This window comes from Fukomys damarensis, unplaced genomic scaffold, assembly GCF_012274545.1.
Source record: "Fukomys damarensis isolate Sample0158 unplaced genomic scaffold, DMR_v1.0_HiC HiC_scaffold_23, whole genome shotgun sequence".
Lineage (NCBI taxonomy): Eukaryota > Metazoa > Chordata > Mammalia > Rodentia > Bathyergidae > Fukomys > Fukomys damarensis.
In genome coordinates, this window is record NW_022900935.1 from 58561069 (window position 1) to 58632709 (window position 71641).

Below are 71641 nucleotides of genomic sequence, written 5' to 3' on the forward strand. Positions count from 1 at the left end.
GCACCTGCATCAACTTATTTGTAAAAGGCAGATAATCCTGGTCCCAGGTGGGGTGCAGCCCAGTGGTCTCCAGTAGGATAAGGGAATCCCATGTAATTTTAAATTTTCTAGCGGCCACAGTACAACAGCTAAGTTAAGAAGGTGTGTTAGGTGGCCCATTCGCTGCTATGACAAAAACAGCTGAGACTAGCAATTTACAGAAGGAAAGATATATTTTGGTTCACAGTTTCAGAGCTTTCAGTCCATGGCTGTTTCCATCGCCACAGGCCCCGACGTGAGGCAGAATTTCATGGCGGAAGGACATGGAAAGTACAGAAGCAGGGAAACACCCAGAGAGGAAGGACCAAGGACCAGATATAGTCCCCAAGGTCATGACCATGTGCTATGTGCTTCTTTGGATCCAGGAGGGTGAAGACAATCACGAGGCAGAGAACTGAAGGGGATCTTGCATCAACAAATATCCAGGATACCCTCAACGGCAAAGCAAAACGACAAAAAGCCAAAATGAGTAGTTAACAGTGAAACCAGGAAGGAAGCAGTGTCCTTAGGGGGAGGCCAGCATTTGGCGGTGACGCACACAGCCCGGGGAACAGGGTGCTCAGACCACTCAAAGTGAGGAGCTGTATCTCAGACACCACTCACAACCAAAATACTTACAGGGTCGCCTCCTGGTAAAATGGGGGACCCCAAATTGCCACCCACAAGCAATGGGAAATGGTTAGAATACAGTCACTGGAAAACTAGACACCCATATACAAAAGAATGATGTTAGACTCTTATCTGATACCATATACAAAAATGAACTCAAAAGGATCAAAGACCTTACCAGTAAGACCTAAAACTAGAAAACGTCTAGAGAAAGCATAAGGCAAAAATCTTCACACTTTTGTATTTGGCAATGATTTCTTGGACATGACAGCAAAATCAAAGGCAACAAAAGAAAAATAGACACGAGGCCGGGGATTTAGCTCAGTGGTGGCATCGCCTGCCTCATAAGGGCAAGGTCCGGAGTTCAATCCCCACTACCAAAACAAAGAAAGAAAAATAGACACATGGAACTATGAGGAAAAAAAAAAAACCTTTAAATTTGTGCATTAAAAGGCAACCCAGAGAATGGAGAAGATATTTGTAAATCATATATCTGATAAAGGGTCACACCTAGAATATACAAAGAACTCCTAAATCACAACAAGAAATAAAGCAAACAACCCATTTAAAACACAGGCAGAAGTGGGCCAGGGATGTAGCTCAGTGGTTCTGCCCCCTGCCTCACAAGGTCCTGAGTTCCATCCCCAGTACCAAAAAACAAAACAAAGCAAACAAACAACAACAACAACAAAAAACCACAGGCAGAGAACTTGAAGAGGCATCTCTCCAAAGATGAAACAAGGCGCTCAACATCTCCAAATTTCAGGGAAATAAAAATTAAAACCGTGAGATACCACTTCACACCTGGTAGAATAGCTGTCATAGAAACGAACAAAATTAGGAATTGCTGGGGAGGATGTGGAGAAATTGGAATCTTGGGCATTGTTGGTGGGAATGTAAGATGGTGGCACCATTGTGGAAAATGGCGTGAAGATTATGCAACAGAAGTAAAAAAATATAGCTGCCATGTAACTCAGAAACCTCACTTCTGGATGTATATTCTAAAGAATCGAAAGCAGGATCTCGAAACACTTCTGTGTTTCTTGCAACATTATCCACGATAACAAGAGGTAGAGAGACAGGCTGAGCGTCCGTCGGTGGAGAAAGGCATAAAGGTACCACGGGAAGGAATACTGTCATATATACAGGGTGGGCGAGCCCTGAGGACAGACACTATCTAGGTAAAAGGGACCAGGCACAGGACAAACGCCACATGATTCCATTTAGGTGTCATAGCCAAAGTAATCCAGCTCATAGTGTTACAGAAGGAGTCAGTAAGTGACACACAGAGAGGCAGCAGATCAGAAGTAAAATAACAAATCTACTCATCAATAAGGGTGGATCGCACATATGCTGTGCCTGGATCGACAATGCACTGGGTTATAACTCCTCCTTTTATAAGGTTTTACAGCCTTGACTTCATTTGGGTGGTTACATTCCATTCTCACAGTTCAAATCACGGTCACAGAATAGTTAATCTTTTCAACCCAGACGTAACAGTTCTTTTCAGTTGGGGAGTTTACCTTTAAGATTCGCCTAGGTATCTATTGTAGTCCACAGGAAGGGGGATATTCAGGGTCAGGGGAGCAAATGCTAGAAATGGGTTCTTTCATCCAGACACTCACACGATCACGTGGCTCCAGTCTCCTTGGAGCTCAGGGCCTTGCTGTGCCCTGTTATCTCAGGGTCAGACCGAATGCCTCATTCAGCAATTAGTGCCTTTGGTGCCTTTTAGTTCTGAGTGAAACGAACTGCTGTTAGAGACAGCAGAAGCCATTTTACATGGTAACACGTTATGGGTTTTTGCTATTTATAAAAGTTTTCCCTATCGGTAGAAGCAACGAGTGACGTGGTGGAGGCTGGGGGCTGTCAAGGGGCAGGAGGCTCTGTGTTCCCTGGGCCTCCCGTGTGGCACAAAATCGCCCTCACGCTGAGCTTGAATTTGTGCTCCTCCCGCCTTAGCCTCTGAGTGCCAAGATTACAGATATTTGTCACTATGTTTGTTAGTTCTTTTTCCTGTAGGTAAAAGGAGAACTGAGCATGAGGGTCACACACCTGTAATCCCAGTCATTCACTGCAGGAGGCTGAGGCAGGAGGATGGTGAGTTGGGAGTCACTGTGCTGGGAAACTTAGCAAGACCCTGCCTCAAAGTAAAGTAAAAAAGGCTGGGGTGTAACTCGGTGGTAGAGGAGTGCTTGCCTACCATGTCTGAGGCCCTGGACTTGATCTCCAGCACTGAAAAGAAAAAAAGAAAAAAAAAAAAAGACCCTGGGCCCTAGGCTCTGGTGGGGGCCCTCACTACTGTTACTTTCCTGGCTGCTGCTGCTGCTCCCCATTCCTCACAGCTCCCCTTCAAGTGTACTTCCCATGCCAGGTGTGTGTGTGTGTGTGTGTGTGTGTGCGTGTCTGGAGGTGGTGTGCGGGGGAGGAGCTCATGGAGGAGAAGTTCTACCCTCTGCCCTGCTCTTCGTTTACTAACTTTAGATTCTCGTCAGAAGACGTTCAAGGCCTGTGGCCTTCGGCTCCAGGCACCTAATCAAAACACATCAGCTGGAAAATGCAGGCCCAACTCCTGTTCATTGATCTCTGTGTTCCCTCTGCCCAAGAGAGGGGCCTGTTAGCGAGCTTTGTCCATCAGCTTTCCTGGGAACTCCAGGGTACTTCTGAGAAGTTCAGTGGCTTCTCTGGGGTGGTAGGAGCGAGATCAGAAAAATATAACTCCTGACCTGCTAGAGACCAGATGTCCCAAGTTCTTGTCCTCTGAGTATCAAAGAATAAATTACAAGGGACAAAGGAGGTCGAGAGTAGGAAAGGTTTAGTAAGGAAAAGCTCCTGAGAGACAGGAGGGGTTCCAACTGGGTGGCCTCCAAGGCCCTTTCTCAGGGGCGATTTGTACAGCCAAATCACAATGTGCGAACAGCACGGGACAGACTACAATCAATCTACTGTATAGCCATCCAGCTCATATTGACCCAGTAGTTAAACAAGGCAGGTAGTGAGGCTATGTGCAAAGAACTAAGGCGTTTGGGGGAAGGGAGAGGAGTATGGGTCCAGACATTCCGGTCACCCACCCATGGGCCTGAAGCCTGTCTGGGCCCATTGGACCAGGTGGTGCCGATTACAGTGCAATCTCAGGTTGCTGTCTATCTCGAAGGCCTGGCTAGCTCATCTCTACCCTGAGGCTCTCTTCAGATTTGCCCCAGACACAATTCCAACGTCTCCGGTTTTTGTGCTGACTTCCTTGAGGGTCCGTCCAATCCTTCTCTGACTGTGTATTTATTCCTACCTGACATAGCTGCCTATAGTAGGAGGAGAACTCAGCTTACTGCTTCCACAGAGAACAGGGATTCCCCAGTTCCTCAGTCAGAAATGGCTGGGCCCCTCCACATCCTGGACGGCAGGGATCCCCAGAGCCGCCCTGTCAGCCCTGCATCGCTGGGTCTCAGGCAGCTGGACCCAGGGCCTGGTCATGGGGCAAGCATCTGCAGCCAGTGGACGGTGGGCCCAGATCCCCAACACAATGACCCAATACCTCATCCAGGCTCCCTCTCTCTCCTTCTGGGCTCCTCATGGGCCAGAGCCCTGCACCAAACTCAAACGCAGAGAAAACTCGCTTCGCTGAAGGACAAGAGGGGCTCACAGTCTTGGTGGGAGAGCAGGCTCCAGATCCCAAGCCAGGATCAGGTGCACCCTCTCCTTGGTCCCCTCCCATGGCACCAGCCCCTTGCTGCCCACTGTCCTGACGAAGAGCAGGGTGGGCATGGGGAACCGAACCTGTGCGGTTGGACAGGGGTTTGTGCTCAGGTGCGGGGGACACATCTTGGTGGGCCTGTTTCTCCTCACGTGAAGAGAAGCTCTCTCTGCAGTGAAGGCCCCTGACCCTCATGGCACTAAGCAACCTATTCAGAAGTGTTGTTGCTGTGGGTGAGGCCTTACAGATGTCTCTTCTCTCAGACTTTTAAATTACTGAATTATTTTTCTAAAAGCTTTATTTAAGAGACAGCATCATTCCCCCGGGATAATTTTCATTATCCACACCCCCAACTTGAGGGGGCTCCCAAGGTTCAGTGGGGTCTTTGAGGAGAAGCCCCAGCAGCTGTGCTCATGGCAGGGGCTCAGGTCAACCCCGAGGAAGAGGAGGAGGGAGAGAAGGAGGAAGAGGAGGAGGGAGAGAAGGGAGAGAAGAGGTGTGTGGGAGGATGGGGAAGAGGAGGAGGAGGGAGAGGAAGCCATCGCTCCAGCAGTGTGGACTCAGAGCCCTGTCCTCCTCGGAGGAGGGGACACCCAAACTCGTGCCCCAGAACCAGGGACTCGCCACAGAACCAGCCCCTGGAGGAGGACCGGGCCTTAGTCAGAGGCTCGTGGCCATGAGCCATCAAAACCCAACCAGACCAACTGAAGGAAAAAATGAGTTTCTAAAATCCTACTTCAGGCACTCAGGCAGGGAGGGCGGTGAGCTGGTCTTTCCACCTCTCGCCTGCGCTTTCATCTAGGCTCTGCCTGAGTTTTCCCAGCACAGGACATGGCCATGCAAGGCTGGGCTCTGTCTCAGCGGCCCCTGGCCATGAGCTGCCCCTGGCGACACGGGGTGTCTGCCGCCCGAAGAAATGGGAGCAGGCTGCTGGCCCTGCAGGTGCCCACGATGGCTCTGAGCTGGGCAGAGTGGAGGAGTCTAGCCAGCTCTCCACGTGTGGCCATTTGCTGTGCCCTCAGGATATAGGGTTTTTTTTTCCAGGGCCCTCTTCTCTGCTCCAAGGTGAGAAGTCTCTGCACATCCATCTCTCGAAGGAGTCTTATCGTTGGTCAAAAGTTCTGAGTTCAAATTCACACAGGTAGGGTGTTCCCACTGCTCCTCGGGGACCCTCTGTGGCCCCTTCAACCAGAGGACTGCACCAACCAAGATGAGCAAGATGGGCACCTTCACAAACACCAGGAGTATGTAGTGGGTCCTGTGAGAGGAACAGCCGTCAGAGCCCTGGGCCCCTCCCTCTGTCACTCCCTATCCCGGGCACCGTGAGCTGACAGCCAGCTTCAGAGTCAGAGACCCTGCACCCACCGCCCCACTCTGAAGACCTCCCAGGAGTCTTGCTCATGATCCAACCCTGAGGGCTCCTTGGATGTAACCTCAGCCGGTCTTGTACGAGCACTTCTTCCTTTCTAATTTTATTTCTGGGACTTCCCCTCACCAAACTACAAGGAAGATCTAAAACTACAGTGAATGTTTAAATACAAAAGAATTCGCTAGAGTAAAAGACACATTGGCATTAATCCCCCTCACTTCAAACACACTTACTGCATGGTTCTTGCCACTCTCAAAAGCAATTCCGGAAGTCATCTTTTGTGAATGTCTTTGCAAACTGTGATTAAAAAAAATATATAGTGAATGTGGCTGCCAAGTGCCATTGAAATAGAAAGGCAAGCTTGTAAGAAACACGACAGTGTGTCCTCATTGCACTTCCTGTGCCACGTGACTTCCGGCTCCTCCCCCAAATCAAAATGGCCGTGAAAGATAACCGATGTGAGTCGGTTCAGGACATTAAGGCAGGCGTGGCAGCACAAGACACTCACGCAACAGGACTCCCAGAACCGCTCCAGAAAACAGCAAGAACAGTGGGATAAGTGTGTTTTAAGTGAGGGGGAGTATTCCAAGAGGGATTACGGGCAGTGCGTCTTTTACTCTACTAAATTTTTAAGAATATAAACACGCAATATATTTTTCTATCGCATCTCATAGATCTCAGTTCAAAAGAAACCTGGAGGTCACCACATGCGGGCTATGTTTTCCCGCCTTTGTCCCCCTAATGCCATCTCCACGTTGACCAGTTGCTCTCCTTGCTCTGTGTCCCGTGATGTCTTGAATCACGGAGATTGGTACCTTATCTTCCCTGGCACCCAGAAGGCCACCACCGATTGGTGATGTTTAGAGAGGAGAGCTCTGCCCAGGGTTTTTCCAGTGAGCACTCCATGGGGAGGTGGTGGGTGAGGGACTTCAGGGGTGGAGAGTGGGCTTGGGGCTGGCATCGGTGACAGAAACAGGCAGAGTCCTCGGGCTTGGGTCCCATGGCAGAAGCCCAGGTAGGGTAGCAGAATAAAGGAGCTGAGGGCCTTACCTTCTGTAGGACCCAGAGGACACCCCCATGCTGCTGTCCTCACTAGATCCAGCCAGTGGTTTGGAGGACATGGTGACTGTTCCCGCTAGACACAGGCAGAGTTGGCCACAGGTGAGTGGTACAGCCTGGGGACTTAGTCATGACTCTAATGCAATCCCACCCCAGGAGCCCTCATCAGGAGACACCTCTGCGCTGGACTGCAAAGCTTCATCTCTTCAAATACAGCTCCTTGGGCTTCTACCGAGTCATCTGACACCTAGCGCATGATCATTTCCTCCCATCATTTTTAAGAGTGCAAGGAGAAATAAACATTAAATAGAAAAAAAAATCACCATGGTTTATTCATAGCCTCTTTCCACTCAGTGATGCAGAAAATAAAATCCCTGGTCCTTTCCACTCAGGTGGAACCCAAGCTGGGCTCAAGGACAGAAGATTCTGAAGATGGGGTGCCCAGTGATTAGGGTGATCAGAGAGTGGGGCTCTGGTGAGTAGTAGAGGGTGTATTCCGGTTAACTGGTGAACAACTATGGGGAATGGAAGATTTTGTATGAGATGAATTATGGTGAGCAGTTTTATCATAGACTCCTGACACCCTCTTGGCCTTGAGCATTCCTGACCTGTAGCTTTTTTTTTTTTTTTCCCCAGTACTAGGTATTGAACTCAGGACTTTCTTGCTAAATTATATCCCCAGCATTTTTTTTGTTTTGTTTTGTTTTGTTTTTTGAGATGGGATCTGAATAAATTGCTAAACTGCACAGGCTGGGCTTGAACTTGGGATCCTCCTGCCTCAGCCTCCCAGCACAGGTGTGTGCCGCCATCACACCTGGCTTGTAGTTATCCTTTATTTTAGTCCCTGCTATGGCAAGCTCTTTCCCAAAGTTCCCTAGCTGCCATCTCACCAGGCAGCCTCCAGCTGAGCTCCAGATATTGGCATTCTAATCCTAACAGCTCCTGTGGAGGCCCCTGATTGCCACATAGGCTGGTGGTTTTATGGACCCCAACAGGACCCCTAAATGCCTTCTTTTTAAAGCCCCACACTGGGCATAATTTTTACTTCTCTATCCCTTGCCCACATGTCTTACCCAATCCCCTTCCGGTCTCCAGAGACCTTTCGAACTTCCCCTACACGGTAGCTTTGGAGAAGCCTTTCTTGGGGAACCCTTTCTGGACCCGCTTAACCCAAGGGCAGCCCGGGCAGCCCTCAATGGTTTCAACTCTAACAACTCATGGGCTTATCTGAAAGCCAACAGCATCTATGTGCCCATCAACCATCGCCCGCATGGACATGGGTCTGAGGATGGCTGGGCACCAATGAGCTAGATAGAAGCAGAGTGCTCATCCTCAGGTACCAGCAGCAGCAACAGGAAGAATCTGGAGCCTCTGGAGGGCCTGAGGCATGAAGGAGGTGCCAGGCAGCCAGAGAGCTCCCTGATGTTGATTTCCAAGCAAAGCCTTCCTTTATAGCTATGTGAGAACCTCCCTGGTTCTTTACTCCTAACTCACTCTTCTGCAGCGAGTTAGAAGCAGGGACCCAGATGGGAGAGATGCTATAGAACACTCAGCAGCATTGTGGGTTGCAGGCCTGGGGGAGTCAACACTGGACCCTTTGGGTTGTCCCAGCTCCCCACTGTCCCATGTCAGAACAGAACTAGGGAGGGTATGGGTTCCAGGAGACTAGCCATTCCCTAGACTGATGCCCTGGGACCCTCACCAAGCAGCCAAGGCCTACCCGGAGCTCCAAGGGGAGAATGAAATTGCTAGGACTGTGTAGCCCCAGAACAGTAGAACTGGGCCATGGGCTGCTGAAAGACAGGCCCGTATCCTGTCCCCATCCCAAGATCTACCAGCCCTGCCCTGTGTCAGCTGGATACTCAGACACCCTCAGGGATGGAGACGCCCAATGTGCTCGGCAATTGCTCTTCCTTGCTGCTCTCAACTCTCCCCCATCTGTCTGCCCGCCTGCTTGTCTGTCTCTCTATCTCCTAGGCTGCTAGTCAGTTCCCTCCAGCCCTTGGTGGGAGGGGAAACACGCACTGACTTTTTCCATCTTAAGCCCCAGGGCCTGGCGGTACAGATGAGCAAGTTCTTACCTGGGTCAACGGCCACTTTCACTGATGTCCCAAGGTCAGTTCCACTTCTCTCAATCCCACACCAGTAAGTGTCCGCGTCATCTTGCCTGAGCCTCTCCATGGTCACCTGGAATGTCTGAGCTCTCGGATCATCCCTGATGGACACCCGGCCACTCCTCTCTTCTTGCTCGGACCCTCTGGTTTTAACCAGGATCTCACACACATACCAGCTTGCTCCTCGACACCACCATTTATTGTAGGTCTTCCATCTTCTGCTATAGTGACACTGAACCGTCACAGACCCTCCTGCTAAGCCTCTCACAGACTCTGGGCCTTGGAGGGAGAAACAACCTGGAAAATAGAATCACCAAGTATAGCTCCTGTCACCCTGAGCTAGGCCGATGTGCAGAGCTTGGATGAGGGTCCCAGCTACTCCACTCACCCCGACACACCTGGCTCTTTGCACCCACTTCCTCTGAGGTCCAGCCTTCTGTAACCTCTCTGTGAGATGCTTGGGCTCCCAGACCTCCCTTCCCTAGGCTCGTGTCACTTCTGATTTTCTCAATGCTGTGCTCCTCTGATCTCTTCCTTCCCGGTCTACTCTGCCCCTGAGGCTTCAACCAGTTCTCTTGGTATGGCTGGTCGTGCTTTCGTAAATATTTAACACCAGCTATCTGTGGGGGAAAAAAAGAATCTGTGGCTCGTAACATTTTGCCAATCTCCAGGTGTAAATGCTCCCATCATGGCCGGTGACAGGTTACTGATGTGTTGGCCCTGGACACACTGAGCAGAGCTGCCCACAACCTACTCTTGTGAGCCAGGATAAGTCAGCTTTCATACGTCACAGGGAAGCCCAGGGTCTCATTCCAGCCTGCAGCTTGTCTCACCTCTGTCCCCAGAGAGGGATTCCTCCACTGCCATGGCCTCAGGTGTTGCCTACACCCCAGATCCCCCATACTCATAGCTCAAATTCTCCCCTTTGCTCCAGCCCTCCGTTTATAGACGCGCACAGATATCTCTCCCCCACCCAGTAGGCACGGAACTGAAGGCACTGCCTCTCCCAGCCCACCTACTCCTCTACGTGTCCTCTTTCTAGAGGCTCCGGCTGGAAGTCTCAGTAAAGAGCAGGTATGAAGGTGCCACATTGTCATCCTCTGGACCTTCTCCCTGCACTATTTCAACTGACTTGAGATTTGCATTTGTGGTCAGCACAATAATGCCCCACCTAGATGTTGACATCCTCATACTCTGAACTTATGAATATGTTCTGCACATTAAAGACATAGAGACAAGGAGATGACCCTGTATTATCCACTGGGTCCTTATAAGTGGAAAAGTTAAAAGACAGGTGCTGGGAATGTAGCTCAGCAGCACAGCATCCGCCTGGCAAAGGTCAGGCACTGAGTTCAATGTCCAATACCAAATAAAAAAAAAAAGACAGGTTTAACGATGATCTGTTACTGGCTTTGAAGATGGAGGAGGGGTCATGGGCCACGGAAAGCCCAGGGCTTCTGAAAAAGGCAAGGAAGCAGATGGTCCCTCACAGCCTCAGAAGAAACACAACCTGCTATTGGCCAAGAAGACCATTTCAGAAAAGATCATTTCTTCAGAACAGTAAGATCATGAATTCATATTGTTGGTGTAAATGGCTGAGTTGCTGGTAATTTGTTATAGCAGCCATGGGAAATTCATATGTTATTCAACCGGCAGAACCAGCTTTGTGATCTTCAGACCAGCAGTTACTCCCCAGCCTCCCTGGAGAACTTGGCATCCCCGTGGGTCCTGTGCTCTCTGCAAAAGATTTCAGTACCTTGCAAGCGCACCTCACAATGATCTTGCTTTGGCCTCTGCTGTTGCATTCTGCAGGGACAGCATGATCAAGCAGAAAGCACGAACTTTGCATGCAGAGAGATGGGTCTATCACAGACTAGTTGGGAAACCTTGGATGAGTTGCTTAACTTCTCCAAGTTTTACTTCCTTATTTATAAAACGACAATGCTGCTATCTCCCTCATGCAGGTTGTTACAAAACTTAGATATGTGTCCAATATATTTAGGGGGTGTTTTGTCAGCAACTGCCCATCAGTGGGTCAGGACCTTGTCTGATGTCCTGCTGATGCCTACTTCCTGTCCAGCATCATTCCCTGTTCCTCCTTGGCTCAGACTCTAAGAGCTGCCTCCACTTTTATCTTGCCCTCCTGATGTGCCCTCCCGTACCGCACCCTGCCTGTGAGCGCGCCTCCATGCCTGCCCTCCTCCCAGTCACCTTCCTCACCTCCTCCGAGGAACAGGCTCTGGGCGCTCACAGGCTTCCTCACACCGGCACCTCCTGCTGCTGCCACCTCTGCCCCGGCCCTTCCTTCAGGTCCTGGACTTTGCATTGGTATTTTATTTCAATTAGCTTCTCCTTTCCTGTCTTCCTTGCCAGGATGTTGCGCAAAAACCAGACTCCTTTCTTTATTATTCTCTCTCTCCCTCTCCCTCTTCCTCTCCTTCTCCCTCTTCTACTCCCAGCCCCATGGTCTTGCTCAGTGTCTGGATCATGGTAGATACCAGCAGCATTAGAGATTGTTTTGGAAAAGAAGCAGGTCACCATGTTCTTGGCCATAATCATTTAAATTCTAGGATTAGCTACAGTTTCTGCAGCAGTGGAGGGTGCCATACAGGATGTTAGTTGAAGTACTGATATAACAGTAACCATCGGAAAAATGCAAAGGCCATTAACAGGGAATTAAACCAATAAGTTATGGTCCACCTACAGCATGGCTAAAAAAAAAAAAATGACAGCCAGGTGTGGTGGCACATACCTGTCACCCCAGCTGCTTGGGAGACAAAAGCAGGAAGATGGAAAGTTTAAGGTCGGCCGGGGAATTTAGCAAGAACCTATCTCAAAAATAAAATATAAAATGGGCTGGGGGTATAGCTCAGTGGTAGAATTCCCTATGTTCAATCCCCACTACTGGGGAAAAGAAAGACACATTTTCAGACAGTGATAGGAGTCAGGTCTGAGATGTATTATTATTATTATTAGGTTCCTTTAAAAGCTGCCTAACAGCCAGGAGTGGTGGCGCACACCTGTAATCCCAGCACTTGGGAGGCTGAGGCAGGAGGATCGCTGTAAGTTCAAGACCAGCCTGGGCTACATAGTGAGTTCTAGGTCAGTCTCAAATACACAGTGAGACCCTGTCTCAAAAACATACACACACACACACACACAAAAATAAACAAAAAAGTTGCCTAACAGACTATATGTGATTGCATTTCTATAGTAAATACATTGAAAACATATGTTTGAAACTTTTAACAGTGGTTAGTCCTGAGATTGGGTTTTACGGGGGAAATTTCTCTTTCAAAATCATACGTTTCTATTGTGTATAAATGTTTGTGAGGGCGTTAATAGATGCAAGAGTAAGAAAAAGATCTGAACAATAAAAAAAATGAGTAAACTAGAAGAAGAGTTGTTAAAAACCAGCAACTGCTGCAAACCAAAATCAAATGCAGGTAAAGAGGGGCAAGTTTGTTCCTAAAAGAAAAATAACCGAGTTACAGTGGAGAGGAGAGGTTCAATACAGATTATGTTTGCAGCCATCACAAGCAGCAGAAAAGACAAATAGAGGCATTGTCGTAGATGCCCCATCAAGCCCAGCACCCATGATTGAATGTGACTGTAAGGCACTCACAATGTGGTTGGGCCCTTTGTGTGTGTGTGTGTGTGTGTGTGTGTGTGTGTGTGTGTGTGTGTCTGTGTGTGTTTGTGGCGGTTGTAAACATGGACAAGGATGGTTGAAGCTATTGCTCGGGCCTCTGAGTGAGAAATGGAGGCCAAGGCAGGGTGTAAATTCAAAGCAGGCCTGGGCAACTTCACTCAGTGAGGCCCTGCCTCAAAAGCGAAAAGCCAAAAAGAGCCAGCAAGGCAGCCCAGAGCCAAGGCCCTAGGCTCAATTCATAGAATAACAGCAACAGAATTCGTTTGAGAGAAGAGGGTGGTGGAGGCGGAACTCTGGGGCACAGAGCCAAAGGCTTTCAAAGCAGAAGGCTCTTTCCATTTTAGTTTTTCATTTTGTTGTGACTCTGAGATGTAAGCTTTCTCCTTTGATTCGGTCCTTCCCACGGGCACAAAAGCCTTGTCGAAAGAATCTCAGTGTATGGCATTTTGCGTCCCTGTAAGTGCAGCAGCGTGCATGTGAGAGTGAATGGGCATGAGTGTGTGACCACGGAGACGTGGATATGCATGGAGTGTATGGGGTGTGACAACATTCCCGTGTGTGCGCCTTTGAAGTCACTGCGCATGTGCGCACGGGTGTCCAGGCGCCTCACCCAGCCCTTCGGCTCAGCCTCTAGGGTAGCCAGATGCTGGGATGAAGAGGGTCACATTCCCACCTATCCCTCCTAATTGTATATTTGTTATCACCCTCAAGTCCAGCCACCTCCCTGCAGGCAGCCTGTGCACTGGGAGCTCCTCTTCTTCATGCGCTCTCCTCCCTGAGCCTGCACCGCTCTGCACAATGGTGCTGTCGCTAGGGTGCCCTTTCTGCTTGCTGGAAGGACTGACTGCTTCCTTTAAAGGGTAGCGAAGGACGAGTCTCTGAGACGCTTTCTCCAGCGCGCCCAGTGGGAGCGGCTTTCTGCTCCTAGCACATCCCCACTGGTATATCATTGTGTCCCGCCCTTGGTGGTTCTTCCAAAGTATACGTCACCCACCAGTATCTCTGGTGTACATCTTCTTTAACAGCCAGTCCCATTTCCCTTTCCCTTCATAGCCTCAGGGCCTGATGCACTCTGGGCATTATGTAGGGCCCAGTGCACTTCTGTAGAATGAATCAACAAAACCACCCCTCATTTTGGTGGACAAAGCAGGTCCCCTCCAGGGACAGGTACCCTCTGCTGCTGCTCTGCTTCTCTAAGACCAAGACCCAGCCACCCACCCCCAGCCCATCCCCACTCACCTGGGAGACCGAGGAGGAGCAGAGCTGGGGGCAGCCACATGGTCCTGCTTCCCTGCTCACTGCTTTGACCTATACCAAGCAGCAAACATGGATCCAGCTGGACTCAGAGGGCTGCCTGAGCCCAGGCTTACCACTTCTGCTGTCCAGATTGCCTTTGATCTTCTTACTCTTTCACTTCCTTTTATAGAGTTGGTATTTCCTGCTCTTAATTATTCAGCAAAGAGGGCGTCCTTTCTTGGCAGAGCCGGGTTATCAGTTAAAAATGTCCTTACTAGGTAGAAAAGAGGAGGCAAGGGGACCATTCAAAGTGAGGAGGGGCAGGAGAGACAAGTCTTCAGACTAGTGGAGGGAGGCATCTGGTCTTTCAGCCCTTGGGTCGAAGCAGACCAAACCCCAGATGTTAAATCCAGTAACGGATCTGCACTAGAGTGATAGGCCGCAGCAGCAGAGAACCCCAACTCAAGTGGACCATCCTTGGCTACCTAGACGTGCATTTCCTCAGGTGTGATAGCCAAATGCATAGAAGTGGACTGGGGTCAGACAGATTGGCCTCTTCTCCTTCTTACAAACCTCGGACAACTTACTTAATCCTCCTAGCCTGTTTTTATTCTTTTATGTGTGTGTCTGTTCATTGGGTTTCCATGATTTTTGTGAGAGAATTAAATGAGAACACCTATATGGAGTTTTAATGCTGAGAAATTAAGTGGTCTGGGTCCCAAAATGGCGGAGCAGTGCCATGCTTCTCAGGAACTCAGCTTCTCCAGGACAGTGTCTGGAGTCTGGAAACCAATAGCCAGGAGAGGAGTTGAAGTGAGTGGAGGTTACCTGGGAACCACGCGGGAACCGATAGAGGAGAAGAAAATAGGATTGAGTGACGCAGAAGAAATCAGTCACACTGTGGAGAGACCATGCAGCAAGGCAGGCAGCTGCTGCTAGGAGGCAAGGCGAAACTAGCAATTTTTTTGCTCACAGAGAACGGGAGAACTGCATCAGGACCACGAAAGCCATCTGCAGTCAGATGGGACACTGCTTCTGGAACAGCCTTCGTGGTCAGCAGCTGGTGGCTGGTGGGGACGTCAGTACGGGGAAGGGCTGAGTGTTTGAGTTGGGGCAGCCCCTGGACTACTTCACCCCACCAAATTCCCAGAGTGGAGGCGGGAAAGAGAGGCAGGGGCTGGTGAACACAGAGCTGGTTCCCGCGGTCAGAGGCCAGGTTCGTCCGAGTTACCCAGGATGGGAAGCCCACATTGGTATCAGGTTCTCACTGTGAGCAGACCTCTACACCCAGCACTGCTCTAGGGACGGGCTGCCACCTCAGACTTCCGGCATGAACAGAAACACATCCTGGTTTGAGCTCTGCTCCTTCACCTTCGGCGGAGTCAAAGAGCCATGCAATGAAAACAATAGGACATGGTCTTTTCTTATTGTTTGTATTATTTTTTCATTTTCTATTTTACCATTTATTTTTTGACTCTTTGCTGTTTTCTCTCTGTATGCCCCCCTCCGTACTTAGAAAATTTTTATTTGTACATTTTAGGTATACAATATAATGACATTCATCACTGGGGATTTGTACCTTTACCTAACATATCTTCATTCTTGTGTTTCCCCATATCCTGCTCTCCCTTCAACCCCTCCACCCTCCCCTATCTACAAAGTCTTTGTTTCCATTTTTTTCATTTTCTCACATGAATTCCATTCCCCTTTCCTTCCCCCTCCCCTTCCCACTTCCCCTTTGCACCTTTTCTTCCCATTTCACATTATCTATGACACATGCTGAACCTTATTTACAATTCAGTTTCTCACACCAGAGAAACTCTTCACTATTCACACGCGTGCCCTGTTTATTTTACCCCCATACTTTTATTCCTTTATCTTGCCCTTTTCTCGTTTATGAGCGGGTCTGTGTACATGTGTTTCTCTTCCTCCTGCCTTTTTTCTCCCGGTATAGTTTATAGAGGGGAAGGGAATTCTCCCTTATATCCGTATCTCTCCACCTGATCTCTTTCTCCTGTGTCTTTTTCATTCTCAATTTTTCTTTTCTTTCCTCTACCCCTTTTCATTCGTCTCCCTTTAACTTTATCTCTAATATTTATATCAGTCATAAAATCTTTTCCCACCCCTATTTCTCACTACCAGTTTTGTAGCCAGGTTTCCCTGCTACCCTCTTCTAAATATATAACACAACCTTAGCATCGTTAGGATCCTTTGCCCTCGTCTTATTTTCTCCTTCCCATACCACGGAGTGCAGGGCTTAAGAATGGGAAGGAAGAAAGAAAGAAAAAAAAAAAAAGTTTCTTCTCTTCTCTTCCCCATTCTGCTATTGTCCGGTCCCCAAACCCCGAGCTTCAGATAAATGATTCTATAAAATTACTGTTGAATACTGTTTTTCATCATTAGAGATCAGATATCACATTTAGTGTACATTAACTGTGGGTCGGGAATTGAGTTGTTGTGATGGTTACATTATAATCATGGATTTCTTCTCTACAATAAAGGGAGACCCAACATGGGGTCTCATAGTACATATTTCTCAATCAGCCCTGATAGATTACCACTATGACCGATTCGTTGGTTACTGCTGTAGCTGATTTGATTGCACAGGAATAATCCTGACTCAGTGGACAGTTTAGAGCCAGTGAACCTGTCTGCAAAATCCACCCTCCCACCCAGGGAGAGGGCCAGCAAGAGTTCCTAACCATAGCACGTGGATGAAATCAGACTCCCCAAGAATGCCTGCAGCCTGCCAGAAAGAAGCCCTGAGTCTCACTTAGCTTCCGCATTGTGGTGGAGGGATCAGGGGAGTCAGTGGGGTGTGGGCCACTCAGACTCCCTGGCAAAGAAGCCACTGGGAATCACATACACAGTGTCTCACTGGTGTAAGACTTGAGTCTCACTTTTACTCCTGGAGCGTGAACAGCCAAGGGGCTTCCACGATGCTGGGCTCAGTAGCTCAGCGAGGCTCCAGGAGCTTGTCACACAGCGAGAGTCACCCAGGAAGGAACACACCAGGCCAGTTGGCGAATAGACCTTTATTAGTCTGGCCAGATGGCACTCCCCAAGCCAAGTAGCTCAGAGAGGCGGCTAGCTCAGAAACAGAGGCCATTTTATATAGGGCTGAAGGGGGGTTTACACTTAAAACTTACAGGAAGAGGACAAAGGCAAAGAGTCAGTTGATCTGAGCTAGTGGTCGTCATGTACTAATGATCAGCAGAGTGATTATCCATTGTTCCATTTACAACCTAGATCATCATAAAGTTCAGAACATTCAGACTACAGGCATGCAAGGAGTGGCGTGACCTGCCTTGGGTCTCTGTGTTCACTACAGTTTCCATCTAGCCTCCCAGCTACTTCAAAGCAGCCACCCAACAATTCACAATTAATCACTAGTTATTCCATAAGGGATGGAGGGGAGCGACAGCCTCCAGGTCATTCGCTGGTCAACATGGAGTCGCTCTGGTTCAGCCAGGCTCCCACACTGGAATATTTAATCTGAGTTCCCGTTGGATAGCATATGAGTTCTTGATTTATTTAGTAATGTGGGGTTATGTCAAGTTCTCTTACGGAAACTTACTTTCCCTAATTTATCGGGTTGCTTCTTGTGTATGTTTGTTCTTTCATTGGCTCTGATTTAATAGGGGCCAAATTTCTCTTCCTTGTCCCAGCTCTTTATCTAGTTCTTTCATCTCAAACCCACAAGATAATACTGTTAGCATATCTCTTGTTGGTTTGTTTGTTTGTTTTTTGAGACAGGGTCTCACTATGTAGTTGAGACTGACATGGAATTCACTCTGTAGCCCAGGCTGGTCTCGAACTCACAGCAATCCTCCTGCCTCAGCCTCCCGAGTGCTGGGATTACAGGCATGCACCACCACACCCTGCATTAACATATTTCTCTATCCGTTTTCCAAACATGAAAATTCCTCCTCCCAAGTTTTTAAATTCTTCATACCTAGTTCCCTCACAGTCTCTCCTATCTTCCCTAGTATTATTCCTTGAGCCTCCCTACCCTAAGCCTTAGGCTCATCCATATCTTATCTAGCTTATTACCCACCCTATCAGTAAGTTCTGACAACCACAAAGCTTTCCTCGATCACAAAGTAAACCCCCTTTCTCCCGTATCTCACCCTCGCCCCCACAAAATATCCTCTGAAAACTCTCAATATAAACCCTAAACTCAACTAAGAGTACTCCAGTGAAATCAGACCCCACATCAAATTTTTCTTCTCATCTATCACTATTTCTCCCATCAAACCTCTCCCCTTGTGTCTAACATGCCTCATTCAACCGCATGCAATTCTCCCAACCTTACCCCACCTCACCTACCTCATTGCAGAACAACCACAGATATTAAACTGCCATAGTGTGCATAGGGAATAGCAAAAGGGAGAAGGTGACAGCAAGGACTATCATATAGAAGTGTTGTAAAGTTGAATCTGTGGGTGCTGTTATAACCAGAAGTAATTCTTTTAGCAAAACGTAGGGACAGGGTCAAAATCACTTAAAATAAATAACAAATAAATTCTAGTGCTGGACATAAGAAGCTGAAAATTATTCATAGTGAGGAAATAGCCTAGTAAAAATCTCCACGTAAGCCACAAACTTTCTTCAGTTCTCTAGTCCTCAATCTGCAGTAACCACCAAAGAAGGAGAGGAAAAAAGATGGGGCCATACTATATAACTTTTAAAAAGATATGTACATAAACAAACAAACACAGATACACATAGGAGAGTGGCAAGGAAATAGGAGCTCTCTGAATCCCCCAAACTCTCCCAGGGCAGAGCAAAGGATCAGAAAAGGAGAAAAAATCAAATACCAGGTAGCAGATATCTATGAAAAGCTCATAAAAGAGATAAAGAAAACAGGTGACTTCAAGAAGAAATGAACCAAAAGTTCACAGCAATTTTACTCAATATGCCCACAGTGAATTTTGGGGAAATAGGTAAAAAACTGGATGAGCTAACCAAAACAGCTCAAAATTTGAATGACAAATTCAACAAGAACAGGGAATCCTTGAAAGGATGCCAAATAGAAATACCTGAAATTTTTAAAAAAATTAGAATTCATACAGTGAAGAAATGAGGAATGTGAAGACAGAGTGATATTAAGGACAAAATAGTGAATTATGATAAAGAACTCAGAGGCCAAAAAGAAAATAGAGAATAAGAGAAGACTATCCAGTAGCTACTAGTTGACAAGAAGACCAATCTAAGGTTAAAAAGAGTTAGAGAAAAAATTAGAAGATAACACAGATGGATCCATCAACATGTTTACAGAAATCATGGACGATTATTTCCCAAATATAGGAAAAGAATTTAAAATACAAAGAGGCAACACTTATAGAGCACCAAACAATTATGATGAATAAAGATGCTCACCAAAGTATATCCTTATTACATTACCAGACAGCTAGAAACAAAACAAAACAGAATTTTAAAAGCAGACAGAAAAAACAAACAAAAAACACATACAAAGGCAAACCAATTAGAATTACAGCAGACTTCTCAACACAAACCCTAAAGGCCAGGAGAGCTTGGAGTGAAATATTTCAGGTCCTAAGAGCAAGCAACTTCCAACCCAGATTAACTTACCCAGCAACATTCTTTCAAAATAGATGGAGCAGTAAGGTATATCCATGCAGAAGACCAGCTCAGAAGATATATGAGTGTTAAACCAGTTTGGAGAAAAATTTAAAATATTCTTGACAGAAACAATGAATTGGGCACAGCTAAAAACACAAAGTAAATATCAAGATCAATGGATAAACAGCAACAAAAAGATCAGGAAAAGGAAAACAAAGGACACACCAATAGATGAAGGTAATGTTAGTAAATAATCAACACATCTTAGTAATATCTCTTAATGGGTTATTTTTTGTTTTGTTTTATTTTGTTTTTTGTGGTACCAGGGATTGAACTGGGGTCCTTGCACTTGCAAGACAATCAGTGGAACCACTGAGCTAAAACCCCAGCCCAGTAATATCTCTTAATGTTAACAGCCTCAACTCTCCAATTAAAAGACACAGACAGCAGACTGGATCAAAAAACAAAAGCCAACAATTTGCTGCATTCAAGAAACTCATCCAACCCAAAAAGATATTCATAGACTAAAAATTAAAGGATAGAAAATAATATTGGATGCACCAGGACCCTGAAAACAAGCAGGGGTAGCAATTCTAATATCAGACATGGTAAACTTCAAGCTAAAGCTGATTAGAAGAGACAAATAAGGTCACTACATACTAGTTAAGGGGGCAATCCAACAAGAAGAGATACACTTGATAAACATATATGCACCAAATGCCAGAGCACCTATCTGCATAAAACAAAAATTGCTGATGTTAAAATATCAAATATCTCAATAAAAATATTTTAAAAATATCAAACAAACAAAAACACAATCATAGTAGGGAATTTTAACACCTCACTTTCACAAAGAAATAAATCAACTAAACCAATAAAGAAACCAATAGAGAAATTTCAAAGCTGAAGCACACCTTTAAACATGGATATGCAGAGTATTCCAACCCTCTACAACAGAGTATGTTACTTTTCCCAAAACAGACACCATACTAGTCCACAAAGCCTGCTTAAGTAAATATGAAAGAATAGAAATTATCTCATGCATACTATCAGACTACTGTGCAATGAAAACAGAAATCAATGTTAGAAAAGGCAAAACTCATGGAAAATTAACAACAAAATCCTAAACAACCAATGGGTCACAGAAAAAAATTAAAGAAGAAATTTAAAAATTACTGGATGTTAATGACAATGATGCAACTCATTAAAACCTCTGGGATATTATGAAAGAAGTTCTAAGAGGGAAATTCATTGCAACCAATGCTCACATTAAGAAAACAGAGCAAGTTCAAATAGACAACCATTTGAGAAATGTTAAGATGCTTGAAAAACAACAAACCAGCTCCCAAACCAAAATTAAGGAGGGAAATTATAAAGAGAGCAGAAATCAATGAAATTGAGACAAAAAAGTTTTTGTAATCAATGAATCAAAAACCTGGTTCTTTGAAAGAATAAATAAAATATATAAGCCCCTAGCCAGACTTACCAAGACACAGTGAGGAAAGACTTATATCATGAAATTGCAAATGAAAATGGTGAAATCACAACAGACATCATGGAAATCCAGAAGAGAGTAACTACTTTGAAAAATTATAATCCAATATATTAGCAAAATTAGGAGAAATGGACAGATCCCTAGACACACAAAAACTACCAAAATTAACCTAAGAAGATACAAATATGATTAACAGCTTGATAACAAGCAAAGAAATTGACACAGAATTTGACCTTGTCGTCCTGTGGCTTTAGTTCTGAAAATATAACTGGCTATAAATCAGAAGTCATTTTCCCAAAGTAAAACACTTTTTTGTGTGAGACTATATAGTTTTCAGTAATGATGTATAGATTTCATTTCTATTTCCATGAAATGTATAGTTTTAATAAATATCTCATGAATGAGTTTGAAGTTTGCTTAGAGCAAAAGACAGGAATGGATTGTTTTTCTGGGAATTGAACTCAGGACCTTGTGCTTGCCAAGCAGATGTGGCACCACTGAGCTACATCCCTGGCTCATGGAATGGATTTTAAATATTATAATTGCCTTTTTTTTCTATTAAGAAGGCTATAAAATGATTCCTCTAAATGATTCAAGCGATTAATAATATATAAATAGTTCCCAGATGGATTACCCTGACATTTCTTGAACCAATTATTCTTTCAATGTACATTTACATTTTATCCTCTAGTAGTTTACTTAAGAGGTGTTGCATCAATATTTGTAAATGAGAGTGGAATATGTTTTCTTTTCCCTGTATGCTCTTTCAATTATGTTGTAATATCAGTGTCAATTCACTGAAAAACATTGATGAGCTCCTTTTTCTATATGCCTGGAAAGGTCTGCCTACTAGTGCAATTTCCTGCTCCCTGAAGGCTTGGCAGAATTCACCTATGAAATTGAAACTGTTTAAGGTTTGCCCATACCTGCATAAAAATTCCTTTACAGTAACAATTTCTTTTCAGGAAGTGCCTCCAAAATCCACTCAATGACAGTCTGAAACCAGCTTTCGAAAAATGGACATGTCCAGAAGAAGCCAGCTCATTCTCCAATGTCCTTTGACCTCACAAGCTCAAATCCCTCTTGCAACACATGATAACTCCCCTGGAAAAAAAGTTTGTGACCTATACAGCAGCATGATGACCATCTATATCATGCAAAATAAGACCAAACTTCGCCCACTCTCCCAACAAACAACTTCTACCCTCTGTCTTCCTACTCTCCCAATAGATCAGGAGGCAGATCTGAGTTTACAGCTCTTGATCACCTTGATGTTCGGCCATCTGATAGTTTTGTTTTACAAAAACCCTCTGCCTTCATATTGGCCTCTTTCCCCTCCCCTTTCCCCTCCCCCTCCTCTTCTTCCTCCTTCTCCTCTTCATCCTCCTCCTCCTTCTTCTCTTTCTCCTTCCCCTTCTTCTTCTCTTTCTTTGTCTCCTCTTCCTCCTCCTCTCCCACTTTCTCTTCTTCATGGGATTGGGGGAATCAAACTAAAGGCCTTCCTGATACTAAGCATGTGCTTTACTATTGAATTACACCCCAGGTCTTTTTCAAGTAAATTTTTGCCAACATAGAGTATAACTGTTATCCAGGCCAGCTCCAAACTCCTGGGCTCAAGGGATCCTGTTTTTTCAGCTCCTCAGGTAGCTGGGATACAGATATGTCCTACTTCACCTAGCCTGGGCTTCTGATTAGGGTCTTCTCCTCATCTCACACTGCTGTCCATCTTCCCTCTATGCTGCTTCTAGAGTCCCTGTGAAGCCTGCTCTCAGCAAGTTGCCCACTGGAGTCACTTGAAGCGTGGTTTAAAAATGCAACCTCAGGCCCTACCTCAAGCCAGTGGAGTGTCAGAATCCCAGAGAATGGGACAGGACATTTGCGTATTTTTTTAATTTAGTAGGAAACCTTGGGAAGGATAAATACCATGAGCTTGACTCCTGACTTTCCAACTTACATTTCTAGATAAAAGCAGTCAGAGTAAAAATGAGGCAGTTTTCCCAGCAAACAGAAAATGGTAGAAATAGGTACCCAACTTGTGCCCCCCACCTCCCAAATTGTTTGTCAGCTACTGATTAGACACTGGTCCTGAGACCCTGGACCATTGTTCTTCCCTATGCTGCCAGCAGCCTGTCTGCTCCAGCCCGGCCCTATCTGCCCAGGCCCTGCTCACTCTCCTCCTGGATCCCTCCAAGCTACCTGCTCCCTGTTAGGCCTCCCTCTAGAGCCAACCAGACAGGGCCATAAGAGGGTACTCCCTGGCAAGGTCCTCAGTTGGTTCCCATCTCCTTCAAAGACCTCAGAGCTATGTTGGTGGAATGGGAGAATGCATTTCTCCAGCATTCCTGTCCTCTGCTACCTTCCACTCCTTGACCAACCGTGTCACGCACAGCATTCTGATGTCACCAGGAAGCTGGGTCCTAAAACAGTAAGAAATTGGCCTCTCACTGGCTCAGTCCTCAATTCTACATGCCCTTGATGGAAAATATTCAGCCAAGACATATAGGCAGCTGTCATAGTTACTTTTCTCAATGTTGAGATAAAATACTCAACACCTAAAGTAGGAAAGGTTTATTGTAGCTCATGGTTTGTAGAGGTTACAGTCTATAATCAGCTCACTCCTAGGTAGGGTGGTCTGCCAGAAAGGCATCAAAGAGTAGGGTGGAAGCAGCAGAAGACAAGCAACAGCAAATGATGGCAATGCCCCTCTTTCTGTCGCATATATTCTAGCCAGGCTACTCACCCTTAGGGTGGGGAGTAATCACACCCTAAGGTGTGATTAAGGTGGGGCACCCTTAATCCCAGCATCGCACAACCTAGCTCCAACCACTTCCAAAAAGTCCCACCTATGTCCACATGAGGCTTTGGGGAACATCTAGATACAAGCCGCAATAGCAGCCACGCAGAATTTATTGTAAAGAAGATATAGAGTTACACTTTCAAGTGAGAAGGTGGGCAGTGTCACAAAAGCATCTACACTATGAGTCTGGATATCCTTTTGTGCACACAAGAGTTATTCCTGGGGTTCAAGGAACTATGATGATTATGGTGTTTATGGACATTTCTCCTAGAGCTTACTTTAAAATGTCAGTATTTTAAAAATGTCTCCCATGTGCTGGGCGTGGTGGCACACACTTGTAATCCTCGCACTTGGGAAGCTCAGATAGATAGGAGTACTGCTGTGAGTTCAGGGCCAGCCTGAACTACATAGCAAGACCCTGTCTCAAAAAGAATGTCTTCCCTTTTCCTTTTAAGTAATCAGTGTTCCCTCAGGGCCCTTAATCACATGAGAATCCAAATTAGATCTCAGCCCAAGGATGAAGTGTTTTTAAGGAAGGCTCCTTTTCTGATGTCACTGGGCACAGGCCAGCACCCAGGATAGCTGTGTGCCTTGTTTTGGAAATAGACCCCAACCAGGTGGCCAGGTAGAAATGTGCACATGTGTAGCCTTAAAATGTCCTTGTGAGTGATGGGCCTAGGAGATAGATTCCAGATTCTTGAATATGCAAAGAATCACAAGAATACACCTGATGATAAAAGAAAAAGCAGCTCCATTTATTGAAGTTAATGGCCACCACTGCTAGTGAATCTCTTTGATCTATTTGAGTATGGCAATATTCTGAACAAGTTTATCTACACTGTCTGTCAGGTTGTTAGGTAACTGTTGATAACAGGAGAGAGATATGATTAACTTTAGGGTTTTGTGTAAGTAGTCACGGCTTATTATATTTTTAGAGGCAGCTTTTGAACCAACCACAAGGAGGAACAGGAAAAACCAAAAGAGAACATCTTATAACTTGGAGCAAAAAAGGACGTTGAGTGAGTTGTAGCAAACAAGAGAGTAACAAAACTAGCTATATAATACACACAGGGAGGGACCCTATTTCCAGGATGTGGCTAATTTTTCTTTTTACTTGGAATGAAACATTCTACTTATCTCGATCAACAGGTTGGTTGATGCTCTCTCTTTTGAAAAGAAACTTGAAGTCATCCACTAGTTCACAGGTATACAAGGCTTGTTCTCTCTCTCTCTCTCTCTCTCTCTATCCTGCCTCAGGAGTTTCACCCTGGAGAGGTGAATTAAACTATATATTCCCTCTACCTTAATGACAGAATGTGTGGTTAGGATAATTATATAAGGGCATTTCTATTTGGGGACGAGTTGATCTGGGACCTCCTGATCTTCATTCGGATCTGATTACCAGGATCAACTTTGAGCTGACAATTACTCTTAGTCCCTGAGAGTGAAAGAATTTTATTTCCATATTCTTGGAAGTCCTATTGGAAAATTCCCAGATGGGTAACATGCTGGAGGAGCTGAGACATTTTAGTGTCAGAACGTAGGTCAGATGTCAAACAGGGCCTCCCATAGAACATCTCAAATGGGCTGAGATTAAATTTGGGGGCAACGGAAAGCCTCATTAAGGCAATTGGGAGAAGGTCTAGCCACTTATGGGGGGTTTCTTGACACAGCTTGGCCAAGATTTGCTTGAGGGGTTGATTGTCTTGCTTGATCTTTCTTGAGGACTGGGGCTAGAAAGGGTGGAGATATTATTCAGTTCCCAGTGCTTCCACAACTCCCTGTGTGATTTAAGATGTGAAGGAGAATCCATTATTGCTCTGGATAGACCTAAGCAGTCCAAACCTAGGGATCATTTTTTTTTGTTACTGGGAATCATACTTGGGACCTTGTGCTTGCAAGGCAGTCAGAGAAACCACTGGGTTAAATCCCTGGCCCATAGGGATCACTTTTTTAAGGAGAACTTTTACCACCTCAAAGGCCCATTCTGACCTGATAGGGAAGGGCTCCATCCATTCAGTAAAGGCATCAATGCACATCAAGAGATTCATGTACCCCTTACATGTAAGCATGTAGGTAAAATCCATTTGCCAATCTTTCTCAGGGGAGACCCTTTGCCATTGTATTGCTTCAGACAATGGGAGTGGATGAGCGTATGGATTACGGAGGGCAGACAGGGCATGCCTTACAGATCTGGGTTATAGTTTTATGAACTTCAGGTGCTATAAAGAGCCTATGTGTCATAGCAGTAGCAGATCCCCACCCTGGGTGGAAGGCATCATGCAGGGACTTGATTACTTTCCATTGCATCATGGCAAGAACAGTTGGGGTCCTACATACCACCACTAACTCTTTTAGACTCCTCCCTCATTGTGAATCATTAAAAACTCTTCTGCAAAGTATCCTGGATCTAAGTATAGATTCTGGAATGGAACCACAGGAAGGGATATTGATGGGCCAGGATTATTTTGGAAAGGAGCCTGTTTGGCAGCCAAATGTGCTTTAGAATTACTCTGAGAGATCTGATGTCTCAGGCAATGGACAACTGTTACCTTGCTTGGGAGATTAACTGCCTTGAAGAGGTTGAGGATCACTAGTCCGTGTTTTATTGGAAACTGGCAGCTAGTCAAAAACCCTCCTTCTTTCCAGAGGGTTGTAGGCACATATAAGACGAGAAAGGCATAATTGGAGCCGGAATATATATTTTGACAATTTTGCCCTTGATAAGTTGAAGAGCCTGAGCAAGGGCAATAAGTATTGCCTTTTGGGCAAGTCCCAAGAAAAAGTTTAATGACCAAGGTAGGGCTACCTATTTGCAAAACCTCCCCTCCTAACTCAACCTTTGTGAAACTGCTACCATCAGTGAACCATATGCTAGCTGTCCCTGCCAATGGCTGGCCCTTCTGATTTGGGTGGCTGGCATAATTTAAGTTAATGATTTATTTGCACTCTTGTCCTACTGTCAATTAGTTTGGAGAAGGGTGGCTAGGTTTAAACCAATGTAAGGTTGAAGACAAAAAGCTCATATATATGTATGAGCATGGCCTGCTATTTAATGAACCTTTCTCCAGTCATCTACAAATGTCCCTTGAGTTATGACAAAACCTTAACCTGATGTGGGTTTAGAACTGAGAGCTTTTATCCCAATCTTAGAAGCTTCCTGGACTAAGAGCGTCATACTAGCTATTGCACATAAGCAGCTAGGCCAGCCCCATGTCATCCCATCTAGTCATTTGGAAAAGTAGGCTGATTGGTTTTCCTGGCCCAGAACCCAAGTGAGCAATCCAATGCCTACTCCTTGTTTTTCAGTCACAAAGAAAGAAAAAGCTAGGTCTTGGATTCCCAATGCTGAGGAGGGCATCAAGACCCATTTGAAGGCATGGAAGGCCTCTTGAGTAGCTGCAGTCTATTTCAAGGTTTCAGTTTCTATTCCTCAAGTTGCCTCATTAAGAGTTTGGCTACTACTTCAAAATGGGATATCCATATGCAGCAGAAGCCAGCCATTCCCCAAGAAGCCCTCAGTGCTCTTTAGACTCTCGAAGACTCAGTTGGCAAATTGCCTTTGTTCTCCTTGGGGGACAGTTTTCTCTGTCCTGGTTGTTAAAGCATATACAAGATAGGTCACTTTTTGTTGAGAAATCTGGTGTTATGTCGGGACATCTTGTAAGCCCTTTTTGCTAAAAAAAAAATTGAAAGTCTTAATGCTTTTTTAATCAGATAACTCCTTGGTGGGGCTGCAAATGAAGTAGTCATCTACTTACTGTAGTAGGCCTCCCCTTTTAAACTTTAAGTCTCTTAGGTCTCTAGCTAACACCTGTGCAAACAAGTGGGGGCTATCTCTAAAACTCTGAGGCAACGCAGTCCAAGTATAGTGTCAGCAAAGCCCTGTTTGGGGATCCTCACATTCAAAGGCAAACAAGTACAGGACACTAGGGCCCCTAAGGAAAGTGCGGGGAAAGGCATCTTTGAGATCCAGAACAGAGAACCATTTAGTGCCTCCTGGGATTTGTGCTAGGGGAATGTGTGGGTCTGCTACTAATGGGTGAACACATACCACTGCCTCATTGATAATTCTGAGGTGTTGTACTAGATGATAATCTCCTGATAGCTTGACTATTGGTAAAATTACTCTTCTGCATGGGGACCAGCATGGCATCAACAAACCTGTAGCCAAAAAATTATCAATAATGAGCTTTAGCCCCCACCTAGCTCCCCTCTTAAGGTAATACTGCCTTCTGTGAGGGTATAAATTAGGATCCTTCAATTGAATGATGACTGGGGTAGCCCTGACAGCCCTCCCTGGGGTGCCATACTACCATGTTTAGCGATCAACTCCTGGCAGAGAAATTGGGGCCAACAAGGTCAGGCTGGCAGAGTCCCTAACAACTAGGACATGGGTTGCCAGAGGTTTGAATGACAGAGTGGCCTTGAGTAGGAAGAATATATCTCTTCTAATTACTGGTATGGAACACTCCAGTATCACCATAAAGGTAGCTTGGAAAAGGAAATCTTCCAACCAGCAGTTCAGGATAGGGGCATAGAAAGATGACTGTCTAACTCCTTCAAGACATACAGCTAAGGAAGGGAAAGATAATTCACCCCAGTAAGAAATTAGAATGGAGTAAGATACTCCAGTATACAACACAGGAAAATAATTTTTTGCCTGCTACATCGAGAGTCACCCAAAGCTCCTGCAGGGGTAGACATGTCCTTGTATGTCCTAGTAAAGCCAGATTCTTTGGTGTTAAGTCATAGGAATGATACAGTGCTTTCCCTGGGTCATTTTCCACATGGGAACTTTACAGGGCACCCTCCAGGTCAGTCTATGACCTATTTAGCTTTTCACCAAGTCGTCCCTTACTAAAGCAAAACTCCTTGGGTGCCAGATGTATCTGCCTTGCATGGGCACTGCCATCACTTTCTTTTGGACCTTTAGATCTCTCCTTATAGCCACAACCCATCTTCAGGACGAAGCCCAGACTGTGACACTCTACTGCCTGGACACCTCTAGCCAGTTATAAAACCACGTAATGTACGCCTGTCTCCTTAAACAATAAAACCCCTTATAAAATCCAGATAATTTTTCTGCATAGATACCTCTTGTGAACCCTGGCTTGATAGAGCCAAGCAATTTAATAAATGGTCCAGTCATGTCCCACTACCTGGCAATAGGTGGCAGTCTAAGAATAGGAGATAGGACATGACTAGGGGACAGACTAAACTTTGGAGTCCACTGCCACTTGCAATCCAAGCAGGGCCTAGCCTTTAAAACTTGAGCCCTTGTATAGTCTCCTCACCCCAGCCCCTACATCCACCCCCAACTCCCCTGCATTTTCACTAGTTCACCTCACAAAAGGATACAAGTTTTCTGACAAATGAAAACCTCACAATGAGCCAGGTGTGGTGGCACATGCCTGTAATCCCAGTACTCAGGAGGCTGAGGAAAAAGGATCATCATGAGTTTTGAGGCCACACTGGGTACATGGTGAGTTCAAGGCCAGCCTGAACTACATAGTCAGATCCTATCTCAAAAAACAAAACAAAATCTTCACAATGAAATGTCAGGCAAATTAAAGCTTCACAATGAAAATTCAATCAGCAACCACAGGTGACACATCCTTTTAGGTAGGTACATAAACTTGAGGCCAAAGTTGTCATAATAATACCAGAACCAAGTAGAATAGAGAGAGAAAGAGCTATTAGAGAGGTAGAAAGAGGTATTAGTATTAGAGAAGTAACCCCAGGAAGCAATATCTATAGGCTAGCTCTAGGACCTAGGAGAATTACAGCAAAATTACTGAAGCACTGAGATTCTATATAGTTTAAAACGTAGAAGGCCACTCATTTCCTCTCTCAGCCTCATACAGAGAGAGTGCAAAGCTAGTCTATTCTCCACTTCTCCGCCTCTCTCAATTGACCAGCACCAGAAAAAAAAAAAAAAAAAAAAAAAGCCAAAAGATTTGAGTTTTCTGACAGATAAAAGCCTGAGCAGGATTGAGGGGCAAGATGGGGATCGAGGCTCCCCCAAGGTGAGAGGGGAAGGAAACCTCAGACATGTCCTGAAACTTTGCAGGAGACAGAGGCAGCAGGTTGATTAGTCTGGCAGAGGAAATTTCAAGGCAACCCAACATTCAGGCATGTACAATGTTGGCTACTTTTACCAAAATGACCAAGGACCAAAATAATTTTAATTTTTTTCTGGAGTCTATTAAGGAAATGCCTGTGAATTTGGGGCCTGTAAAGTGGGGCAGAGGAGAAAATGTGATTTGTAAAAAGATTAGCATTAAAATTAAGCAAAGTGGGCCAGGGATTTAGCTCAGTGGTGCTGCACCTGCCTCACAAGTACAAGGTTCTGAGTTTGACCCCTGTACAAAAAAAAAAAAAAAAAAAATTAAGCAAAGTATTTTGCATTAAAACAATAGGAAAAATGCCTTGACAGCATCTCCACCCTTTTGCATACTCCAAGGTGTAAAGCTGAAAAACTTTATTTTGAGAAGACAGCCCCAGGGCACCCTGTTGGACAGGGACCAGGATTCAGTTCACAGTGCTCAGCCGTCCAGGTACTCAGAGGTCTCTGTAGCCATGATCCATGAGTGTCCAGCTACTGCTGAAGCTGGCAGCAGAGCTTGGTGTCATCCATATCATGCTGGTTTTCCAGGCACGCAGAATGTAAAAGTTATGGTGACATGGAGGCTTCCACCCAAATTTCAGAAGAAGGTTGGGAGGCCAGGAAGTGAATTTGTAAGAGTGATGTTGAAGGTACAATGGAGATCCCGTGAAATTGGAATAGCCAGGGACAAGGAACATCTAAGGAAAACTGCAAGTAGTGGGCAAAGTCACCCAAGAGAAAGGCCATGAAGGCTTCAACTGGCCATGCCACATGGGCCATTTAGAGCTCACATCAACTTGCTTCTGGTGCTAGACGTGGTGCTACAGAATTTAATGTTTGCTGTGCTGGGATTGGTTTTGCTTTAGTCGACTCCTATCTATCTTCCTATTTCTCCCTTTTGGAATGGGAATGCTTGTCCTGTGCCAATATGTGTCAGCATGTTTAACTTTCTTTTTAATTTTTTACAGGGGCTTACAGAAGTTTGCCTCAAATCTCAGAAGAGACTTCGGACTAGGACATTTTGGCAATGCTGGAACTGTTAAAACTTTGGTAACTCCTAGAGACAGACTAAATGCATTTTGCATAAAGAGATATCCATGAGTCTTTTGGGAGGCCGGGGGCAGAATGTTATGGTTTGGATCTGGAATGTCCTGCAAAAGACTCATGTGTTCAGAGGCTGGGCTTTTGGAACGTGACTGGATTATAGGAGTGGTATAATCATCAATTCATGAACCCACTGATGAATCCATAGCTGAATGAGCTAGGTGGGACCTGGTCAGAATGATAGCACTTTTGTAAATAATCTAAAAACCTAAAAAATGTTAGGAATGTGTAAAATGACTTTTGCTGTCTCTAACAGCAAACTGCTTTGTTTAGTTCAAAATTAACAGACCCTGGAGGCACTGACCATGAAGTGGGACATCTGGCCTCATCCCTGACCTTGAACACCCTCTTCCTATGCACTAGAATAGAGAGCTAGAGGAATTTTGAGGTAAACTCCCTAACTACGAGGAATTGTTAGGTCTGGGTTAAAGGTGACTGTCTGGTTACTATAATTTGCACCTGGGTAATGTGAACTGAGGAAATAAAATCTAACCACATGAATGAGCTCATAGCTGTAAAACCTATAGAAGAGGGAGCTGCAACCCAGAAAGAAGTAGATCACTGGCACTGCCTTTTTGAATGTGATCAACCCTTTTCCGACAAAACAAATTTTTTATTTTACTTCCATTCAGCTCGTCTGCATGTGTGTGTCACTTGCCAGTTCCTTCCACAAGAAGAGGTGAGTAATTGGGGACATTGTCTAAAAGGGTACATCGCCCTCTCTGACTCTTCTCTTTGTTCTCTGCCTCCTGGCTGCCACGAGGTGAGCAGTTTTCCTTCATTTTGCCTCTCTGCCATGATGTTCTGGCCTTGGATTCAGACAGTTGTGGACTGAAAATGTTAGCCAAATTAAACCTCTCCTCCTCTAATGTGGGTGTTTGGTACTGTGTCACAGTGACACAGTGAGGAAGTGACTAAAACAGGGGCAGTGTGCCAGGACCTATGGGGTGAGCAGACTGACCGAGAACAGAGGTTAGAGAGGTTATGCCTTGGAATGAGGTTCTTGAATGGTTTGAGCAGAAGAGCTGCTGCTCTTATGGCTGTACTTAAGGATGAGATGACAGTTTGCCTTGAGAACTTTGAGTGGGGAAAGACTGAAAGGGAAAGTTTTTTCCTCCAAGATGTTCCTGGCAAGACCTGAGATCCTTTGAACTTCCATGGCCAAGGAATCATAACGTGCTCACCTCTCTTCCCCACCCCTCATCACCACTCTCTCCTGCGCTGCTGCGTCCTGACACTCGAGGGAATTTCTGGAATTGAAGGCCAGAATCCTACATTGCTCAGAATGGGGTTGCTGATGGGTTTTGAAGGCACCAGATTTCCAGAGCCCAAAGGAAAGCGGAGAAAGTGCAAGTGCCCTTGGCTCCCTGGAGGAGGCAGCTCAGGGCTGGTCACTTTCTCCCTCTTCCAATATCAACTTCCGGCTCCTCTTTTTTCCTGAAAGTGCCCCTGCCACTGGCTTGTCCAAAGCCATCCTCTGGGTGACTAAGCTACATGTAGGGGGACAGTGTCAGCCTGCAGGACTCCTGCAACTCCCATGTCTACTGATGCCCACAGCCTTTCAGATTCCAGAAGGAACCCCTGATCCTGGGCCCTTGTGTTTATCTTCATCTTATTGCTATACCTTTTAAAATGTAAAGATAATTAAATAAAACATACGCCATCTATAAAAATGAATATATAATATAAAGGTACAGTTTGAGGACCAAAATAAACTTGTGATATCTTCAGCCTAAGAAATTTACCATTACTATGATATTTAGAGCCATGATATATCTGCTCTCACTTCATATCTGTCCTTATCCTACTTTTAGAATTCATTAATAACTAGATTTGGGGATGGTAATCATTGCCTTACTTTTCTTGCACATTCTGGGCAGGGTGTGGTTTTTTGTTTTTTTTCCCAAAATATTGAACAAGGGACATTGTATTATTTAAAGCTTATCAATTTGAGAAGCACATTGCAGATTGTAGGGGACTCCTTACAAAGGTATAGGTATGACAGCCAAGGGAGCTGCAGATCACATTAATTGCCTATGTGAATTAAACCACCCATAATGAGGTAGGTAATCACGGTCACCAGACTGTAATGTTGGCCTGGCATTTTGTCTTCACCTGGGCATTGTATCGTGTTAAGGGTTCCTTGCTACACGGGGAATAGTTCTCTGGGCTCACACCCATACTGGTGGACATGTTGTGAGAAAGCAAAAGAACGTGGTACCCCGTATGGGTTTTAAACTGAATGCTGGCAGAGCATGGTCCCTCTCTGGTCTCCAGAAGAGGTAGAGAAATGAACATCTCTGGCTCCTACATCCTGACAACACAATGACTCATCACAGAGTGTGGGGAGACTCCAGCAAGGGAGAAATCCTTTGCATGAGCTCTGCTGAGTATATGGGGGGGGCACCAGCTGCAGGTTGTGCAAAGGGGGTGGCATTTTCAACACATGGGCTCTGAATGGGCTCTCGGTCACTGAGAATAAGAGAAGCCAATGTCACTGAGGTCAGGGGTGTCAGCACTAGTGCAGGCAGCTTCTCTCACAGAGTTTCTTCCTCCTACACAACCCCTGCATCACATCCGGAGTGGGTGGCCAGGAAGCAAAGAGAAAAAGATGATGAGAGGTCTGGACACATTCGTTGAATTCTGTGAGGAGGCCCCATTCTGTCTCCTGGGCATGGTGCTGGTGCAGGTGACCTCAATGCTGCAGAAACGTCCCCAGGAGACATGGCCTTGTGGCTTCCTTTGACTCTGCTCCTCCTGCAGGTCCCAGGTGAGAGGACCCAACCCTGGATAGGGAAACTCCATCCTGAGTGGGAGAGTGAGAGCTGGGACAGGAGACGGGGAAGGTGTGGCTTTTAGAGGTGAGTGGGTCTGGGAGAAGGGTGGAAGGAGGGCAGAGGAGGGGCCAGAAGTGGCCAGCACCTGCCTCACAGGGCCACCAGGATACAGTGCAGAGTGTGAAGGAGCTGAAAGCCCTGCACCCCAGACAGCCAGTCCTCCCTAAGACACAGATATGACAGACCCTGCTGCATTCACACATTCCAAATGATGTCTGAGTGCAGCACTCGCACAAGAACATACACTCAGGTAGGCACACCCACACGTCAATGCACACACACACATGCACAGTGTACATACGTAGACATAGTCTCACACTTATGTACACACAGTGATTTCCTACCTGGCCCTGTGCATCCCCACGGACAGCCCTCTCCCTGGATTCCTGCCCTTGGCACAGCTCATTTCCCTGGTTGCCTCCTCTAAATCCGAGGGCCCCAAGGACCTAACTCCAAGGAGACCCTGACCCCAACCACTTCTGAGGCCCAGAATATGTTTTCCAGGCTGTTTCCTCCTGAGCGGCCCCAGCAAGGTGACCGGCACTGTGGGGGGATCCCTGAGTGTGCAGTGCAGGTACGAGGAGGAACACGAAACACATGACAAGTACTGGTGTAGAAGATCACACGTGCTTCTATGTGACAAGATTGTGGAGACCAAAGGCTCAATGAGAAAAGCAACGAGTGGCCGAGTGACCATCAGGGTCCATCCTGCCAGCCTCAGCTTCACAGTGACCTTGGAGAGCCTCACCCTGGAGGATGAAGGCACCTACTCGTGTGGGGTCGATAAACCGTGGCTAGATTCCACCTTCAAGGTTGTGGTGTCTGTGCTCCCAGGTGAGTCCCCTTCTCATCGGAGCCAGAGCTGCCCAAACCTAGGCCTGGTCATTCCCTACCTGAAATAATACCAGGGTGGGAGAGAATGAGCTGGTGGGTCAGTGACTCAGCACCCAGAGAGAGAGAGAGACAGACAGAGACAGACACAGAGAGAGAGAGAGAGAGAGAGAGTATGTGCATGTGTGTGTGTGTGTCTATGTGTGTGTGTTTCTATGTGTGTCTGACTGTCTGTCTTTCTCTCTGTCTTCTGTGCCTGAGTACAGATGTATATTTGCATATTCACACACAGCCCCCCGGGAACACTTGTGTTGTTTGAGACCCTCTACGAGCCCCACCCTGACAGCTTCAGGCCTGAGTCTTTGTCAGGTTTTGGCTAGGACCATCCCTGAGGCCAAGCCTCTTTGCTGACTGACTGCTCTATCTAGGGTCTTATCCTTTGTGAAAGGGTCCTCACATCTCACCAGGACCTGACTCTCTTTCCCTACAGGAATGGGACCCTTAGGGAATGTGCTCCTTGCTATCAAAGCTGTCAGGACCTGGGTCTGAGAGGACACTTCCCTGATCTGGAAGGTTCTGAGACATCAGCCTGACTGGGTCCTCGGGGCTTCTAGGTGGTCACCAGAGGGATACGGGAAGGAACTGGGACCCCTGTGTGGCTTCCTCTTTCTTTGAGAGACCATGCCCAGCCCCACCATGGTTGATCTGTCTCCCCAGACTGGGCACCTTTTATAGGCTTTCATTGGTATGGACCCCAGTGCCCCCCCCACATCTATAGAACATTCATCCTTAATGGAAGCCCCTTGTTTCATGGGACCCAGGCCCGGTACCCCTTTGTAAGGGCTAGGCAGCATGCCCAGGGCTGGAATTCTGAAGTTGTCTCTAGTTCCTTCATCTGAATTCTCTCTTTTGGTTTCAGTTCTCCTAAGCACAAACTTCTTTCCCCAGCCCTTTGTGGGTTCATACTGAAGCACAAGAAACTAAAGTCCCGCTGATATTGCTGGGTATCTGAAAGGAATATCACTGTCTATCTGGCCTTGGGTCAGGCCACTCTCCACAGGGTCTACCAGATGTCTATCTCCCTCGATCTTTCTTCTTGTTTATTCCTTCGTTAGAGAGTGCTATCCAGTGGAGTGTTTGGGGCCATGAGCCTGGATGGCTGTGTAGGGTTCATATTCATCATAGATACCCCTACCATCCCTGTTCTATTGCAGCATCACTCAGCCATCAGCCTTGCCCCAGAAACCTACTTTTCTTATTTCTCCACATCAATCTCTGCTCAGTAGACTGGGTCAGAGAGAGTTTTCAGTAGACTGAGAAGAGTGAGTAGACTGGCTTCATGTGTCCCCAGGAAGGATAAAGGAGGGTACTGAAGTTTGGTTGGGGTTGAATTAAACCTGGTACCAAGTATCTACACAAATGCTCAAATCCTCCTGCTTAGCAAGCCATTTCTCATATATGCAAGTGTCACCTGCCACAGTGCACTTTTGATGGAATGACAATAATAGCCCTGGTCAGGACTACGTGTGGCCATGAGACTTGTTCACTAAGAGGCCCAGAGGCTATGGAGGTGACAATGAGTGGGAGACCCTGGGGAGGTCATTGGGCCTGACCTTTGTTTTACTCTCAGCCTCAGCCACAGCCACAGCCTCCTACCTTGAGGGTATCAGAAGCACCGTGGGGCCTCCTCTGTTCCTGTCCATGCATACTTGGCACAGCAGCACCAAACAGGACACCTCCAGACCCAGTCCACAGCCTTGGTAAGGACCTGCATCTGGACGGTGTGCCTGTGCTGGGTGAAGGGAGGTAGAGGGACTGTGTCTCCCTCCTCTGGGCCACTCCTGAATCTACCAATCACACACTGTAGAGTGGATCCTGCCAAGTGTCAGGGCCTCTTTTCAAGGTTGGAACACAGCAGGCCCCTCTCAGACTCAGTCCTGCTCAGATGAAGTTTGTGCTTTACCCAGTGGGTTCACACAGTGAACAATTCAGCACAGAAAATTCTATATCAATGCAGGAATCCAGATGAAAGTGTCAAGAAACGGTTGCCAAGAAACAACTTGGGTTGGGAAAATATGTGGAGGGAGGTGGGGCTGCTATCTTCTACATAATCAGGGACCATCAGGGGAGGCCTCGCTCATTAGAAGCCACAGGTGTGAAGGCTGCAAAGTTGGAGGCACCAGGCATCCAGAATTCTGAAGTGAGTGGTCCGAGCAGAGCGGGTAGTAAGCACAAATGTTCTGTTGAGTAGTCACCGGACCCTGGCCAGGCTGAGAAGAGCAGGTGCTCTTTCCTCTGCCTCCCTTCTCCACCATCACTGGTCACAAGTGTCAGCTTGTTTTGACAAATTCAGTCCCCTAAGTATGTAGACTTGAGCTGAGCCCTTCAATCATTTCACCAATAATCATGAATTCTTCACGCTGACACTGTGAAGGTCCATGGTGGGCACCAGTCATTGTCTGTGATGAGACAAGGCCCACTCCTCTGGAAATACTGTAAAGAGAGGAGGAAGCATGAAACTAATAGTCTCATTTTCTACTCCTGTACTCTAACTACTAGTCCCTGAATGTGAAAGAACAAGGTAGAAATCTTTCTCCTGGACAAAGTTCCCTCCTGTGTTCCTGGGCTCCCCTCACCTCCTCATGTCCCTGCCCTTTCTAGGTCTACAGGCCCTAGTTCAAGGCCCTAAGCTATCTGTCAGGGACATGGGTCCTTCAGGTAGATCTGCCTTGTCCAGGTGTGGACTGTATACAGTTTTCTGTGGATACAGAAATTGTATAAAGGACAGAGGCAAGATTCGAGGCACCAGGGCCTCCTCCAGTGAAGAGGCTCATTGTATTATGTCCCCCACAGGTCCCTGTTCAGCAGCATTCACTTCCTGCTCCTGGTTTTCCTGAAGGTTCCCCTGTTCCTGAGCATGCTCAGTGCTGTCCTTTGGGTGAACAGGCCTCAAAGAGGCTCTGGATGGAGGTAAAATCATCCTGAGTATGAGAACCAGTGGCATTTCTTGTCCATCTAGGCCCTGTCCAGAGACACAACCCCTCTGGTGGATGAGGATGACCTCTGACCAATGAACCATCTATCATTCTTCACATATATATTGGAATAATCTTTGTAATCTTCTTTAAAATCTTTCCTTGTTCACCATCCTCATATACTAAAAGGGTTTCTAATCAATATTTCCTCCTTGAAGTAAGACTGCATATCAGTTTTGCATATATACCTGCCAGTTTAACTTTAGGTCACTGACAAATACTTCTGAGACCCTTGAAGTCTTCAATCCTTCCTGGCATGTGGTTTTGCTTTTGTTTCACTGTTTTCACAGCTGAGGGCAGTTGTTTTACCTGCCCATGACCATTACACCCGTGTACATCCACACTAGTTGGGAATGGGAGCCAGTGTGTGATTTTCCCAGTCACTGTATTAATCTACTTAATTATGCATTTGTTAGTTCATGACAGTAACAATGTAGAGCTTCAGTGAATGTAGAAGATCAGTGTTATAAATTCTCAGTGGCATAGTAAGTTCCTTCTTTACTCCTTCCTCAAGGTGATCTGACATCTTCATCCAGAACTATGGGTTCTTGGACCAGCTTATGACTGGAAGAAGTTAATTGATGAGATGTGACAACATTTTCTTTAGGTGATCGAGTCTTTGTTCACTAGTATAGACCTTGTCTGTTATGTGGATAAAAGAATGATTGTCTGCTACCCACTGGTCCAGGGACACCATGATGAGATTGCCAACTCTAAAGACCAAAATATGAGGCACGTGATCACAACACTCACCCAGCACAGATGTCACCTGCACCAGCACAGGTGGGCCGTTGCCGAAGATGTTAGATGGTAGAATTAATCTACTATCTTTCTCCAAAGAAGTCTGAAGGACATCCAGGATTGGCCATCTTTTTTTAAATTTATTTTTTTAAGTTTAATTTTTTATTAGTACACATTTGCAGTACATGAATAATGATTACATTCCCCATGCGAAGTTGGTACATGTTCACAATGCATCTTAATTCATTTTTCATCCCCCCTCCTTCCCCACTCCCTCCATCTCTTGCAAAAGTCTATCCTTTTCCTTTTTGCTTTTATCTGTTTGCTTTTATCTATCTTTTATTTTGCTCTTTATTTATATTTTGGGTTTCTCATATAAGAGAAACCACCTGATATTTAGGTTGTATGTCTGAACCACATCATATTTTCCTTGATTTTTTCATTTAACATTATGGTGTCAATGTGTATTCCTTTTCTTATGAATGATTCAAGTTTATCCTTCTTTATAATAAAGTAATACTCCATTGTGTATAAATACCACATTCTCTCTATCCATTTGTCTGTTGATGGACAGATAGGATTCTCCCGAGATGTAGCTAGTATGAATTGTGCTGCTATAAACATGGGACTAGGGATCTTTACCCAGTGTTTCCGTTCAGCAAATATTTGCTGAGGGTGTACCATGCATCAGACAATGATCAAGTATTGAAGTTCAGCAGCGAATAAACATGAAAGGTTTAAATGCTATCCTAAGCTGGTTTCAAACTGTCCTTGAGTAGATTCCAGTGGCACTTGCTGAAAAACATCTTAAGCCTTTTGTCAGGTGAGGAATTTTTAGCCAGGTGTGTCCAGATCTTAACTTGTTTCCATTTCTCAAGTGAATTCTCCCACGTTTCAAGGAAGAGGTACTTCTAGTACTAGGCACATCCTTTCAGAACATGTAGAGGAGGGGTTTTTCAATGGTTTTAGATGAAATCAACATAATACCAATACTACAACCTGGCCAACATCACATACATGGAAAAGAAAGCATATTCCACTCTCAGTTATAAATACTGATGCAATAGTTCTTAAATAAAGTATTAGAGGATAAAATCTAGACTACACTGAAAGAATAATTGATTCTAGGAATCATTTCTAAGAATGTGAGGGTGACTCATTTGGCAACTAGCTTAGTGTCATTAATCATTGGAGTGATTTAGAGGAGAAAAATATAATCTCCACAAAAAGAAAAGACATTTCACAACATTCAAAACCCATTCCTGCCTTTTTTCCATGAAAACTTTAAGCTCATTTATGAGATATTTATTAAAATAACATATTTTAGGAAAAATCAATACATGGCCTGTATTAGCACTGAAAGCTATATACCATCACACACACCAAAAAAAAAATGTCATTTTGGAAAATTGACTTCTGATTTATGGCCAGTTTTATTTCAGAGTGAGTGCCACAGAATAACAGTCTTAAAGGCTGGCAGGTAGGACAAGGAATGCCCTTGCTTTGTAGGAATTTCTTCTTCATACTGTCAGGTACCAGAGCTCTGACTATCCAAGTAATTTCAGCCCCAAATCACCAACCGTAATGCATTCTAGTCTTTTTCCTTTAATTGCCTCTTCACAGAGTGCCTTCAATTGATCCTTCCTGGCATATTCAACTAGCTTAGCTCTCAGGAATGCTTTGTGGTGATCTCTTCCTCCAGTCCATCGGCTTTTGGTCGATAGCTGTATATTTCTGTTCATTTTGCTAACCACAGTCCTCAGCCACTCGAACTGAAACCCCAAGTTCCTCCAATAAAGCAGCCTTAATAAAGTAACAATCTCTGCTCCTCTTGTCTCTCTTGCTCTCATCTGTCACTGTCTTCTAGCATCACACATGGTAAGCCACCGTGGAAGGCTCAGAGACAAGACAGGTATTCCCACTTGCACCTACAACACCTGGCATTGCCCACCAGCATGTCTGGACCAATGCCATCAACTAGAAACACACAAGTGGCACCATCACAAGAAAAGGGAAGGGAACCCTATCAATAGAAGTGTTTTATGCCTAGACAACCCAAGAAAATCAATTTAATAACCCAAACAATGAGCTTATTGTTCACAAAAACAATATCTAACCATCAATTGTTTTCTTTGTGTGTGTGTGTGTGTGTGTGTGTGTGTGTGTGTGTGTATTTTGGTTGTTTGTTTGTTTGGTTGGTTGGTTTTTTTGAGACAGGGTCTCACTATGTAGATGAGCCTGACCTGGAACTCCCTCTGTAGCCCAGGCTGGTCTCAAACTCACAGCGATCCTCCTGCCTCAGCCTCCTGAATGCTGGGATTACAGGCATGCACCACCACGCCCGGCTTATTAATCGTTTTCTTATACACAAATAGCAGCCAGTTCAAAAGTACCATAGAGGAAGAGAATTGAATCTATAAGAAATAGAACCTCCTCCATAAATAAAGATATTTTTTAAACCCTACAAATATGTGCAACAATAAATATGTAAGAACTCGGAAAGAAATCATTAAAATTCTGAGACATAAATATAGTTAAATATATTTCCACCTTGGTCTTTCAAATGAGAGGAGGGAGGGAGGGAGAGGGAGAGGGAATGGGAAGGGAGGACAGGGGAGAGGAGAGGAGAGAGTCGCTTTTTCCTTCAGCCACTTCTTGGTCTGTCCCTGAGGAAGCTAGGAGCAAAGCAACGTGAAACCACACAGACTCTGCCTCAAGTGCTCCTGTTGGTTATTAAAGACTTGGAATGTTCCATGTTGTTTTCTGGGGGTATCTGTCCCTCCCCCAGCCACCCACAACTGTTCTTCACACTAACTCATGGAACTCCTCTGACAAACGTGGCCGGATTAAGATTCTTTCCTTCAATATGGACCTAGACCCTGCTACAAAAAAAAAGGATGAACCTAGAAAACCCAGTGTCTGTGAACATGTGCCTTCCTTGAGATCAGTGTGAACTGCCTCACAGGTACAGGAGACCCTCTCCCCTATGCCCTTGATTGTGCATACGTGGCCATGTGTCATTCAGGTTTTGAGTGTCTGTTGAAATCCCTGACCCCCTGGGGTGCCCCCATTTCACCCGACCAACTCGCCAACTCAACTTTGGTGTCATGATCCCAAAGCCCTTGAGTAATTTTTCATGGTGATCGTGTGGACTGACTGGACTGAAGAGCCCTCAGTCAGAGACCTCCTAACATGTCCCTTCCTCTGGGTCCCTAGCAGGGACTCAGCAGACCAACATGGATCCACCCGACCAACTTTAGAGGCTCCCTGGCCCAGGTCAACATCTACACTTGCCTTTCTGAAAGGCCTCTCCAACCGACCTCCCCATCTCCTCCTGCAGCCCACCCTTCCCCTATTCACTTTTCACAATGGTGCAGTATTAATGTTCTCAGAGAATCATCGGTCTCACTGCCTTGACTCAAACATCAGGCAGCCTCTTCTACTTGTGAACAATCCAAACTCCTTGCCTCATGATTTGGCTTCTGCCTGTCTTGGTTCCCTCCCCGCTTCATTCTCTCCTTTGCTCACTCTGTCCTTGCCCAGGAAGAAGACATCAGTCTTCATGTACGCACTGAGGGGTTGTTGATGTGGTCTCTTTGGAGGGTAAGAGGCCCGAGGGCCTGCTGTATCCCTGAGGCTTCTCCTCTTGGGAGCCAGCCTCCTCCACCAGGCCAGTCTGGGGACTCCTGTGTCTCCTTCCTGCTTCCTTCTCAGGTCCATGTAACCTTGCTGTGTAATGCTCAGCCCTTTGAGGACACATAGGACAGGGTCTTCTTATAGACTCAGGACCTTCTGTTTTTTCTTTCTACTCATGTAACACAGGAGGTCATTGCTTCTGCCCAAACTTCTCTCAAAAGGCCTCTTTCTTCAGTGATCCTGACTTCTCTCTACATCTATCTCATATATAGAGATATATAGAGAAATACCTGTCCATGTATCTCTGTACATCTCTATCTGGCCTTCTGTCTTCTCCTCAGAGACTTTCAGGGCTTAGAAGGTTCACCTTCCTTGCCAGATCTAGCAGCTGTAACTAACACATACTGAAGGCTTGTGTGCTCAGCTCTGTGCTAAAAGCTACCCACACTTCATCCACTTAACTCTACTGAACAGGTGAGATTATCATTGTCATCTGCTTTTTATATGAATAGACAGAGGCTCAGAAAGGGTCAGTGAATTGCCCACTGTCAACCAGGAAATTAAGTGGCAAAATGTGCCTTCAAACCCATGTGGTAGGCCTCTAAGCCCACACTTCCAAGAACTGTACTGTACTGGAGTCCAGCTGAAACTATGGCAGCCATGGGATGGGAACATTGCACAACAGGCAAGAAAACAAAGCAGATTTAGGACGGTCCCCTGTACGGGAAGTTCTCACTGTGCTCAAGGGCTGCCTGCCCTGGGACCGACTGGAATCCAGGTGAGGTGAGGTAAAACAGGAAGATAGATATCTGAGGCACCAGCTGAGAAGTGAGTGGCCCAGAGTAAGGGGAAGAGGGAGCAAAAGTCCCCTGGAGGATTCATGACTGGATTTCAGGGCTCTCACAAGAGAACACAGACTCCCTTGGCAAAGGTCCTTGATGCAAAGTTGAGAGCCTGGTGAGACTCTGGGACTTGGATGGTTCATTGGTGACCTAGAAGCTCCAGTCTACAGAGAGAAGTTGCCTCTCCCTCCCCCTTAAGAGGAAAGAGGGGGGATCTGGGAGGTTCTGGGAGGAGGGCCTGTAAAGCTGACAGGTGTATCTGTACTCACTGCGGTGTCACATGGCCACATGTCCCCAGATCACAGTCAAGGAGTGGGGGGGGGAGAAACTGGAGAGAGAGATAGCAAGGCAGGCAGAGAGAAGCAAAGAGAGTTAGTTGGCTGCAGGCAGGACAATAAGGAAAGGAAAACCACTTTCTGGGTTTGTTTGTCCCTCTTTCTACCACACTCCTCATCCCTATGTCCCTTGATAGCTAATCCAACTGTCAGGCTTGCTGCCGAACAAGAGAAATGACAGTGTCCCTCCCAAACTTTCCCAATACCCACATGACATAACATAGGGAGAGAGGCGAGCAGAGAAGCATCTCAGGAGGCTGCTCATTTCTTACCCCTGTGTCCCCACAGGTCCCTGCTCGGTGGCATCTACTGCCCACTGCTGGTCTTCCTTGGGTGCTTGCTCCTGAGCATGTTCAGCACCATCCTCTGGTTGAGCAGGGCTCAGAGGGGACTAGGGAGGGTGAAGTCAGCCCAGCCAAGGGAATCTACCATGCAGTGCACTGTTCCAGAAAAATGCAGGCATCAGCCTAGAGGGGAGACTGTCCAGTTTCTTTCTTTAAGAAAATGATCTACAAAAACTGTAATTCCACAGAAAACATAGGCTTCTGTTTAAGTAAGAAGCACTCCCATGAACCCAGGAAGGAGACAAGACCTGAAATCTTTCCTGCTCACTATCCCAAATTAAAAATAAACAACAAAAAACTAAAATTCCTATTACATGATAGGTTTTGCAGGGGAAGTAAAAGTATGACTCATACAGGTGTAAAAATGAACACATTAAACATCTTGTCCATTTTACCAGTGAGAGAAGCAGCCAGATGCTAAAAGTGGTCTAAAAAAGGAATCCAAGAACAGACATCTTTAGAGATCAGAAGTACTGAAATTAATGTGCAAATAGAGACCAATAGTTGATCTACTATGGGAATCAGAGCCCGGGGAGATGTTCTCCAGTGTAGTTAATGTGTAGTTTTTCCAATGACACAAAGTCTTCCCCAGAACCTTTCTTGACCCCACATCTCCTTCTGTACTACTTCCTTCCAAAACTTAAAAATACCTTCTTTCAGTAACCTAATCTCTTTGTGACATCTCCCCATCACCCTGAATTTTCTGTGTTGGAATTACCCATGTTTTCTTCGTGTTTCTCCAACAGGTTTTCATCCACCTTGGGAAAGCTCTTTTGCTCTCCTCTTAAAGTTTAGCCATACCTGATACTTTCCATCCAGAAAGTCTACCCATTCCAGTGGGTGGTCTCATTGGACTCTGGCTTTATTTACCATCCCTGTTCTTAGTGTTCATTTCTCCACAGCTCTTTCCAGAGTTGTACATCTTTGTGAAACTAGATCTACACAGCATCTCCTCTAGGAAGTCTCATTAGTGCCTTAATGTATCCAAACCACATTCTTCTCCCTCCAAATAGGCTTCTTCATCTTACTCCTAAGATGAGGGAATAGAGTCACATCCCACAGCTGCTCTGGCCAGAATCCCAGCTGTCATTCTTAATGCTTCTTTTCCCTTATGCTCCAAGGTCAGCCCCTCAAGAATTCCCAAAGGCGGTGCCCCCAAAGATCTTTCAACATTAATGGATTTTCTTTTGGATTTCATGGGATTCTGGACTCCAGGCAATAATTTAAACATTCTAGACCTTTTGAAAAGAATGACTGAACCAAACTGGAAAGGGGTAAGGTCTGAATAGAGGCAGAGATCCCAGGGCTGGCCACCCAGCTGCATTCTTTTCGTGCAGGGACGGGAACATGGAGCCAGCCCCATCCCACACCTCCTGGACATGTATGACTGAAATTGAGATCAGGCACTACAACTTCTCCGTGTTAGCATCACCCTTCCTGTTAATATCTCCAAGCTCTCTTTCCTTGTTTGTGAAGTTATACTGCTGCCCTTACCCTTACTGTGGATAAATTTTCTTTGCCTAACCCTACAAAGCAGAGCATAGGTCACTCTACATACACAGTCCGGCTCTGGAGGAGGTGAAAGGATGCTCCTGCTAGGAATTAGGGAGCCTAAAACTCACTGGCAATCATCTAAAACACAACACTGATTCTCTTGAAAAGAAAAACTATTTTGCTATGTGAAAAATTTAGAGGAACCAACCAAGGATGCAATTTACAACAATCGGTTTGCTCTGCTCGGCACCATGCAACATATTTGGTGGCATTTCGGTATTCTGACCAGGATACTTCCTTTCTGAGCCTCTGCCATTGCTGAAACTCACTTCTGCCACCTTGTGAAGCGAGGTGACCTGCTAAGATGGCTGTCTGTCCTTGAGTCTCTTCTGAGAAGCCCAGGCCTCCTGGCAGCACTGGCTGGATGCCAGGATGGCTGGGCCAAGAGTCACCTTCCTTTCTTGTATCTTTTCCTGCCTTCCAATAGCTCTGTGGTCACAATATCCCCTCCCCAGTGGAGTCTAGTAGCCCTGGAGCCACCTAGCCTGCACTGTGGTTTATTTTGAGACACATATTTTCTAAGTTGCTAAGATGCCCAGGTTGGGATCAAATTTATGGTGCTACTGCTTCAACCTCCCAAGCTACTGGGATTATGGGCATTGTACCACCACTCTCAGCTAATGCTTTGCCCTGTTTTCACACTGCACTTCATTTTGGATAGTTTCTATTGAAATGTCTTCCAATTCATTAATATCATATTTCACAAGTTTCAGTATGCCATTAATCTTGTCAAGGGATTTCTTTTTTCATTTCAGGCACTGTCAGTTTTAGCTTTTAAAAGTTTGGCTTGAGTGTTTTTAAATTTTCCATATCAACACTTAATTTTTCAGACATGTAAAATATAGTTATTGCACTGTCTTAGTTTCCTTTTCTACTAATTCTAGCATCTGTTTTAATTCTGGATTGGTTTCAATGGATTATTCTCATCATAAAAGGTGTTCTCTACTTCTTTACATAACTGATATCCTATCTCATAATCTATTACTATTACAGATATTGTGATATTTTTTAACTTGATGGCATCAGGCTTTTTCTTCCCTATAAATCTTGAGTTTTGTGAAGGAATGCAGTGAAATTACTTGGAAAGGTTTGGACTCCTTCATAACCTGCTTTGAAGATTTGTAAGGCTATATCGAGCCAGCATTTGCTCTAGAGCCAATTTTTCATTATAGGGGCAAGATGTTTATAAATATTCTGCCTAACATTCCAAAACTTATGACTTCGGCCAAGTGGGCTCATGAAGACAGACATAATTCCTGGCCTATTAGGACAACCATTCTTTCAGATCTTCTTCGGTCATTCTCTCTCCAGCCTCAGGTAGCTCTCTTATACACAAGAAGCAATCAGTTCTCTCTTGATTGATTGTGGTGGCCACTCTACAGACCTCTGGATTCTCACTCTCCCCTACTTTCTCCCCTCTGGTACTCTGTTCTGCAAATGCTTTTTTTTTTGTACTGGGGATTTAACTTGGGACCTTGAGCTTGCGAGGCATGCAGGGGCACCACTGAGCTAAATACCTGGTCCTGTCCTGCAAATTCTAACCAGCTTTAACTCCCAAGATTCTAACCAACATCTCCTCAATTGAAGAAGCCAGTAGGATCCACCTAGTTAACACCTTTCTGGATTTCAACCTAGAAAATCTTTCAAGAAAGTAGCTGTAAATGAGAATCAAGACCTGTCATGTAGAGGTACAAGATCCCAACAAGGAATGTAACTGTACTGTATACCTAAAAAGTACCAATAAACTCAATTAAAGCTGAAAAAAAAAGTAGCTGTTATTTGTTGCCTGGCATACAATGAGTTTAAAAATCTTAGTTTAATATATTTTTCTCTATTTCATTTATTGTTGTTAAGTCAGAAGAGCAATCTGACCCTGTCACTGTATGTTGCTCAGAAACTGGTTTTGTAATTTCCTTTACTTTGTGTAAAAGTCTTTTACCTCTACACACATGAAAATATTCCTGATACAACTCTGTGTGGGATACAGTGTGTTTGTGGTGAAAGGAAGGAATCACCTTCCCCTATCTTCAACCTCTCAGAAAAGACTGGGGTCTCTGAGGAAAGACTGTAAGGGCACATGCTCCTGCCCAGCCTGTACTTACGTCTCTCTTTCCAGTGATCTTCAGAGGCAGTCAGAGGGGGAGAGGGGAAGGACCTGGGGTAGAGTGGAATGTGTTCTTCCTTTTCTAGTAAAACTTTCACAAGAATGGGTTCAGAGTCTGTCACCCTTCACCCCTAGTCAGGATCTCCTGGAATCCCTTTAGCTGCCTCATGTTAGAACAAAACACAAAATAATCTAGACTTTGGTTTTCTGAGAATCTGTGCCTGCTTCTATAGCTTGAGTTAAAATATGAGTTAATTTTTAGACTTGATGGTGTAGAGCAGAGTGCTTTCTTGCATTGCAACTTTCTGAGCATACTACAAACCACTGAGTTATACCCACTAAAAGAGTACATTTTATGATATGTGAATTATATCTCAATTATTTTTCAGTGCTTGCAGTGGACACCAAAGCCTCATTTATGCTAGCAAAGTGCTCTACAATGAGCTACATCTCAAGAACTATATCTTAATGCTTAAAAGATAATGAAAATAAATTCTTATCCTTAAAATTGCTTGTTAATTTTAGAAAGAAAGGAAACTACGCAAGTCTTAAACTTCAAAGATATAAGTAGAAATCTAAAGGAATAAGAGAAAGAATTTATGAATATGAAAAATTAGTAATTAGAGAATAAAAACAGTAATATTACCCAGCTAAATCTCAAAATTGACTAGTTTTGTTGTTGTTGTCATTGTTTTTGTTTTTTGGTACTGGGGATCAAACTCAGGTCCTTATGCTTGCGAGGCAGGCGGTGGAACCACGGAGCTAAATCCCCAGCCCAAAATTGATTAGTTTTAATGTAAGAAAAAGAAAGAGAGGGCCAGGTACAGTGGTGCACATCTGTAATCCCAGCACTCAGGTGGCTGAGGCAGGAGGATCACCATGAGTTCGAGGCCAGCCCAGCCTACACAGTGAGTTCAAGGCCAGGCTGAACTTGCATAGTGAGACTCTTTCTCAATAAAAATAAATAAATGAAATAAAAAATAATAAAAGAAGGAAAGAGGAGCAGAAGCAACAATGAAGTAGGAAATTTGTGGCACATGCAATCAATAAAAATGAAATAGTCAAAATGAGTATATTACAATAGATATAAAATAGTTTTCTTAATAGGGGAAATCCAATGAGTCCAAAGAAGTAACCCCAGTACTCACTTAAGGCTGGAGACATCCAGTACCAAGAAATTCAGCCTTGCCAGGTTAAATACCTGGGGTCTGAAAGTTTAGAAATTCAGCCTTTCCAGGTAAAACCCACGGGGAAGTGAAAGCTTAAAAATTCAGCTTAAAGCCCGGGAGGGCTCAAATTCAGCCTAACCAGGTTAAACTCCGGGGAGCAGCGCAGTGTCAAAAAGGAATTTAGCCTTGCCAGGTTAAACTCCTGGGGGGCTGAAAGGCTTAGAAATTCAGCCCTGCCAGGTAAAGCCTCAGGGGACTGAAAAGCTTAGTAGGCCTGCTAAAATCCTAGATCCTAATTTGTACTCCTAGTTACAGATAGGAACACCCTCACCTATTCCTTCTGAGTCCCCACTCAGATATCTTTTCATCCATTGGAATGAGTTCCAAAGAGATCATTTTATATCCCTTCGTGATAAGATAACAAATGGCCTATGTATCTGTCACACCCGGTGGCATGACATAGTCTGACAACTGCCCATCAGCTTGGCACCAGTGGGAAGAGCTGTGGCAGCTTGCCTGCCGGTGAGAAGGGCTATTATAGAGCACCAGTCCCCAACCCCTTGGTTCCAGGAGCTCTAGGTACAGCCACACCACAGTCCGTTCCAAAAAAGGTTACCTGTTCCAAGGAGTGTGACCACCTTATGTGACCCCAGATTCCTTCAAGGCAGCAACTCCTTGGATGGCCCGATGCCTGGCAACTGCCACTGTCACCTAGGCAACCATTTCCCACCTAAGTCTATGGTCTCCTCCCTCCTCCATGCTGAATTCCCTTTTGGACTCAGCCCGCTCCTGCTGGAGTGAATAAACAGCTTCCTGCGCTTACACAAAGCCTTCCTGAGTGGTCTCTCTCCTCTCTGCATCTCTCTAACACAGTATCCACTTGGAGAAAATGAGACAAGGCCACCTCTTGCCAGCCTGAACTATAATGCCATATTTTAATTATATCTTTATTGTAAGGAACAAAACAAATAGTCACAACTGCCTTATATTCCAGCCTTTACGGCCTTCTGCCACAGTCTTGATCTATACCCTAGAAACCATCATCTCCCAGGAGTTGATGCTGTAAAGGATTCCCTCCTATCAGCTCCTTCTTCCCACAGACCACCTCCTCATCAACCTGCTCAGTCAGGACCTTCAGGAGATAAAGGCCATCTCCTGAGTCCACCCCACACTAGGTCTGGATCTACTTACCAGACCTGCTACAGGTTCCCATAACCTGTGAATGGCTTTTGACCTGACCAAGTGAGACGTCCAGTTCATCCTCACGAGAAAGGAAAAGGACTATAAAGACTGCAAAGCAGGCCAATGATAAAGTCTTTGCAGCTTTACCCTCTGATCATCAGCTAACTGCTTCATTATTTGGGTCCCAAGAAGGGCCAGAGTGGAATTACAGTATGGAAGGTGGAGAATGTTAGCTGGTATGCAGCAGAGGATGCCCAAATCTATGAGTTACAATAAGATTGGGTCTATTGGTCAAGGCTCCAATGAGAACCAAGTTGCTCTTCAGCTTTGGCTTGAAGAGGCCTTCTGTAAATACACTAATTTAGACTCTGAGTCTAGAGAAGATCAGATTACCCTAAGGCAGCACGTTATGAATCAGTCAGATCCAGGTATTAGGAAAAGGCACTAAAAACTCTACCTGGGCCCACAAACAGAAATAAGCCAATTGGTCAATGAAGCTTATTCAGAGCTCAATAACCATGGTGAAGTAGAGGACAAATGAGAACTGGATAGGGACAGGACGCAGGCTAAGGCAATGTTCACCCTATGTGATAAGGTTCATGAGAAAGCCTGCAACTCTAGGGAAATCCAAGGTAATCCAAAGAGGGATGGGAGAGAGTCAGAGTACTTCAGGTGCGAGCAAAGGAACGCCCTTGAAAACCATCTAGCCCCTGTTGGACCTGTCAGAACATGAAAGGACACCCTTGGCATTGGAAGAGAGACTTCCCTCATTCACAAAGAGGGATGGAGACATCCCTCATAATGGTGGCCAGGGAAGAAGGCCCAGACAGTGAATGGTGATGGTGCCCAAGGCAGGCTGCAGGGTTCCCATACAAGAGTATGATAATTCATTCATGGGACCCTCAGGTGACTTTAAATGTAGAAGACAAACAAATTATGTTCCTTTGTGATACTGATGTGACTTATTCAGTCCTAGTTTCATATCATTCTAAAGTTGTTATGGGCCTGGAAGCCCATAACCTGATAGCTTTCTTTACAGTTAATCTGAACTGTCATTTGGAAGATTTCCTTTTCTAAGCAGCCTTTATGGTGATACTAGAGTGCCCCATACCAATAATTGAAAGAGATATACTTTTCATACACTAGGATACTCTGATACTCAAATCTGTGGCAACTTATGTCCTAGTTTCTAAAGGTCCAGCTAGCCTGACCCCATAGAAACCAGTGTTCCTACCAGGAGTGGATCCTGAGGCATGGTATGATGGCACTCCAGGGAGGACTGTCAAAGCCAAAGAACCCTAATCCATAGCCCCACAGAAATTGATATTTGCTTAAGAAAGAAGCTAGACTGGAGTTAAAGACTATTATTGGTAAGTCTTTGGCTACAGGATTACTGCTGTTGTGCCAGTCCCAATGCAGTACATCCATTTTACCAAGAGTCAAGCCGTCAGGAAAATATCACCTAATACAAGATGATATTTTAAGGAGAATATCACTTAATACAGCACTACTATACAATTATTTTGCCATTGAGATACAGGATATAGCTAGCGTCATCTCTCCAGGGTAAAACCCAAACTGCCTGAGATACTAGAAGACAAAGGATTACAAACTTCATATACCTGAATAGACAATAGACAACCTCAAGTTTCTTTTCAGAAAAGAAAACACCAACCACTCTGGTAAGCTAGATAAGTAAAACAGATTGCTCCCTCTAAGTAAATTGTGTGAATAGTGTACTATTGTCTTGTTTACCACACACACTAACAGTTATGCCTGATTAATAAAAAGGTCAGAGCCAAATACATCTGAGTGCACTCTGGTTTATAAACAATTGCCTTAATGTACTTATTCATCTGTCTGTCCAATTTGTGTTAATGATTGGACTTGACACCTACAGCTGTTTTTGTTTGAGCTCAACAATTTCTTTTTCTTTTTCTTTTCTTTTTTGTCTTTTGGGGGGGGATTTTCATGGAAAGCAGTTTGTATAGGTTAAAATATTTATGTCTACAATTTAAGTTGGTTTATAGACAAAAATAAGTGTTGTTAAGGTTAAGGACATGCTTCCACCAAGGTAACTAGCCAACCAAAATGATGTCAAGGCTGTTTTTACAAATGCATTGTCTATTTGTAGCTGATGCTCCCTGCCCAGGTTACTAGAAGGCTATGAGTGGCACAAGCTTCTTGCTTCCCCATAATTTGACTGTATTATATTAGGAGTCTGACCAAAGACTATGTGACTCATATGAGCATATCAGGTGGCAGACTGGGTGAGCATAGCCCCTCATCCACCGGCCATAGCAGAGAATTAAGTCCTGGTCTGTGAAGCTTTAGGGCCTTGACTTAGATCACATCCAGCTGAAGTCAGTGTGACTCCAACTAAATTCCTTTTTTAAAATTATAGCCTCTCCCTCTGACCCAGTGGATTACTGGTTAATTATGACCCAGTCCTGGTCTCCTTTTTTTGTTTGTTTTGTTTCTTCTGCAAGAATGCATCACCCCTCTTTTACAGCCTTAACTGCAATAGCTGCTATCACCAGATACTTCACACTCTTATTTCTAGGTATTTCACATATACATTGCCCAATTTCTTCCCATGCTTGTAATCAATAAATACTGGAGGTCTTGGGCACCTTTTGTCTTTGCTGCCAAGAGCAGGTCAGACAGTCCCAGATTCCTACTTTCTGTAAGTGTTGTTTCTGTGTCTTCTGTTCTCTCACCTATGTCATATTGCCTTGCAGGAGATCAAACAGCTGGAAACTTGACATCTATTCTTGTCTGCGTACAATAACTAGAGAGTCTTTCATTGGTCAAAACACTGTTTTAATTTTTATAATCCAGCTCTCACAGGTCATCTAGGGCCGGGGATTTAGCTCAGTGGTTCCGCTGCCTGCCTTGCAAGTGCATGGACCCGAGTTCAATCCCTAGTACCAAAAAAAAAAAAAAAAAAAAAAAAAAAAAAAAAAAAAAAAACCAGGTCATCTAAAAAAGTCTGTTAAGATAACTAAATGGGGATCCCTTTAGCTTAAGAAAACTGCTCAACAATACTTCCCTTGGTGAATAAAGATGCCCCGAAACATTTACTCCACTCTTTATTCACTAATGGGATTCCTAATCATTTCCATAGCATTATGGAAGACACATTCCAATAAATATTGCTAAAGATATTATTGTGATATGTTTACATTGGTTATCATAAAAAAGTAAGGTTCTCTGTGGGTAAAACACAAGGTTTTTTATTAAAAGATACTCTTGGTGCAAAACTAAATTAAGGGACAAAAGCTTCCTTATAGCTGTGACACACTCTTGCTAATTTCACAGTGTACTAAATGTATTTATGCCTTCCTGGTATACAGGACTTTAAAGATGTAAAACTAAGACTGTTAATGGTGATAAATTTCTTTTAGACTCAAAACAAAAAAAACCAGGTCATCTAAAAAAGTCTGTTAAGATAACTAAATGGGGATCCCTTTAGCTTAAGAAAACTGCTCAACAATACTTCCCTTGGTGAATAAAGATGCCTGGAAACATTTACTCCACTCTTTATTCACTAATGGGATTCCTAATCATTTCCATAGCATTATGGAAGACACATTCCAATAAATATTGCTAAAGATATTATTGTGATATGTTTACATTGGTTATCATAAAAAAGTAAGGTTCTCTGTGGGTAAAACACAAGGTTTTTTATTAAAAGATACTCTTGGTGCAAAACTAAATTAAGGGACAAAAGCTTCCTTATAGCTGTGACACACTCTTGCTAATTTCACAGTGTACTAAATGTATTTATGCCTTCCTGGTATACAGGACTTTAAAGATGTAAAACTAAGACTGTTAATGGTGATAAATTTCTTTTAGACTCAGGTATCTGCCTTTGTCTTACTTGTATTCCAGCTAGCTGTGCTAAAGGGTGCATGCCAAGTCAACATGAAATCACCGGCCAAATTAAAGAAAAAGACCCTTATGTGATGTCATGCATGTATCACTACACTAAAGATGCTCAGACACTGAATAGTCCAAACAATGTTAGACACTAAAATGTAAACATAGACATGAAAAACATAAGGTACATCTACAGACAGGTGTGTTCTTCGATGGCCACCTATTAAAGGATAACAAATTAGATAAAAGTTTCTTTTTGTCATTTATAGTTTGTAATCAGATAAAGATAACTGACTAAAAAATTATTCTTTACTAAAGTGGAAATTTAAATGTGTTTCAAAGATAAGAATGTCATAATGATTGCCATGCTGAAATACTATGTGTGGCTCTTGATCTCAAGTTTTTTTCTAGAAAGCCTTAAAACTGTTATCTTAACATCCTGCAGGGATTCAACTTCTAAGACAACCACTATCGGTAAGAAAATAATAGTCCTCTGGTTACACTTTATATTTCTAAGTGCTTGATATCCAGATGAGAGTAATAGTTAAATGCACCAAGCATACCTGGACCTCCTTTGAGCTTCTGTCTTGTTCACTTCTGCTATGTCTGCAAGAATTTCCCGATTTTACATATAGGAGAAAAAGGACGTTGGTTTTTCTTAGGAAATCGAGTCACTGTAGTATAATAAGGTGTGTTGAAACTTCTGTGCGTGGGGGAAAGAAAAAGAGTCCAGGCCTGGTGAGTTTTGCAGGTGAGAGAGAATGCATGCAGAGGTGGAGTGGAGGTGGGAGAGGGGCAAAGGCAAAAGGGAAGGAAGAGGAGGAACCAAGGAGTTGTGAATTCCTGTGTTCTGCTGACATGGAGAACACACAGCTGCCAGTGGAGAGCAATGAGAAAAGAGGTGCAGATGCAAACACACTGTCTTTGCACTTTGGGATGCACAAAGCACCCAGGGCTCATACGGGTGGTGTTGCTGTGAGACAGGAGACTGGGGCGGGGCAAAGCTGGCTGGGGAAGCTAGATGTGATCTGTTAATCACAGAATCCCAGAGCACATGCGCAGAACAGTTCCCAAAGCCCTGCACGTGGACTTCTCTTGAGCACTGGGGCAGGTTTCCCATAGGACGGCCTGGACCGGACGTCAGCCTGAGGAGTGGATGTAGCACATAGGACTGTGCACGCTGAGTTTTTGCCACCGTGTTCTCTCCTGTACGGTGGCCCGCCCTCGCGCTGCAGGGTGCACTTCTTCTCCTGCTTTTACTTGGCCTCAATTTGTTCAGCAAAGCCTGCCTCTTTTCCTACCTTTAATAAAATTTTGCTACCATATGTGCTTGCCTTAACCAATTCTTTACTCAGGACAGACAGAACCTAGAAGCCTAGAACCTCCAGAAGCAGACTCCAGCACCCCCAAACCCAGTAACAGCTGGAAAAAACAATCTCTGCCCAAACTCCTTATGGGCAGCCCCACCATTCCTCCTTCCTAGCTGTCCTCTTACGGAGCTTGATCTGCTTTCGGTGCACAGCACAAGCCTGCTGCAGGGTATGAGAAAGGAGAAGTTGCATTTTCCCTCTGGACTCACTCTGCCTACGTGGTTTCTCTCATATCTTTGCCCATCTCCTCTTGGTTATCAGCAGTCTCCCAACCCAAAGCACAAACTTGCTTATTCTGTTTTTGAGTTCTTTACGTATTGTAGAGGTTAGTCATCTGTTGAGGAATAGCTGGCAAAATTTTCTCCAATTCTGTAGCTTGCATCTTCGATCTGTTGGTTGTTTCCTTTGCTGTGTAGATTTTTAATTTGATATGATCCCATTTGTTGATTTTTTGGGTTATTTCTTTTGCATTTGGGGGTTTGGTTCACAATATTCTCACCTATGCGTATGACTTTTAGAGTTTTATGCATTTTACCTTATAGCAGATTCAGTGTTTTTGTTTTCATATTTAAGCCTTTGATTCATTTTAATTTCATTTTACTACATAGTGAGAGATGTGGATGGAGATTAAATCTTCTGCCTTATATAGCAAATTTTCCCACCATCACTTATAAAGAGGCTGTCTTTCCACCAGCATATGCTTTTTTGGCCCTTTTGTCAAAGAGCAGATGACTGAATGTATCTGGGGTTATTTCTACATCCTCTGTTCTTTTCCACTGATCTGCATGTATTTTGTGCATATGTGTGTCCGCTTGATGCTGTTTTTCCATCACTAGAGCTCTGCAACATAATTTGAGCTGGGCGTGGAAATGCACACTTGATATCCCAGCACTCAGAAGGCTGAGGCAGGAGGACTGCCATTAGTTGGAGGCCAGTCTGAGCTACATAGTGAGCTCAAGCCCAGCTTGTACTACCTGGTAAGCTCAAACCCAGCCTAGAATACATAGTGAAACCCTGTCTCAAAAAAATATATATAATAATATAACTTGAAATCTGAAATTGGGATGCCTCCTGTTTTGATCTTGTTGCCAGGACTGGTTTTGCTATTCTAGATTTATTCTGGTTCCATATAAAACTTAAGATTTTTTTTCTAGATCTATAAGGAATGCTGTTGGTAACTTGATTGGGATTACTTTATATCTATGTTCAGTTTTGGAAGTATGGTCACTTTGACTATATTGGTTCTGCCTATTTAGGAACAAGGGTTATCTTTCCATTTCCTGATATCCTCATTGATCTCCTCTTTCAGAGTTCTACAGTTTTTGTAATAGAGGCCTTTGATTTCCTTGCTAATTAATTCCTAAGTATTTAGTTTTGTCCCCCCGCCTTTGGTACCAGGGATCGAACTCAGGACCTTGTGTTTGTGAAGCAAGTGGCTGAACCACTGAGCTAAATCACTGGCCACCAAGTATTTAATTTTTTTCAAAGCTGTGGTGAATGGTATCCTTTTCTTTTAGATTTTCCCATTTAGTGGAGTATTGATTTTCAAAGTAGTTACCAGTAATCTTCTGGATTTCAGTGGTGTCCTTTGTGACAGCTTTATTTCTAATTGCGTTAATATGGGCCTTTTATTTGCTTTTTTTGGTAAAAGTGCCTAAGGTTTTGTCTATTCTTGCACAGAACCAGCTCTTTGACTCACTGATTCTTTGTGTTGCTTTTTTAGTCTCAGTTTCATTAATTTCCCCTCTGATCTTTGTGATTTCCTTTATTATACTAACTTTGTATTTCAATTGTTCTTGTTTTTCTAGAAAGTTGAGATGTATCTTTAGGTTATTTATTTATGTTGACTCTCATTTCTAATGTGGGTAGTCACAGTATAAATTCCCCCTTAGAACTGCTTTCATTGTGTTCCACAAGTTGTAATACATTGTACTGACATTATTTTTTGACTCTAGGAACCACCTAATTTCTTTTTTGACCCACTGATTTTTCAAAAGTGTATTGTTTAATCTCCATGTGTTTGCATAATTCCATGGTTTCTTTTGCCATTGATTTTTAGTTTCATTGCATTGTGATCTAATAATATCCATAAAATAATTATCTGTTCAAGCATGCTTTATGGGTTAGTATGTAGCTTATTTTGAAGAAAGTTTTGTGTGTTGCCGAGAAGAATGTGTATTATGTTGTTGTTGAGTGGAACATTCCATAGATATCTTCTAAGGTTTTTTTGCTTTGTTTTTTTTTTGTGTGTGTTTGTTTTTGGTTTTTTGAGACAGGGTCTCACTATGTAGTGAACTCACTATGTAGCTCAGGCTGGTCTCAAACTCACAGCAATCCTCCTGCCTCAGCCTCCTGAGTGATGGGATTACAGGCGTGCACCACCATGCCCAGCGATATCTTCTAAATTTGAAGGTGTGGTTCAAGCTGATATTTCTTTATTTTTGTCTAGTTAATCTGTCTATATGTGATGTGAAACATTGAAAACCCTCACTGTGATTGTGTTGATGTTTATCTAATCTTTTACATGCAGTAGTGTCTGCTTTATAAAACTTGATGCATCATTTTAATATATTTTAATATATATTATATATTATTTATTCCTATTGACTTAATCCCTTAACTAATAAGTACTGACCTTCTTTATAGCTTCTAATCAGTTTCAGTCTGAAGTCTACTTTGTCTGAAAATCAGATAGCTACTCCTGCTTGCTTTGGGGCTCTGTTGCATAGATTATTGTTTTTCTTCCTTTCATTTTTAGCCCATGAATTTCTTTTTGGATTCAATGTGTTTTTCGTATGCAGCATATCATTGAGTTTACTTTTTGATCCAATCTCCCAATTGATGTCTTTTAATTACGAAGCTGAGATCACTCAAATTGAGAGTTATTATAGCAGTATATTGATTAATTCCTCTTACTGCATTATTTTCTTTTTCCTGATTCTGTCTTTTCCCTTCTACTTAACTGCTCATTCTAGTAATTTTATTAGACATTTTGACATTGATTTCATTACCTTTTTCCAGCATATCCTTTCTGGAGTGCTAGTTTGTTGATCATAAATGTCTTGAGGTGCACTGTGTCATGAAAAGACCTTATTTCTCTATTAATTTGGCAAGATAGTTTTGTAGGATATGTTAGTCTGGGTTTGAAGTTCTTTTATTTTAGGGCTTGAAACACTACACTCCAAGCTCTCCTGGTCTTTAAGGTTTATGTTGAGAAATCTGTGATAATTCTAATGGATTTACCTTTATAAATGATTTGTTGTTTTTCTATAAAAGCTTTTATGATTCCATCCTTGTAATGGACTTCTGAAATTTTAACTATGCTGTGTCACTGAGATTTTTTTCTGATCACAGCTATGTAAGACACTATATGTGTCTTACTTTTACATTAAATTCATTCCCCATATTTAGAAAGTTTTCACTATGATTTCTGAAGACAGGCTGTTTATGTCATTTGTGCCATTTTGTGATTATTTACTAATTGCAATTTAGTCTTCTTTGCATCATCTAACAGCTGTTGGATTCATTTTTCACGTCCTTTTGTTATTTTTAAAATACCTCTCTGAGTATATGATCACCTTCATCAGTCACTTCTGCTATCCCCTTATTTTCATATCTTTTCTTTACTTTTTCTTTCTTTTTTTTTCTGAGACAGAGTCTCTCTGTACAGTTCAAGTTGGCCTTGAACCCACTGTGTAGCCCAGACTGGGCTTCCACTCATGACAATCCTGCTGCTTTGGGTATCCCTGAAAGTCCAAAGTCAAGGTGTATTCTCTCCCTGGATCCTGTTTCTCCTGCCCTCCACTGGCTCAATTCCCTCTCCAGCTTTCCTTTCAAAGGATCTGTTCCGCACTTCCCTTCAGTGGACAATGTGATCGGTTATGATCCTTGGGGATGTGTCACTTGCTGCCATCTACAGAGTGGTCTTTATCACCAAACATTTGAGGGTTCTTTTGCTTAATTCAAATAGAAATTATGAACTGGCAAAGGGTAACCTTGCTAGTGGCCCTGGAGTTTGAATGCCAATGGCTCCCAGCCCTTAGCATTATACTCTTGGGCCTTGATGCTATTAGTTGACACTCGTTAAGGCCAAACAGCATCAGTCAACACTGCCACTTGTTGGTCCCTACCAGGGGTGGCTGCTGCCACTTGACACCAGCTAGTGCCAGATACAGTCAGCATACACTGCCCATTGCTGTTGTTTGTTTGTTTGTTTGTTTGTCAATCCGTCTTAGCTTCTGATCTCTGGAGGTCTTTAGAGATAGTAGCTTGAACTGTTTATAGCTCTTTTTAAAGTGATTGCTCTGTCCTAACCCCTTAGGATAAGAATTCCAAGATTTACAGGACCTTCTGAGCCCACACTATCCAAAAAACAAATTATGAGTAGATTCACTGGGCAACTGGAGTGAGATTTTATTTGAATAGGGCCTGTGCTGTAGCACAAGAGGGTCGGTGCATAAGAAGTATGTGAAAAGCTGGGGATTTAGCTCAGTGGTTCTGGTGCCTGCCTCACAAGCACAAGGACCCAAATTCGATCTCTGGTACAAAAAAAAAACAAAAAAAGAAGGGTGTCAAAGGAATGCTAAATATATAGCTACAGCAAGCCTGTGATTGGTCCTAATTCAAGCCTGCCAATTAATCCCAGTTTGCCTAAAATTAAGATTTCTGGTCTGAACCTACTGATTGGTCTAAATTTTATTTTCTTGGTTCATTGAATTAATTGGATACAGTTCCCTTAGGCGCCACTCCAGACCCCAAGACTCAGGAAAGGTCTTAATGAATATCCCAAAACCTAACTCTCTCTTGAGCTTTCTCATCATCCTGTTCCTACTCTGAGGAGTGATTTCTTTTAATAAATTTGTCCTTCTTCCTACTTCTGTGTATCCTGCTCAATTCTTCATGTGAGATATAAAGAGTCTGGGTATAGAATGAAAATGAGAAAAAATAGTAACAGGTTCAGTTGGGAACTCCATTAGCAGTTGGACTAGAGGCCATGTGTGTTATACCTGGGTGGAAATATTGTATTCATTTTTTTTGTTTGTTTGTGTTTTGAGACAGGGTCTCACTGTATAGTTGAGACTGACCTGTAACTCACTATGTAGCCCGGGCTGGTCTCAAACTCACAGCGACCCTCCTTCCTCAGCCTCCTGAGTGCTGGGATTACACGTGTGCACCACCACACCAGGCCTGTTGGATTAATTTTTCTCATGCCTGAGGCTATGACAAAATAAATGTAAGAGCAGTAGACTAATTAATCTAGTGGAAGACAGCCCAATGTTCAGGTTGTGGCTGGGTAGTTCTGGCTGCATTTAGCCAGACCTATGGTAAAAATTGCCAGCAAGAGATGATGTGCAAAGTTTGCAGTGCTTTTGGAAAGTAAGCTCCTGCAAAGTTGGGGTCATGGAAAAAATTGATTTCTGAAAAGACTAGTTGTATTTATTTATTTATTTGTTTGTTTGTTTTGGTTTATTGTGACAGGGTGTCACTATGTAGTTGAAACTGACCTGGAACTCACTATGTAGCCCAGTCTGGTCTCGAACTCACAGCGATTCTCCTGCCTCAGCCTCCTGAGTGCTGGGATTACAGGCGTGCGCCACCACGCCCAGGAAGACTAGTTTTAAAAAGAAGTCAAATATTTAGGAAAGATGGTTTAAAGTAATCTCAGGTATGAGCAACAACCTGCCCTTCCCATGACTAAATGGTGAAAAACTATAATGCCTTCATTTGAGAAGAGAGTCCTTGGGCCACCTGTTCAAAAAGGGCTGCCTAAGAAATGGGTTCTCAAGAAGTTGATTTACAATGCTTAGCCACCTAGGCATACCTCAGAGAATTGAGCAGATCTTGATTACATAAGCCTAAGTCTGACACAAAGAAAGGCACATACACTCAAATAGTAGCTCCTTCTCCCTTGGGGACCCCTACAGAGAACAGAATTATGGACTAGGAAGGACTCTGAGAGGACAGCAGAGACTCTCAAATCTTTAACCAGTTAGTTATACAGCCATAAAAACTTGGACATAAGAAATTTTACCACATTTTCCTTTCCTCATGCAGAACTCTAGCTAGAAAAGGGTATTGTGATTCAGAGATCCACTTTCTGGCTAGTGTTCTTGATCTTCTTCTCCCAATTTATAGTGAGAACATTCTGTAGTACAAATGAAGACTAGCCATTTTCTCTTCAGACACTTTTACTTAAATATGGCATAGTTAACTAGAAGGCATCCTACTTGTGAACCCTTTAGAATATTATCTGTGGGTTCCATGTTTTGGTAGAACTATTACCATATAGAGTTCAGTGCCCAAAAAAGAACCAGGACTTGCTACTATTTTGGCCACTACCTAGGATACAAGCTCCACAGCAACCAAATACAAGAGCAAAAATGGGCTAGGGATTTAGCTCAGTTGTTCTGCTGCCCACCTCGCAAGCTCAAGGACCTGAGTTCGATCCCAGGTACCAAAAACAAAACAAAACAAAACAAAACAAAAGCAGAAGGATTCCTCTCATAGAATATGTCCTTATTTTTTCTTTTTTGTTGATTTATTTTATTAGTGCATGTTTGCATGTTTTTCTTTTTTATTGATTTATTTTTCTTAGTACATATTTGCATGTTATAATGACTACATTTATCATGGGTAGTTGGTACATGCATATGACACATCTCAATTTTTTTCATCCCCATCCCCTCTCTTTCCTCCCTGCTCCTTCCAAGTCTTGGTTCCCTTCCCATTTTCAAAAGCTCTATTTCCATTTTTTCAACTTTTTCATTCCTTTTCCCTCCCTTCTATTCCCCCTCTCTACATCTCTTATTCCTCTTCCTATTTAAAAAATATTCCCTTAGCCAGCCATTGTGGTGCACACCTGTAATCCCATCACTCAGAAGGCTTAGGCAGAAGGTTCACCACAAGACTGGTCACCAGCCTGGGCAATGTAGTGAGTTCAGGGCCAGCCTGAACTACAAAGGGAGATCCTGCCTATAAATAAATCTTCCTATTATCTTTTATTTTGCTCTTTACTTATATTTTGGGCTTCTCATATGAGAGAAATCACATGATTTTTAAGCTGTGTGTCTGATTTGTTTCACTTAATATTAAGGTCTCAAGGTGCATCCACTGACCCACAAATACTTCAAGTTTATTGTTCTTTATGGAAAAGTAGTACTCCACTGTGTATAAATACATTTTCTTTATTCATTCATCTTGACAGCTTTCTTCTTTCTTTCTTTCTTTCTTTTTTTCTTTCTTTCTTTCTTTCTTTCTTTCTTTTTTTTTTTTTTTTTTTACAGGACCTTGTGCTTGCAAGACACATGGTAGAACCACTGAGCTAAATCCCTGGCCCATATTCATTCATCTTGTAATGGGCATATAGATCATTTCCAAAATTTAGGTATTATAAATTGTGCTACTGTAAACATGGGTATGTGTGTATCACTGTAATATAATGACTTAAACTCTTTTGGGAAGCTACCTAGAAGGGGAATGGCTGAGTCAAGTGGAATTTCTATTTTTAGTATTTTGTGTGCCGAAAGCATTTCTTGTGCATTGAAAATTCTTTAATTGTAATTACAGGGTTAACTTGCTGTTTCCTCTGCTTTCTGTTGGTTTAAGATAAAAACATAGATTCAAGGTTACTTAGAGGTCTGTTGGCAGTCAAATTTCAAATGTAACAATCTGAGAAGAGAAAAAAGGGAGAAATGGAAACTTTAAAATCCAAGCTGCTATAGCCATGCTTATTATAGAAGGTTTATAATAAGTGAGATGGAGAAAAATATTAAGAAGGCTATAAGTATAAGAGATATACTTTTGATATGAGAGGATTTTGTATGCTAAAAGTTTTTTTCCTGCTAGGAAAAAAAAGGGAGATGATGACTGAACTGAAAAGCTTACATATGTCAGAGCCATTGTCCCAGGGGGAAAATGAGGAAAGCCCAAATGGAACATCTAAACACAAACCATAATACCTATACACAATGATGAAACTCATTGCATTAAGCGCTACCTGGTTTATTCGCTGGGACTTAAAAGATGCCTTTTTCTATCTCCACCTAGAGCCAAAATGGAATGCAGAATGAAGTATTGATTATGATACTATTTCACAATTAGAATCATACTGTAAGAAAGAGGGAAAATGGTCAGAATTACCTTATGTTCAGATTGTCATTGCACTAAGAAATGATCTTTATTTCTGTGAAGTATAAATGTAAGCCACAGGAATACCAACTATCTCTGGCCTTTAAGGTATTCACTATCACTGAGCCTGAGACTATTCTTCCTTGCTCTTTGAGATATAAGGATGAGGTTTCCAAAGCAACTTTAACCAAAGCCTCATCCACTGTTACTGAGTCTGAGGATTCCCCTACTTGCTCTTCAGGTCCCGACTTCTAAGCCAGCTGTGAAAAGCCTCTGCAGGGCTATATCCATCCTTAGCTGATTTTATTCAAGCTCCTCAAGGACAATATCCTTTATAGGAAGTAAATGGAAAGTTTGGAGCTACTCGAGTTCCTGTGTTATTTTCTTTCAGTGACCTAAAACAGATCAAACAAGATCTAGGAAAGTTTTCAGATGACTGTGATAAGTACATTGAGTTCTTTAGAGGACTTTTTTAGACCTATGAACTAGACTGGAAAGATGTAATGCTACTCTTAAATCAAGGCTTGATTTCTAATGAGAGTGAAGCAGCATTACAAGCTGGAGCATTCTTTTGGAGATGAATATTGTATTGTTAATTTTAAAAGGCCTGAAGACAGGGGAGCAGCCAGGGGAACAGTCAGTTTCTATTGGACCCCAAGAAGTCTCTACACAAGACCCCTACTAGCCTACCAACCAGATAGGAGATTGGAAGAAGAGACATATTCAAACAATTGTTCTTAAAGGTGTAAGAAGGATGAGAACTAAGCCCTTCAATTTTCAAACTGTCAACTATTCATCTGGAGAAAGATGAAAGCCTCTCTGCCTTCCTAGAATTTTTACAAAAGGCATAGATGTAACATACATCCCTAGCTCCTGATTTGATAGAAGGACACATTATTCTTAAAGGCAAGTTAATTACCCAGTCAGCCTCAGACATTAGGAAAAAGCTGCAAAAGATGGCTATTGCTCCAAATAGCTAACCTGATACTTTAGGGAAAATTGCTTCCTAAGCATTTTGTAATGGAGACCAGGAAGAAGGCCAAGGGAAGAAAACAAAGAGATCAAGAGAAAATGATTCCCTTGGCTGTGGCCTTAAAAAGAATAGACCCTAAGTCTGATTCTTGGGGCTCCAAGAAGAGCTTGACAGCTAAACTCACCTGCTACTTCTGCAGAAAGCCAGGCCACCTTAAGAGGGACTGCCCACTAAGTCATGCCCAGATTACAAAGTTGACCACTGGAAGTCAGACTGCCCCTGAGGCAAAGGCCCCAAGAATCAGATCCATCTTACCAGCTGGTCCAGCAAGACTGAAAGGTCCCGGGGCACTCTTTGCCTTCACCCTCTGGCCAAACTGTTAACTCCACAGAGAAGCCCAGAGTAATCATGACTATAGAGAGAAAAGCAACTAGCTTATTTCTCGACAATGGCAAGTGTCTCTCAGTTCTTCCTTTCAACCCTGGCTTTCCTTCCAGCCATCATACCTCAGTGAAAGGAGTCACTGGAGAGGAGGTAACTTGCTATTTCTCACAATCCTTAGGCTGTAACTATGATGGCTTCCTCCTCACCCATTCCTTTTTAATTATGCCTGAAAGTCCAGTTTCCCTTCTGGGGAGAGGTATTTTATCTTTTTCGGATACTGTACAATATATACACCCAGGTCAGTTACACTACCTCCCCCTTGTGGAGACAGAAATAAATTCTGAAATATGGGCAACTAAAAGTAGAATAAGTAGAACAATTAGAGCTGCACCAGTCCAGATACATCTAAAAGATTCTACTATTTTTCCTCACTGAAGATAATATACTCTAAAGTCTGAAGTTAAAAGAGGGTTATTGCCTATAATCAATAACTTAAGGCACAAGGTTTACTTAAAGTCTGTAGTAGCCTGAGCAATGCTCCGATCATGGGATCTCAAGTACCCATTGATCAGTGGAGGTTAGAACAGGACCTTAGATTGATGAATGAGGCAGTAATGACAATCTACCTGGTGGTACCTAACCCACACACTCTCTTTCTCAGATCCTGGAAGATGCCAGTTCGTTTTCAGTGCTAGATTTTAAAGATGACTTCTTTTATATTCCTTTATACACAGATGCCCAGTTTCTTTCTGCCATTGAAAATCCCCATGACCAGGCCTCTCAGCTGATATGGACTGTGCTCCTTCAACAATTCCACGGCAGTTGTCATCATTTTGGACAACTGCTTTCCCATGACTTGGTGTGTTTTGAATTTTCCCAAGTCACAGTCTTGCAATATGTAGATGATATACTGTTTTATGTCCCTTTAGAAGAGCCCTCTAAGTAAGGAACCCATGCTCCACTGAATTTTCTAGCAGACCAAGGACATGAGGTCTCTAAGTCTAAGGCACAGCTTTGCTGCCTTGAAGTAAAATACTTGGGCCTTATCATGTCTAGGGGAACCTGAAATCTGGAGGAAGAAAGAATTAAACCAATACTTTCCTTCCCACAACCCAAGATCCTAAAATAGCTAAGGAGATTCTTAGGACTTACAGCCTTTTTTCACCTTTGGATAGCAGAGTACGGTGAGATGGCACAACCCCTCCATCATCTTATAAAAGAAGCCCCAAAGGCAGATGCCCATATTTTAACCTGGAAACCTGATTCCCAAACTGCAATCCAGAAGCTTAAACAAGCTCTTCTAAATGGTCTGGCAGTGAGCCTACTGACTGGACACCTTTCAGTCTGTATGTTGATGAAAGATGGAGTATGGCTTTGGGAGTGCTTATGCAGGATCAAGGACCTGCTCAACAGCCTGTAGGGCATCTGAGTCATGAATTAGACATTGTTGCAGAGGGATGGCCTGTGTGCCTTAGAGTTGTGGCTATAGTAGCTCTCTTAGTACTACAGGCATCCAAGCTGACTTTATTGTATATATACCTCACAGTGTGGCAGGACTTCTTTCTTCCAAAGCGAGCCTATGGCTATCAGACAACCAACTTCTAGAAGGACCAGCCATTCAAATAAGACATTCCTTCTTAAACCCTGCCACCTTCCTACTATAAAAGGAATAAATCGGGGTTGAAAGACATGACTGTGAATATACACATGCATATGCAGCCAGAGAAGACTTGTTAGACACACCCCTTACTGACACTAATTTGACCCTTTTCTGTGATGACAATTCCTTCATGGAAATGGGACAAGAAAGGCAGGGTATGTAGTACTGACTACATTGGACACTTGAAAGTTCCTCACTTGCCCCCTGGGACTAGTGTTCAGCTAGCAGAACTCATAGCTTTGACCAGGGCTTTAGAAATCTTTATTTTTATTTTTATTTTTTTGGTACCAGGGATCGAACTCAGGTCCTTGCTCTTGCAAGGCAGGTGGTGGAACCTCTGAGCTAAATCCCTGGCCCCTAGAAATCTTTATTTAAAAAAAATAATAATTTATATTTTAAAAGTCAGTATTTATATTGATTCAAAGTATGTTCTCCTAGCATGGCATGCACACGCAGCCATATGGAAAAAAAGAAATTATCTGACAGCCAGTGGGTCTCCTATAAGTATCATAAGAAGACAGATGAACTTTTATCTGCAAAGTTGGCCTTCAAAGTGGCAGTTATTCACTGGAGAGGACATCAAAAAGGAGTTGATGAAGTATTTCAAAGTAATCAACTAACTGGCTGACACAGCAGCAAAAGAATCTGCTCAAGGGCCTCCCTTCAGGGCCTCCTGATCTGGGAAAGATGCCTCAATCATTCTCATCCCAAATATTCTCAGCTAGAAATCAAATGGGCTCTCTCCCATGGGTGTCAGTTCCTTCCATCAGAATGGTTACAGTCAGATAATGGTAAATTGTTCCTTCCTGGCACTAGTCAATGGAAAGTTATTAATTCTTTACATCAAATCTTTCAGTTGAGGAGAGCTAAGGCCCAGAAGATGTCCTCAAAGTTATACATAGAAAGGGAACTTTCTCAGACAATGCAATAGATAGTTAAGACATGTGAGCTCTGCCAGAAGAATAATCCCTTAACTGGACCACAGCTCCTTCAGGTATATAGAGATATGCTAAATACCCTGAAGAAGACTGGCAGCTTGATTTTATTCATATGCCAAAGAGTAAGGGATTTCAATACTTATTGGTCTGGGTAGATGTTTTTTCTCAAACTGGGTTGAGGCCCTTCCTTGTACAGCAGAAAAGGCACAAGAGATAGCAAAGGTTTTAGTTTCAGAAATCATCACCATATTTGGACTTCCTAAGAGCTTACAGAGTGATAATGGGCCTTTTTGGGGGAGCGGGTACTGGGGATCAAACTCAGGACCTTGCACTTGCAAGGCAGATGGCAGAACCACTGAGCTAAATCTCCAGTCCCTAATGGACCTTCTTTTAAAGCAACAGACATATAGGCTGTCTCTCAGGTATAAGACATTCTCTATCACTTCCACTGTGCATGGAGACCACAATCATTGGGAAATGTAGGAAAAATTAATGAGACCCTAAATAGACATCTTTGCAAAATAGCTCAGGAGACCCGGCTACAGTGGCCTCACTTACTATCTTTAGCTCTTATCAAAGTAAGAAATACACCTCAAATCCTAGGCTTCCAACTATTTGAAATGCTTCATGGATGCCCTTTTCTCACTGATTTTCTCTTTTATAGAGAAACAGATGCCTTTGTAAAAGAAGTCACCTCACTGGCTAAATTCCAACAGACTCTTCAATAGCACAGCCTAAAGAGAAGAGAAATCCTACATTCCAACCCAGAGATTTAGTAGTGGTAAAATCTCTTCATTCATCATCTCCTTCCCTAAGAATAACTTGGGAAGGGCCATATACCGTGATCCTGACAATCCATCAGCTGTCAAGGTAGGAGGCCTGGACTTCTGGATACATTGCACCTAACTCAAGCCCTAAGAACCAGAAGCTGTCACTGAGTGTGAGCAACCATCCAGATGCTCCTGTGAACCCACAGAAGACTTAAAAATTCTGGTTCAAAAAGAATACAAAGTCTTCAGACAGTCATCTAAGATGTTACTAAGATATTAGCCTTTCCACTAATTACTGTACCACTTGAAGAAGAGTACAATTCCTTTCTAGTGTGGGCACAGGAATATGCAGAATCATTAAAGCAAATATCTTGGTGGAGGTCTGGGGATTTAACTCAGTGGTTCCACCTTGAAAGTACAAGGACCCAAGTTCAATCCCTGGTATCCCAGAAAACAAAAAACAAATATCTTGATGGATATGTGGCTTGTTTCCCTTGTCAAGTACATCAGGACCTCCTTGGTGGGTATCCCCACTTCAAGAAGATGATTGGAATGATCTGCAAGATTGCATGGATGATGCATGAAAGAGTTCAGTGGCTCACAGTTTAGCCCATTATTACAAGTTGGCTGAGTGGCCTAACTACACCCTTAATGAACCTGGACAGGATCAAATATTTTTTAAGAATGCCACTGAAGCCTCCCTACAGACTCTAGTAAAACTTTTAAGTAAGAGTAAGGATCCTGTCATGGGGGCCAAACTGTAGATATCAAGATGGCTATTTTCAGATATGGGGTGATTATATATGGTTAACATCCATTATAGGACACTTTAGTAGAAAAGCCCCCTTATGTTCGGAACAGAGAAATCACTTCTATTCTCATTGGCCAAACTCTACTGAATACATGGGGTGGACAGTCCCCACACAGTGTATACACACCATAACTTACAGATTGAAGATGGTTTGCAACAGACTGGTTTAATCTCCCTGGAATTCAATAGGAAGCCCCCAGTGGCAATTATTGATACTGTAGAACCAATTTAAGGTCCTGGATGCCCCCAGATGAATAGGGAGATGCATGCTGGGACTTGAGTGGCTACAAGACAGGAGGGTCAAAAGTATTGACAAACTTGTAAACTTACCCTGTCTATGACACTGATGGTCTAGAAGCGTGGTTCACTGCTAGGACCATTTGGCTTCTATCTTTATCCCTTCCCTAGGATTAGAGAATGTCATGCAACACATCAAGGCCTTGACTAGCTATGCTCAGTGGGACTTAAAAGACACCATGACTGGTCTCTTTCTCCTGAATGAAGAAGTAAAGCTAATGAGATAAGTTGTCCTCCTAAATCAGATGGCATTAGACATTCTAACAGCAGTCAGCCACAGAGGCCATGTGGAGTCCCTTTTGTCACACTGCACATGCATCCCCAACAGGGAAGCACTGGTTCTTGAAGGGTGAAAACTTTTTTTAGATACAAAACAGATATAGATAGACACACGCATACACACGCACACACACACACACACACACACACACACACACACGTCCCTTGGTATCTGCAGGGGGCTTGGTTCAGAACCACTCTGGTATCTCCAAGACACACCAGAATCAGATGCTCAAATCTCTTCTATAAAATGATGAATAACCTACTTACATTTTCCCAAATAGTTTAAATCATCTCCTTTACTTATAATGCCTAACACAATGTAAATGATAAGTAAACAGTTGCTATGCATATTGCTTAGGGAATGTATAAAAGTCTGGACATGCTCAGTACAGACACGATTATTTCAAGTATTTTCAACCTGCAGTTGATCAAAATCCAAAAGGCCAATTGTCAATATGTAGATAAATATATGTGAAGTATATTTTTGGTATGAAAAAATTCATGGGGGTAGATTTAAAGGGGGAAAATACCCTCACAGGCTTGGGGGGGCAGTGCTGCTAGAAGAAAGAGTGAGCAACACTGCTGTAGGCTACTGGCTGAAGCAGTCTCAGCCCAGCCAGACTCAAGGGGAGGGGACCCAGGCCCCCCGTGCTTAATGGAAAGAGCATCAAAGAGTTTGCTGCCATGATTTTAAACTGCCACATGGAAGAATCTTAATCTAGAAACTCCATATCAAATATAAAAATAACAAGGCCTGAAGGTGTGAGGCCACCTGGTCCCCAGTTACAGGTAAGCAGAGAATGGAGTTGGATCTGCCCCTCAGTGTCAGGGGGAGGGACTGTTCCCCATCTTGTCCCTGCAGGCCCATCTGTGCTCCTTAGAAGGTCAATCTCCATGCCTGCCGGGGGCACCATATGGCCCCAGGCAAAAATAAATTCCCAGCTCTGAAATTTCCACCCCTCATTTAGGGGTCAGAGACTTGCGTGGATTTACGGACATGTTCTGTTTTGGTCACATTATTTTTAATGGAGTTTCATCTAAGCATACAGAAACCTCACTGTGAAGGTCCTAGTGCCTCTGATCTTGGTTCTAAGATCTTCCTCTGAAGACTTCACTTCTCCCTGGGTTCTAATAAACCTCACACATCTTCCAACACAAGTATGCCCACCTGGTTTCTGACAAAGGACCAAAAACAATTAAATGAAGGAAGCATAGTATTTTCTAACAAATGCTGTTGAAACAATTGAAAATCCACGAGTCTGAGAAAGCAAATTATTCCTAACTAAGACAAATCCTTAACTAAACTGCATATTATATAGGACAAATGATCAGAAAAAGATCATGATTCATGAATTCAAATGTAGAACATAAAAACTATGACTCTTTTAGAAAAATAAATCAAAATAATACCAGTCACCTGAGGTTAGATGAAGAGTCTTCAACCTGATACCAAAATCACAACCATTAAAATAAAAAATTAACAAATTGTAGTCATCAAAATTATAAATTTTTGCACTGTGAAAAATCCTCTGAGGAGGATAAAAAGACAAGCCCACAGACTTCAGTAAAATATTGACAAAGTACTGGTACCTCCAAAATATAGAATCTCTCAAAACTCAACAGCAAATAAAAAAACTTCAATTAGGGTCAGCGATTTAGCTCAGTGGCACCATGCCTGCCTCATAAGCACAAGGTCCTGAGTTTAATCCCTGGTGCTGAAAAAGAAAAAAAAACTCAATTAGAAAGTAGATAAAAAAAACATAAGGATATCCAGTTTAAAATAAGTATGCCTCTGCACCTGGCTCACGAGCGCAAGGTCCTAAGTTCAATCCCTGGTACCAAAAAAACAAAAAAAGTATGCGAAAAGACATCCAACATCATTAGTCAGTAAAGAACCTCCAGCTAAAATCACATTGGGCTATTACTACACACCTATTAGAACAACTGAAATGAAAAAAAAATGATAATACTAAATGCTAGTAAAAATTCAAGGAAAACAGGTCTCTCATACATTGCTGATAGGAACAGAAGACAATGCAGCCACTGTGGAAATAGTAAGGCAGTTTCTTATAAAACTAAACATATCCTCAGCAAATGACTCAGTAATTGTACTGGCCTAAATCCCAGGGCAATAAAAACGTACCTGCACACTAACAAAAAAAAAAAATCTATGCAGGAATGTTCATCATGGCTTTATTCATAATGACATATAATAGAGAAAAAACAATATTCTTCAATGGGCAAATGGTTAAACAAATTATTGTACATTCAAACAATGGAATATTACTCAGCAGTAGAGAGGAATTAATGATTAGTAAATGCAACAAGCTGTATGAATCTCAAAGGCTTAGTGAAAATGGCCAGTCCCAAAATATTATATACTGATATACCGTGTGCTTTCATTTATATATACTCTTCTCAAAACGACAAAACTGGACATGGAGAACAGATTAGTACTTGTTTCCAGGAGACAAGAAAGGGGTGGGAGGAGTGCAAATACAACAACAGAAGAGGCAACAGGAGGAGATCCTTACGATGATAAAACAGTTCTGTATTCTACTGTAGGAGAGAATCTCATAGAGCTCCACACAAGTGAATATATACAAAAACTGCTGAAAACTGAAAGAGATCTGTGTGTTAGACTTTCATCACAATGACAAAATGCCCGAGAGAAACC

General features: G+C 43.6%; 3 protein-coding genes across 3 annotated transcripts in view; 1 reads left to right on the forward strand and 2 right to left on the reverse strand.

The window, feature by feature from the left end:
- Window positions 1–4081: 4081 nt before the first annotated feature.
- Window positions 4082–11252, reverse strand: LOC104866591 (CMRF35-like molecule 3). Its single transcript, XM_033767420.1, has 6 exons — window positions 11102–11252; window positions 8849–9178; window positions 7118–7282; window positions 6759–6843; window positions 5942–5980; window positions 4082–5597 (listed from the first exon to the last, which is right to left on the reverse strand). The coding sequence occupies exons 1-6, from the start codon at window positions 11205–11207 to the stop codon at window positions 5321–5323; spliced, it is 1002 nt and encodes a 333-aa protein (XP_033623311.1). The 5' UTR covers window positions 11208–11252; the 3' UTR covers window positions 4082–5320.
- A 22332-nt stretch (window positions 11253–33584) lies between these two features.
- Window positions 33585–38596, forward strand: LOC104866633 (CMRF35-like molecule 6). Its single transcript, XM_019208443.1, has 5 exons — window positions 33585–33630; window positions 34202–34531; window positions 36159–36288; window positions 37382–37498; window positions 38252–38596. Exons 1-5 carry the CDS (start codon window positions 33585–33587, stop codon window positions 38292–38294), a joined length of 666 nt encoding a protein of 221 aa, XP_019063988.1. The 3' UTR covers window positions 38295–38596.
- A 32586-nt stretch (window positions 38597–71182) lies between these two features.
- Window positions 71183–71641, reverse strand: part of LOC104866592 (CMRF35-like molecule 2) — a 7532-nt gene continuing 7073 nt past the window's right edge. Inside the window, exon 4 of the mRNA XM_010630729.3 lies at window positions 71183–71641. This exon is cut by the window's right edge and continues 1084 nt beyond it. The gene's annotated coding sequence lies outside the window, so the exon portion shown is untranslated.

Bases quoted from the DNA above. Each gene is read 5' to 3' on its own strand.
- LOC104866591 (XM_033767420.1), bottom strand. From the start codon at position 11,207: ATGCAAAGTCCAGGACCTGAAGGAAGGGCCGGGGCAGAGGTGGCAGCA. The intron at 7,283-8,848 runs GTAAGAACTTGC...CATTCCCCATAG, and splicing joins GAAAGTGGCCGTTGACCCAG to TTGTTCACCAGTTAACCGGA. The intron at 6,844-7,117 runs GTGGAAAGAGGC...GCCTGTGTCTAG, and splicing joins TTTATTTTCTGCATCACTGA to CGGGAACAGTCACCATGTCC.
- LOC104866633 (XM_019208443.1), top strand. From the start codon at position 33,585: ATGGCCTTGTGGCTTCCTTTGACTCTGCTCCTCCTGCAGGTCCCAG. The intron at 33,631-34,201 runs GTGAGAGGACCC...TATGTTTTCCAG, and splicing joins GCTCCTCCTGCAGGTCCCAG to GCTGTTTCCTCCTGAGCGGC. The intron at 36,289-37,381 runs GTAAGGACCTGC...TGTCCCCCACAG, and splicing joins AGACCCAGTCCACAGCCTTG to GTCCCTGTTCAGCAGCATTC.